We start from the raw sequence: 60,948 nt of genomic DNA, 5'->3' as shown, positions 1-60,948 counted from the left end.
AAGAATGAATGTTCCCCAGTACCTGCCTCAGGACGCATCTCAAAAGAGTCCTCAGGTGCCAGGCTGCAATATAGGACAGAAGCTAAGAGCCCATTACCCTTTTCTCTCCTTTTCTCCCCTATTCAGATTACTCAACAATATTCTCTGGGCTGAAGGAGCTAATGTGAATAAACCTGGGGCTGAGTGGGTAAGAGGCAGACCTGGCAAAGGGAAGGCTCTAATTTGGGTCCACCATCATCCAAACCTTCCATGGTCAATAACTAGGTAGTGCTGGTGCACAGAGGTGCACATTGGAATGGAAGGTTCTAGTGTCTCTCGGCATAGCTCCTTTCTTTCTCACAGTCCCCATGATCTAAAGAGCCTCAGATTGGAGCCTGTGTCCTGACTGCTCTCTTCCACACTGGTATCTTTACTGCATTAGGCTGCCTGAATCTGCCTGGGTGCTGTGGGTGCACTGGACTGGGGATCAGGAACCAGTGGGCCTGCCAGCCCTGGCTCTGCTAACAGCCTTGCAGCGCCTTTGGTCATGGTTCCTTTCTCTTGGGCTCCCCCAGCTGGCCAACGTGGGAATGGCTTTCTTCTCTGAACAGCCTTCTGGTGGGGGCACTTACCAGGCACAGTCTGGAGCAGGGAGTGAACCAAAAGCCCCTGGCCTTGAGGAGTGAAGCAGTTCACAGAGTTGTATCTGGGCGGCTAAGCCTGTGATCACCACTGAGGGACTGGGCCAGCCACCGCAGGAAGCCAGAACAGAGAGACAGTATGAGGCAGTGCTGGACCAGGTGCCCCAAGGCAGGCGGGCTGCGGAGAATGCTGCTGAGGGAATGGCCACACAGGCTTCACTTGTTGGGGTTGGATGGGGGCAAGAGGAAGGGAGGACAAGGGAAGGCTCATCAGACAGTATTTCAGTTCAGGAGGGGAGAGAACTTTCCACCAGCAAGGGCCGTCTCATACAGCAAGCCAAGAATCTTCAAGGAGCAAGGAAGCCTCAAATTTGTCAGTGGCACCGCTCAGTCCCTGGAGGGCTGTGGTCAGAGGCCTTGATCACTTCTGTCCTGTCTGCCAAGCCTGCCTCTGCGTGGGTCCCAGTGCTTCCCTGTTTTGGAGTTATGGACCCCCTGATGGAACTGCTAGCCACAAGCACCTCCTAATCACCAGGGAGGTGACTATCTGTGTTTCCTGAGCCCTACTCTGTGCTGTGGGGACACTAGTTGGCTCTGCCATCAAGGAGCTCCTGGCAGGGTAAGGGTGGAAAAAAGGACACGCGGGGAAGATCAAGGGCCACAGGTTGGGAATCCAGAGCAGGAGAGCTGGCCATTCTGGACCTGGGGACACACAGGGAGAGGACATGGCAGGCAGCTAGGACAACCTGAGCAGGAGACCATGGCTCAGTTGGCTGGAGCACAGCCAGCGTGAAGCCCAGTAAGAGAAGCTGGAAAGGTGGGCTGAGAGAAAATCAGGATCCACTGACATTTCCAGCAGAGAAGAGACAGCATGCCCTGTGTGTGTGTAGAGGCTACAGCAGACGAGGGACAAGAGAGGAGGCATACATATCAGCTTTGCTGTCCCAGTACACCTGATCTAGGTGCAGATGGGGCCAGGAGCTGAACCAGGTCAGGGAAGGGAAGAAAGAGGAACTGAAGTGAGAGATCACCCCAATGGACATACAGAACTTGGCAATGGACTTTTAGTTCTCCTCAAACTGGGAGGGAACTGCCTTTCCTTGGCCCTGATTCTCCAGTCAGGCTATGGCACAGGGGAGAGGTGCAGGCCTGGATCCGTGCTCCAGGATGTCATTTTAGGGCATTGTGCTGCAAGGCCATCACCTGTCATGAAAGGAAATGGGTGGTGGTGGCCCTCAGGTGTTGGGCCTGGGAGCAGAACAAGTTCAGTCTTGCAGGGGCTGAGGTGACATTCTAGTTGGATTCAGTGACCTGGAGGAAGGCTATCTCACTGTTTTGGAACCATCCTCATGGCTTGTGAACACAGTCCTGGCCACTCCCAGGGTCTTGGTTTCCTAGTGGTTGGACTTTCTCCAAAGGGGTGAAGGATAAAGATAGGTCTGGTTTAGGAATTCAGGGAAATACAGAATGGTGGGGAGGGCATCTGCTGACCAGCTGGTGGCTCAGTGTCTGTGGGTGTGGAGAGTGCCCCCAGCTTCTTCCTCTTAGACCTCTCCCAACACCACTTCACCCTTGAGATTGGTTTCTACCTGGGTCCAGTTTGCTGGCAGCCCCATGTTCCTTCCATAATGTTTTGTACTTTTCCTTTTTGGAACTTGGAGTAGTTTTGGGTTATGTTTTGATCTGTGTGGCCCCACCAGAATGTCCGCCCCAGGCAGGCAGGGGCTGTGTCTGTTTCCGTTACTACTGAGGCTCAGGGCAGGGCCTCACACACATGTATTGACTGAGCAAGTGAACAGAAGAGAGAGCAAAGCTTCCCTGCAGAAGCAGAACGGGAATGGACAATTGGGTGTTTGATGATGAACATCCTTGGCCTGGACATTGGCTAGCTGCTTGTGAGCAAGGCCTGCTAGCCTCACTCATCTGGGCGACAACGTGCTCCCATCAGCTCTGGGAGTGTCTCTGCGGCTTCAGCCCAGTCTAAGCCAGTTCTTCCCATTCTGTGCTTGGTCTCCTCCTTCCTTCCCACTCCCCCTTAGAACCCAGAGGCTTAGCTCATACTCCCTTCCAGTTGCTTCCATGTAAGGCTTCATTTCTGTCCTGCAGCTCTATCATTGCTTGGGGCTTTGCAACTTATCTGGCCTCCCAGGCTCCAGGAGGGCAGTCACATGGCTTTGATCCTCACCCTCCACTGCCCAGGAGCTAAAGGTGCATCCCCCTAAGCTTGGCACCTTCAGCCTGACCAGTCTCCCACCCCAAACTAAGCAGTCACTTCTGTCCTTCACCAAATCTAAGACACACCATTACTTTATGGACTCTAAGAAACACAACATGCTGCTAATTTAACTATGACAAGCCACTGCCTATGAGACTCTGTGTTCTTTAGTCTGAAATGCCAGCCAGGGGTCTGCACCTACTATTTACTCCTCCTTCCAGCCCCAGCTCAACACATCACCTCCCCTACAAAAGCCAGGTCTCTTTTCTGTGAACTCACACCGCTTCATCTTAAGCGTGTGCATCATATCCTGCCTGGCATTACAGGGGCTTGTGAACATGCTCTAACTCTGTTATTCTGAGTTTCTTATTTATGTTTACATCCCCCTGCCCCATCAGCCTAAGACTCAGAGTGCCTGGCATAGGCAACACATTCACCTTATCCCAGATGCCTCCTCATCCATTGAAAAAGGTGGAGAGGAAAACAGAAGTCATTCATATTGCAAATAATTCAATTAATCAGGTTCAGCAAGCAAAATATCACCAGAAAAATAAAAAAAAAAGGAATGTATAGTATATGTGCTATGCTCTTTAGAAATCGGCCTGAAGGATTCTGTAAGTGTGAACTACAGGAAAGTCACCCTTTCTGCTCATCTCCTGGAGTTTCTGTCAACCAGCTTGATTTCTGTGCCACTGGGCTGGATCACCACTTTCCCACTAAGAACAATAGAACTCTGTTGATAAAGAGAAATGTTTTATGGAAAAGCAATACAGGTCACCAACAGTTCCTGAAAAAGAACTTGGAAGTCTAAGGCGCCAAATAACCCACAGTCTTTTTTTATCCCCAGGGATTGGAGGGATCACAGTCATTTAAGCTTCAACTTTCTCTGGGGGCAGGGTTATTGGCTGGGGAACGTGGTGACAGTGCCCAGGGCTTCACCTGGCCTTCCGCAGGTGGTGAAAGCTCTTCACAGTCCTCTCCACAGCTTCATCCATGGAGACCAGTGGACGGTAGCCCATGGCCTTTTTGGCTCTCTCGCAGCTGTAGTAGTGGAATGTCCCAGCTAGCGCAACCCGAATTGGAGTGAAGGTGGGCTGGATCTGGATGAGCGGACTCAGCACTGCCACCAGCAGGGACAGCAGGAAGGCCAGGTAGTAGGCCAGCCAGTAGGGGATGTGGTACTTGGGGGCCTCATAGTTGAGGCCTGTCAGGATGCGGGACAGGAATGTCCAGAAACGGATGGGCTCATCATTGGTGATGTGAAAAGCCTGGTGAGAGAACAAGAAGTTAGGGGCACTGCCACAGGCTGCACTTGGGACTTAGACTTCAGCCACAAGCCACGGGCTTAGCCCAGAAATAATACTTGGGGAAACTACGAGCCACTCCGAGTCTGCCTGCCTGTGTCTTTTTTTTTTTGAGACAGTCTCAATGTGTCACCCTGGGTAGAATGCCGTGGTATCACAGCTCACAGCAACCTCCGATTCTTGGGCTTAAGTGATTCTCTTGCCTCAGCCTCCCAAGTAGCTGGGACTACAGGTGCCCACCATAACACCTGGCTATTTTCTTGTTGTAGTCATCATTGTTTGGCAGGTCCAGGCTGGGTTCAAACCCACCAGCTCCGGTGTATGTGGCTGGTGCCCTTAGCCACTGAGCTACAAGTGCTGAGCCTGCCCTAGTTTTTTGCAAGGAAGCTCAAAAGTGAGACATCCAAGAAGCTAGCGCACACTGCCCCCCACGTGCTCACTTCTGTAGCATATTACATGTTCCACCCTCATTTCTGCCAGTGAGCAGAGGGAAGGTGATGAGAGTTTTATCTGTGGGCCAGGATTTTAGGTGAGGCTTAGACTGCACTCAGGAAGGAACTTTTATTAATTTAATCATTGTTAGTCATGGTAAAAGCCATCTTCTTATCTTACGGTGCAATGAATGGGTCATATAACATTTCTCCAATGTGATGTATTTGTCCTAAATCAAGCTGTTCCCACCCCATTCCCAACCACTCTGAAAAGGATGAGTAGGAAATAGCAGAAGTTCAGGAGAATAAGAGAGGACCAAGGAACAAGGGGGGTTCTAAACCCAGGGGTGAGAAATGAAAAGCATGGGGCTTAGGAGGTGGAGGAAAGAGTGAGGGGGACCCACATGTCTACCCCACTGCAGAGACAGCCACCATCCCAGCCCCACTCTGTCTATCAGGTGCCAAATGCCAGGAGATTCAGATCCACTGCAGCTCTGGAGGGAGAGGAAGGATGGGGAAATGGAGAACTGAAGAGCACAGAGGAGAGCAGGGGAGGGGGGAACCCCACTGCAAGTAGTCACAGTGACAGGTGGGATGCCAGGGAGAGCCATGTCCTGAATCTGTTCAATCCCAGCTCACTGGCCTCAGGTTTTATCTACCCCAAGTGATGTGACACTACAGAGACACTATACTCCCTATCAGAGGGGCCCAATCTTGGTACAAGGGGGTCCTAAAGTGGGTCCTCCATGATTCAGGAGCACAGGGGCAACTTGTAGCAAATCCACAGGAGGGAAAAGAAACCTGAAGGGAGGCAAACGTGCAGAGGCAGGATGTGGTGGAGCAGTGGGCACCTTACCTTCCCACCCAGCGCTGTGTTGCCGGACAGGTGCTCTGCAGCCAGGATATGTCCATGGACCACATTCTCCACAAAAGTGAAGTCCACCAAGTTCTCTCCATTTCTGCAGGTGCATAGGGAAGAATTCAATTTGTGCTGGGGGCACTTAGCTGCAAGCCCAGTGGAGAACTCACACGTGGGCCCAGGCCACTCCCGAGTCTCAGCATTTGAGACTGCTAACTGCAGAATGGCTGCCACCCCCCCATACTCGTTGAACATGTGCACTGGGCCAGGACTTCTGGCACACCTGGGGGTAAGGGAATATTTAAGGGCCAGCCACAGCCAGTGAATGTAAAGCTTGGTGCCCTGCGCAGACCATCTTAGTGTGGCCAGCACTGGTGCTGTTCGCTCTGGCACTGATGTGGGCAGCAGCGATTCAATCCTTCCCAGGATACACTGGGTTGATGCCTTTCTCTGGCTTCACATTTTCTCAACCAGTCTCTCTGCAGTCTCTCAAGTGATAAATCAGGGTGACAATGAGGCTGAGTAAGAAACAGGACAGTAAGGTGCAGGGCTAAGAGACAGAAAGAAAGGGAGAAGAAAGAAGTAAGAAATAAAGGAAGAAGGCATATCTGGGAGACAGCCACACTCTATTGTCCTCAGGAGAGGTCCCTCCACCTGTGCTTTCCTCAAGGAGGACTGTGATGCTGCCACCACCCATTTTCCTCAGTTTCCTCAAACAGGGATGTAAATATTCTCCCAGCCTATCTGAGAGACTGTACTGAGCTGAATGGTGTCCTCCCAAAACTCATGTTTCCCTAGAACTTGTGCACTTGACCTCATTCAGAGATAGGGTCTCTGCAGGGGTAGTTAAGCTGAGGTCATACTGGGATAAGGTGGGCTTTAATCCTATGACTGATGTCCTTGTAAGAAGAGGGGATTCTGGGCACAGAAATCAAGGAAGAGAGCCATGTGAAAATGGAGGCAGAGATGAAGTGACGTATCTACATGCCAGGAATGCCAAAGTTGCCAGCAAACTCCAGAAGCTAGAACTGAGGCCCAGAACAGAATCTCCCTTGTTGTCTCCAGAAGGAATTAACCCTGTCAACAGTTTTATTTTGGACTTCTGGACTCCAGAAATGTGAGAAAATCAATTTCTATTGCTTTAAGTTTACACTAGTTGCTGACAATTTGTTATGGCAGCTGTAGGAAATGAATACAGACGATAGTAAAGACAGTCACTGCTGGGGTCTGAGTGTTTGTCCCTGAACATTCATATGTTGAAACATAATCACCAGTTCAACAGCATTAAGATGTGGGGGTCTCTGGGAGGTGATTAGGTCATGGGGACTCTGCCCTCATGAACAGGATTAAAGCCCTAATAAATGAGGCCCAAGGGCTGTCTGCCCTTCCACCACATTAGGACACATAGCAGGTGCCACGTATGAGGAATGGGCCCTCACCAGATACCCAAAGTGCTAACGCCATGGCCTTGGACGTCCTAGCCTCCAGAACTGTGAGCAACATATTTCTGGGGTTTATAAGGTACCCAGTGTCACATCTTTTGTTACAGCAGCACAAATGGAGTGAGACTGTCACATCTGCTTGGCCACTGACTATGTGTGGATGAGGGAGGACTAAAGAAGAGCCACTGTGGGTGACTTACCCAATTATAAACTTCATCTTGCCATTCCTGGCTGCTTCAATGAGGATGGGGACCAACTGGGGGTCCCTTGGGCCAAAAATGCCATGAGGGCGGATGGCTGTGGTTAAGAAATTCTTTTCAGGATCATTGGCATCCAGGACTACCTGGTGGAAAGAAGGAAGTTGTTGGCTTGAGCCAAGACAGTGCTCACTGGGTGAGTAGCACCTGCCATCAGGGACAAAAAGACGACACACCCTGCTGGTGCACACGCCACCCACCAACCAGTGGTCTGCCTTGAGCTGACAACCCACACGAGTAACAGGTATAATTCTGGGCTACCTCTGTATCTCCCCCAATCTGAAAACGCAGGAGGGGCAGCTGGGGAAAACCAGTAAGATCAAGTAGAAAGGCCTTGGTTAGGGTCCAAAGGTTAAAATGCACACATGCAGCCCAGAGGCATGCTTTGGCAGCAGTGTGCAGAAGGGATCACAGGGGGTCTGGTTACTGAGGCAGTTGTGAGCCTGCAGTGAGCTGTTGCCACCAAGGGCCGCCTGCCTTAAGCTATGTGTGCTGGCTGCACACTCCTACCAGGCCTTGGCCACCCCTTGAAAGGACTTGGACCAACTCCAGTGGACTGTGAAGAAGGTCTGAGAATGGAAAGGGTCAGAAGCCCACACCCTGGGAGAGAGAGGGCAGCAGCTGGGCAGCGAAGGAGGCGAGCTGACACATGCACAGGGCTCAGGGCAAGTGCTTCAGAAGCACCAGTCATATTCCTGTTAGGACTGTCAGAAAGAAATCAAAGATGTCTTCTGTGTGGCTTGCCAGACAAGCTAGAACTCAAGAGCCTAAAAACAGGTTTTGCCTCAAAAGTAGGAAAACAAAGCATTTGTTATACCTTTGGTAAAAAGGCAGACCATAAAGGTGCCCACCCTTATGGGGCTGCATGCCAACTCTGTGAGATGAGCTGGGCCAGTGTTTTGGAGAGATAAGGAGAGTTACTGTGGCATCATGTCATTGAGTGGCTCCTTCAACAGATTCCTGGAGCTGCCCCTCCTCTGGTCCCCGTGGCAATGGAGGAAATGAATAAATAAGCCCGCACATGACCTCTCCCAAAACTCATCTCTATTATTTTTTATTTATTTATTTTTTTTTGTAGAGACAGAGTCTCACTTTATGGCCCTTGGTAGAGTGCCGTGGCCTCACACAGCTCACAGCAACCTCCAACTCCTGGGCTTAAGCGATTCCCTTGCCTCAGCCTCCCGAGTAGCTGGGACTACAGGTGCCTGCCACAACGCCCGACTATTTTTTTTTTTTTTTTTTTTTGCAGTTTGGGGCCGGGTTTGAACCCGTCACCCTCGGTATATGGGGCCGGCGCCCTACCAACTGAGCCACAGGCGCCGCCCTCATCTCTATTATTGAAAGGAAGAAAGTTAAAAAAAAAAAAAAGAAAGAAAGGAAGAAAGTTGGACATTACATCTAGTTTCTTATCAGTAAAGTGGTTTTAAAACCAACAGTGGGTGCTGCCCTTGGCTGACTTACAACCAGAGTCATTTGCAAGCTTTGCTTATTTCCACTTGGGTACTCAAAAGTCAATGGAAGCAAGACACTGATGGCTGGGGCCAAGGCTGTCATCGGCAGCTCCTGAGTCTAGGTGGGCTCAGTCCTGGTGCCACTGTTGGCACCTTGGGTTAGACTATACAGGGTGTCTGTGGTGACTGAACTTCTTGTAGGGCCCAGTGGAAGCTTTAGTGCTCCTTGGACCAAGTCTGAGCAGGTGGGGCTCCAAGTAGCAGCACGGCATAGCCTGGAGACAGGACGGCGGCTTGCCAAAGGCCAGGCCTCTGCCCCTATGTCTCATTCTGCTGGGACTTTCTGAGCTGAAGTAACAGCAGACAGTGGAGAGGCAGCTGTAGGCAGCACAGGGGACTCGTGCCAGTCTGGTGCTCAGCTGCAGGTCAGTAAGTACTGCTTTTGGAAGCAAACCTCAGTGAGCACAGTAGACTGGAAACACTGGGAGAGGTAAGGTCATAGCTACCCAGCTACAACAAGTTGTCTGGGGCTGGGGACCTCTGGCCTACAGCCTGGAATGGCTGCAGGGTAACAGCCTCCACCAGGAGCTGGCAGCTGTCACCCCATAGGCCCACAGCCCAAAGGTGCAGAGGCTGTGTTACTCGACTCACGAAAACCAGGCACCGCTTGATGCCACTGCTTTGCCAAATGGGAAAGTACTTTTCCTTAAAATAAAGCAAGATCCTTCCATTATTTATTTATTTTTTTTTTAAAGGAGAGGTTAAGGGAGTCATTAGGAAGGTTAGCCTAAGGTCAGATCAAGGGAGGGTGGTGGGATCACACCTATGGTGCATAATGCAAGGGTACATGTCGGATCAATTAGTATAGAGTATAATGTCTTAACATAATAACTAAGTAAACGAGATGAGGTATATATTAACCAGTGTGATGTAAGCATTCCTAATTCTATATGAAATCAGCACATTGTACCCCATAAATGCATTAATGTATACATGATCCATGTGTTTATGATTTAATAAAAAAAAAAATTCCCATAGCAGGCAAGGAAGCTGGTGTGGCAGAAGGTGCGGGTTCTGGAGAAAGACTGCCCAGGTTCAGGAAGGTTCTGAATCTACGTACAATGTCCTCATCTATAATGTGGTGACAGTGGGACTGTTTTGTTTTTTTTTTTTTTTTGCAATTTTTGGCCAGGGCCAGGTTTGAAACTGCCACCTCTGGCATATGGGGCCAGCGCCCTACTCCTTTGAGCCACAGATGCCGCCCTTTTTTTTTTTCAGTGGGACTGTTGTTAAGTTAAAACATGAAAAATGCTCCTGGAAAATACTCAGAATGGTGTCTGCTCACAATAAGCTATTCTGATATCATTTTTAAAATTTAATTTCCCCCATAAATTTTACTACACAAATTAGTCATTTAGGCCTCAGAATACTAACTTTATAAATTCATACATATTTTTTTGAATAATCTAAGCCCTTCAGATAGCATTCATTCAACTGATTCTAAGTACATACTCTCTCCTGTAAGATCTTAGTCTCCGTGTAGTAGTCAATGGGCTTCGCGGCATAGGGAAGGTCTTCAGTTCCATTCTTGATGTCAACACCCTCAAAGACGACACTGGCACTGCTGGTTAAGATCAGTTTCTGGCAAAGGAAGATTTAAGAAAATATGAGTCAGACATTACTGCCATTGGAACAGGCTGATGATCACATCTGAGGAACTGTACAAATGACTTGCTGCAATGCCTTTGCTTTTCATGCCTTGTTATAATAATCCAAAGATGACCATTTTTTGCAGCTATGTGGATTCTAGACACATTATGCTATTACATTCTAAAACAGTAGCTCTCACAGTTTTTCTATCCTATCACACCTTAGAGATTTCATTATTCATGGTATTTAACCTCAAGAGTGATTCTCCAAGGGGGAAGGACAGCCCACAAACTTCCTGGCAGTGTCTGGCCTGCAGCCCTCATGCTAGATACGGATTATTTGAGGACTGTTCTGCCCATCTGTCATGTTGTCTATTATGAGAAGTATGCAATGCATTTTTTTTTTTTTTTTTTGCTCGTCAGCTTTCATTAGTGTTTGTGTAGTTAGTGTGTGGCCCAAAACAACTCTTCTTCTAATGAGTGGCAGAAAAGAAAAAAGTTTGGACACCCCTAGGGGATGTCAGTTTGAAAAAGATCCCTGGTTATTCTGACACTGACCTTGTACATGTACACAACTGCTTAAGAAATGCTATTCTTAAAGGAAGATACTCTCTCCTGAGGGTTCCAGAGTCTAGACTTCCGGTTAAGGGCAGCTCATCTGACACTGGACACTACTGGCTTGAATCATATCTTTATCACTTTTATTCAATATCATACTGGAAGTCCTAGCCAGGGTAGTAGGATAACACAAACAAAAATTTATAATGATTTGAAAAGAAACCAAAACACCATCACTTGCAGATGACAAAGATATCTACACAGAAAATGAGGGTGAATATATAGAAAATATTAGAGCAGCAAAGTTGAATTAAAAATCAATATACAAAAATTAACTGTATTCTTATACATTAGCAATAATTTAAAATATAAAAGTTATTCAGAAACAAAAATGAAGAACATAGGAATAAATTTAATAAGAGGATGTATACTATCTTTGTGCAGTAAAGTATAAAACTATCGAAAGACATTAAAGAGAGAGATAATAGAAAGACAGCCCATATTTGTGGAAAGGAAAGCTCAGTATTGGAAAGATGTCAGTTTTCTCCTACAAGTTCAATGCAATTACAATAACAGTCTTATCAAGCTTTCTCAAAGAACTTGATAAGCTGATTCTAAAACATACGTGGAGAACTTGTCCTATGGGATATTGAGACTTATCCTAAGCCCATTTTAACCAGGGCAGAGCTTCCTGCCAAGGACACAGACAAAGAGGCTAATAAACCAGAGGAGAGAGCCTGGGGACAGACCTATGGAGGATATAAACACCCATGACAACCAACACATGCTGTGGGTGGCACGGAACAGTGGAGAAAGGATGGATTAGGCAATAAATGGTGCTGAACTGGTTATCTCTATGGAAAACAATTAGATCTCTACTTCACACCATACACAAACATTAAATTCCTGGTGGATCAAAGACTTAAAAGTGGAAAATAACACTGTAAACCTTTGGAAAAAAATACTTTAACTGATCTTTTGATGTCAGTGTTGGAAAACGCTCTTTAAATACAAAATAGGAATCATTTCCTGCCCTGTTACCCACTAAACTATTCTGCCCTGAAGGGAATGAACTAGAGCCACATATACCAAGATGGATAAAGTTCCAAAATACAAGACTGGGGAAAAGCAAGTTACAAGACAGTGTGTTCAATAAGCTACCATTTTTATACCCTACTTCTGGGTATATCCGCTAGAGAACTGAGAGCAGGGACTGGAACAGATATTTGTACGCCATGTTCACAGCAGCATAACTCACTACAGCCCAAAGGTCAAAATACCACAAATGCCCATTGATATATATGTGCAGGGATAAACAAAATGTGGTCCACGCACACATGGAGAGGAAAGGAAGGAAATTCTGACACACATTATGACAGCAGTTCTCAACCTGCGGGTCGTGACCCACAGGAACTGTATTAAAGGGAGGCGGCATTAGGAAGGTTGAGAACCACTGCGTTACAACATTGATGAACCCTGAAACGTTACGCTCAGTGAAGTAAGGCAGACACGGAAGGACAAATGCTATAGGACTCCACTGACTTGAGGGCCTCAAGTAGGCAAATTCCCACATGCCTAACATAAGAGTGGGGGTGCCTGGGGCTGGGGAGCAGAGTTTATGTTTAATGGGGATGGAGTTTCAGTTTGGACAAAACAAAGTTTTGGAGATGGTTGGTGGTGACGGCTGCACCACACCGTGAATGTGCTTAATGCCATTGAACTGTACATTTAAAAATGCTTAGGATGGCAAATTTTATGTGATGTATATTTTATCACAATAAAAAAAATTATCAGCAAATGTCTACATTTTGTAGCTCCTTAATCAAAGATCGAGAAATAGCCTTAGAGGCTGCAGGTGTTTTTTTTTTTTTTATATATATACAGTTGGAGTGTTACAACTCAAACCAGCCTTGGCAAGCAGAACTTCATGACACCCGGTGACTTCTAGAGCTTCATTTCTAAGATCCTCACAACCCTTTAAGAAGCAACCTTGGCTAGACCCAGGAGGATTACAAGAAGCACTTACTCTAGGTTTCCTCTTACCTGAACCCCAGCCTCTCTGCAAGTTTCAATGACATTCTTGGTGCCAAGGTAATTCACTTTATAAAAGAGGTCCTTGTTGTTACTGGATGGCGAGGGTGATGCACAGTGGAAAACTGTGCTTACACCTTTCAGAGCTGGGTACAGATCCTGGAAAAGAAAATAGAGACAAAATAATCTCTCTTGTTCTGGATGGGTCAGCTACCTCCTCACATTTTCACTCTGTAATCTGGCCTTGTATAATTCTATAATCAACATGGAAGCATGTTTTTATAAAGGAAGATTCAACAATACCACATATATTAATAGAAGTCTACCAGATAGAAACTGAACTGGCTCTTTCATCAGTCCCTTCCCCACTAACTAGTCCCCAATAAAAAGGGGTCTGGGGCATAAGAAGCCTGTGGGATCCAGACAGAGGCAATACCCCTCTGGGTGTTCAGGGCACCTAGGGAAGGTGAGCTCATAGACAAATTATAAATCATATGAAAATGTCCCACGCCATTAAAGACAGTGTAAATAGCCAATATACTAGTGGATTCCTTCCTATGAAACTGAACATGATATAGCAACCTGAAAGGGATCTTAAAATAGGTCTGTCTAGTATACTGCTAAAAGGAACTAGAGTTCCTGAAAGAAATGGCTGATTGTAGCTCTGAGGCACAAAATACAAAGGATGAACCAGGAATACCGTGTGGTACTAGAAGTCAGGAAGCTAGCCAAGACTACTGAGGTCACATTAAAAGGACTCAAGGGGAACCTGAAGAAGCTCCCATTGGCCAAAGAAGGACAAGACATATTGATTACCAGTGAGAACACATTGTTTTTTTCAAAACTGGTAAATAAAGGGAAAGAATCAACCATTTAATTTGCATAAGGTACAAAGATTTGAGGCACTAAATGAAGAGGAAATGATATCATGTCACCATTTTGCCAAAGCTTAAGTAAATAGAATATGATGGTGGTCACCAAAAGAAAGACAATGATGACTTATGTGCTTAGATTCACTAATTAATATTCTGCTACAATGTCCTCTGTCTACATACACAAAGACACATCTTTTTTTTTTTTTTTTTTTGAGACAGAGTCTTACTTTGTCGCCTTGGGTAGAGTGCTGTGGTGTCATAGCTCATAGCAACCTCAAACTCTTGGGCTCAAGCGATTCTCTTGCCTCAGCCTCCCAAATGGGTGCCGGCCACAACACTCGGCTATTTTTAGAGGCAGGGTCTTGCTCTAGCTCAGGTTGGTCTCCAACATGTGAGCTCAGGCGATCCACGTACCTCAGCCTCCCAGAGTGCTAGGATTACAGGTGTGAGCCACCGCGTCTGGCCCAAAGACATTTTTTTCTGGAAGTATCTGAGAGTAAGTTGCAGATATCATGCCTCTAAACTCTTAACCACACATCCCTAAATAACCACAAAACAATGATCACACTGAAAAAATTTAACAGGTATAACACTCTTATCTACTAATTAGCCTATATTCAAATGCCCCCAATTGTCCCAACATCTTTTTTAGCCATTTTTGTTGTTGGGTTCCAAGACATAATCATGGATCACACATAGTATTTAGTGCTCAAGTCTTCTAGCTCTTCTAATCTGGAACAATTCCCCATTTCTTCTTTTTCGTCTTTTGTAACACTGCCACGTTTTTCAAGGTTTCAGATCAGTTGTTTATCCTTCACTTGGATTAGTCTGTTTCCTCACTATTAGATTCAGACTTAATGGTTTTGGCAAGGATATGCTCTGGGGATTAGAAGGTGTCCTTCTCAAGACATTACCCCAGGAGCTGCATGTTTTTGCCACTGTTGGTGTTGTTAAGTTGGATCACTTGGCTACCAGGTAATGGCTGCCAGATTCTAGCTATCAAATAAGAGGTACCTTTTTCCCAGTGGAATTAATAAGTAATCTGGAGGGTGATAATTCTACAGATTAATTTCAGCATTTATTGATGGTCCCTACCAGGAACACTAAATATATTGGTTTCAAAATGGTGACATTCTAATTATAGCATGCCTTTACATTTATTAGCTGGCATTCCTCTGTGAAATAGAGCTGCTTCTTCCTCTGACTCCATTTTTTTTTTTTTAGTATTTTTTATGGACCCATGTTGTCTTTTATTTGATGCATTACATCAAATTTTATCCTTTTTGAGGCTCAAAATGTCCTAAATTTGACCAGTGGAGTCTCTTCAAGTTGGCTCCTGTCTCCTTTTGACATGTCCTCATTAATTTTGTCCTAAGAAAATGTTTCAGGCTTATTTTGTACTACCCTTTCTCCAGAGTCCTAGAATAGGCTATTTTCCTAAGGAGCCCTAGTTCCTTTTTATGGGAGGTGGTCTACAGAAGGCAAAATCTGGGTATCAGGTATGCTTATTATTCTTGGGGTACCAGCCCATGATGCCCCAGGGAGAAAACTGAACCAAATGCAGATTAAGTCTTTAGTCCAACAGAAACATTATACAAGCCACAAATATGACTACTTTAAATTTTATAGTAACTACATTATAAAGTAAAAATAAATAGGTAAAATTAATATATTTTATTTACTACTGTATATCTAAGATATTGTGCCATTTCAACATGTAAATATAAAGACTTTTTTTTGAGACACAGTCTCACTCTGTCACCCTTGGTAGAGTGCTGTGGCATCATAGCTCACAGCAACCTCAAAATCTTGGTTTCAAGCGATCTTCCGGCCTCAGCCTCTGGAGTAGCTGGGACAACAGGTGCCCACCACAATGCCCAGCTACTTTTTCTATTTTAATAGAGAAGGGGTCTTGCTCTTTCACAGGCTGGTCTCGAACTCCTGAGCTCAAGCAATCTATCTGCCTTGGCCTCTCAGTGTGCTGGGATTATAGGTGTGAGCCACCTTGCCTGGCCAATATAAAATTATTATTATTATTTTTTATTGTTAAATCATAGCTGTGTACATTAGTGCAATCAAGGGGTACAATGTGCTCGTTTCATATACAATCTGATATATTCTCATCAAAATGTTCAACGTAGCCTTCATGGCATTTTCTTAGTTAGGTCAATATAAAATTATTAATGAGATATTTACATGCCTTTTGTTCTGCACTCAGTCTTTAAAATCTGGTGTGGATTTTACACTTTCAGTGCCTGTCACTTCAGAATTGTCATACTTTAAGTGCTCAGTAGCAACATGGGGCTAACGGCCATCTTATTGGACAGTAGTCTCAGATCTAGTAGGAAATACTGGATAACAGAATGGCAAAATCCAGACCATGGAAAATACTATAGGGTTATAAACATTGTTTCTACTAAACATTGGTTATTTAACAATTAGACACAAGTTTAAAAAGATAAAGGGAATCATACATTAAAAGATCCTTAAACATTTCAACAACATGCATAGTCCTGATCTTGCCTAGTTCCTTATTTAGAAAAACAAAAATATTTCTGAAACCTTCAAGGGTATTTCAACACTGCCTGGATTTTTCAGGAACCACTGTCAGTATTTTTTAGATGTAATCCTGGAATTGTGTGTGTGTGTGTTTTAAAGGATCCTTATCTTTTAGAGAAAAATACTGAGAAATTTACAGATGAAATGATAGGATGTACAGGACTGGCTTCACAGGATACAGATAAAGCACAATGGACCATGAATGAATCTAAAACAGAGGAAAGCTCATAGCACCAAGAGAGAAAGAGAAGGAACCCATAGAAGAGAGGCTAAAAGACACGACGAATATAATGAAAGATGACCATATGTCTAGTGAGGCTTCCAGAAAGAAAGTAAAGTGCGAATGGGGTAGAGTCAATATTTGAAGAATTTTCCAGATTACAAAGGTCTACTAGGTGTTGAGTAGGATTTAAAACCAAAACTACAACTTGGGTATAGCTGTGTTGGATACAAAACATAAAGGCTAGAAAAAGAAAATCCTAAATGCCATGAAAGGAAAAGCCAGATGGCCTACAAAGGATAACAATCTGACTGAGAGTAGACTTCCTCTTGGCAACAAAAGATGCCACAAGACAGTGGAGCAATTTAAAAAGTGTTATCACTACATATTGTATATAGGAATATATAACTACTGACGATGGAAATGCCACATCATATCTATCTTTCCCTCCATAAAGTTCTGAGACTTTATGTTCCTTCACTGTCACTGTTGCTTTCTCTCTCTCACCCTCTATCAAATTTGTCTGATGAACCCCAACCCTGGTTAAATGCAACTCACCCCCTCCGTGCCTGCACCCGAGCTGCTGAGTGTGGCTGGAGGACAGCACATCACCCTGCAGGGCTCCTTCTAAATTTCTGCTCAAGGAGAGCAGCGACTCATACACGAGCAATGACAGCATGGCAGCTGGGGGAGCATTCTTGAGAGAACTTAGCTTGCTAAGCATTCTTGTCTCCTTTGAGGGGACACAGCAGTGACCAAAAGAGACAAAAATTCCTGCTTTCATGAGCTTATGTGCTGTGGTGGAGAGGAGGACAAATATGCAAATAAACAAGTAAATCCAGAGCACATCAGTACTGCCAAGGGTCATGCAGGGACATAAAGCACAGTAAGAGAGAGTGGGAGGGGTTTGTTGCTTAGCATAGTATGGCCATAGATTTATAGGTTAGGGAGCAAGGTCTGCGGTTCTTGAACAAAGTTCTTGGCAGAAAGGGCAAGTACAAAGGTCCTGAGGCAGAAACTTGGTGGCCAGTGGAGCAAAGCAATGAAGGGACTGTGGGATGGAATGAGGCCAGAGAGGTCATGGAGACAGACCATGCAGGGCTTCATGGGTGATTATACAGGCCTTCTGTGGTCTGCTGTACACAGGATGGGACACGGAGGGGGCTTTTGTACAATGAGCCGTGTGATCTGACCTATGCACCAGAAGGGTCCCTCTGACATCCAAGTGAGAGGTGTTTCTGGCTCAGACCTGAGCAGGAGTAATGGCAGGAGTGAGAAGTTGCTGGATTGTGGAGTCAACAAGATTTGCTGAAGAATGGGACAGAGTAGGCTATTTATGGAGATGGAGAAGACTTTAGCAGGAGGAGGAGGAGGGAGAAGGGCTTACAGTAGGAAGCCAGGAATTCCATTTGGGATGTGGCAAGCTTGAAATGTCTGCAAATATCTGCACAGGAATGTCCAGCAGGAGCTGGACATATATAAGGCCAAGGAGCTATGGATTGGAGATATGGAGCTGGGAGACAGTAACTCATCCATGAGATGCTTGAGGCCCATGGCCATGAAAAAGGTAAGCAGCAGCAGGCTGTGTGCTCTGCCCTGCTCGGCAGCCCAGAGACGCACGGGGAGAGAGAGAGACCAATTTACCAGGGTCAGGCTTACAATGAGATGGGGACTTCTGTGTGTTAAATGGGCCAGGCTGTAATCCACTGATCCCAGTGAACACTTGTGGAGGTGCCGCTGTGGAGCTGCCTTTTAGGAAGGAGATTATCCTCGACAATGTGGGTGGGCTGCAGCCCATTAGTCCAAAGGCCTTAACAGCAAGACTGAGGTTTCTGCCAGAAGCTGTAGCCCCTGCTCGAGTTTTTGGGCCACCCTCAGATTTCAGACTTGCCCAGCAGCCTCCATGATCGTCTTATCTAATTCCTTGAATTAAGTCACAGTCTCTCTGGTGCTCTCCCTTTCTGCTTCCTCCCCTGCACACATCCTGTCCTGGCTGTTTCTCTAGAGAACCTTGACAGATACCTGCCACCAGGAGAGCAAGGGGTGAGGACTATGCCAGAATGCCAAGGCAGCGTGGCACGAACTGGGAACAAGGGTGGGCATGGCTGGGCATCCGAGAGGGGCACAGCTGAGGCACTAGTGGGGGGTGAGTGGAAAACTGAGGTGACACTCAGAGTGGAACACTTGCAAGTAAGGTGAGGGTGTGGGTTGGGTCACCCACATGAATGTTGTTGCGTGGCTTACATCCGCCTGGAGCCGAAATCACTAAGGAATGAAGTGCAGTCACCTCATAAGCGGAGCGCGTGGCTGCTGGGGTTTGTGCAGTCTGACGGGATCATCTTCAACACTGGAAGGGGCTTAGGGCAGAGTGAGAGAGAACAATCTGGAGGTGGCAATACTGAGCAAGGAAGATGTCTGCACCATCTCCAGGCCCAGTGGTGTGAGCAGTAGAGAGCAGACATGGCTGTGTGCCGATTAAACTTTACCAAAAGGCTGCCATGTGCTAACTGCTGCTCCAGGGTGGACACACAAAAGTGCAAGTGGCAGGCCACAGGGTCTGGGAGAGGAAGCAGCTATGACTCTGTCAGGGAAGTAATAGCCTTAAAACTTAAAGAACAAAGCAAAAACAATAAAAACAAAACCAAAAACTGACACCAAAGCTGAGAATAAAGAGCCCAGTGACAAGGCCAAGGAAAGCCATCTACAATTCCTGCAAACACGCCAGACATTGGCATTCCAAATCAATCAATAAGGAAAACAAGGTAACCCCAAAGACAAATGGGCAAAGGACAAAACCTGAACACCCATCAACAAAGGGCACAGTGGCCACTCACCTAGTCAGGGAGGACACATGACTCTGAACATCACTGAGATACCATTTCATACTCTTTGGAATGACAAGACCAAAAAAACTGAATTACACTCAGGGTTGGCAAGGAAGCAGAGTAAGGGAGATTCTACCACACTGCTGATGTGAATGAAAACTGAATGTAGCTCTGTCCAGCAATTTGGCAAAATCTAATAACATTCAAAATATTAATACCCTTGCAATGTGGATGAATCTTGCAGACATTATGTTGAGTGAAAGAAGCCAGTTGCAGAAGTCCACCTATTTTTTTTTTTTTTTTGAGACAGAGTCTCACTTTGTTGCCCTGGGTAGAGTGCTGTGGAGTCACAGCTCACAGCAACCTCCAACTCTTGGGCTTAGGCGATTCTCTTGCCTCAGCCTCCCGAGTAGCTGGGACTATAGGTGCCCACTACAACACCCAGCTAATTTTTGTTGCAGTTGTCATTGCTGTTTTAGCTGGCTGGGGCCAGGTTCAAACCTGCCAACCTTGGTATATGGGGCTGGCACCCTACCCACTGAGCCACAGGTGCCACCCAAGTCCACCTACTATATGATTCCATTTCTATGGAGAGTACAGAAAAGGCCAACCCACAGGGACAGACTGGATGGGAAGTAAGTGACTGGGTATGGATTTCCTTTTGGGGTGATGAAAATCTTCTACAATTAGTGAGAAATGACTGCATAACTTTGTGGACATAGTAAAACCCACTTTAATGATATACTTTAAAATGTGACATTTATGGTATGAATTATATCTTAATAAAAAAATACCCTGTGGCCTGGCACTTGCACTTTTGAGTGTCTACCCTGGAGCAGCAGTTAGCACATGGCAGCCTTTTGGTAAAGTTTTATCGGCACACAGCTTTACGTGCTGACCCTGGCTGCTTCATACCACCACAGCCGCAATGAGGAGTTGCAACAGGGACAACAGTAAGAATGTGGTGTGTGCTAAATTCTTTCCTGTAACTTTCAAAGAATTTTTTCAAACAACATTTTGGCTGGCATCTGAGCATGGAGAGTACCATGGTTTCCCTGTGGGAGTCTGCAAAAACAGCGAGGCTGCATGGACCATTACCTGCTGGCTGCACAGGTCACCCAGAAAGAACTGCACCTGTGGGTTATAGAATCCTTGCCGGATATCAAACACATTGACAGCATAGCCTCTTGCCAGCAACTGCTCCACCATGTGCTGGCCCAGGAATCCAGAGCCCCCGATCACTGTGCATTTCTTGGCCTGTGGAGAGAGGGAGGGCAGGGAGGAAGCACAGTGAGAACTGGGAGCTATAAGGAGCCAACTCACACACCCTGAGCCACTGCGGTAACTCTTCTTGAGCCAAGTTGGAAGCTTTATGTAATTTTTGTGTTCTACTGCTAACGCAGCCTCCTCTCCTGGGATTGGTAAAGAGGGGACAGAGATAACAGATGATACTCAGATAGACTTGGCTTGGACTTGATGACAAGAACCATGTTTTATAGTGAAAGAAAATTAAACCACCTATGATCAAAACTGGACAATCTGAAACAAACAAAGAAAGAAACCCCCAAAGTGATACCCCCTTGCTCCCAATATCTGATCCCTGGGTACTTCTCCAAGGCCAAAAAAGAAAAAAAAAAAAAAGAAAAAGCCAGCCATCTGATAGTAAGACTATAACTCTTCTTTCTGATATTGTAAGTGGAAACTATCAAACGCTTGCAGGACAAAGTCAGTCCCTTTTCCTCCACAAGGGGGCTGTGGTCACCTAACCTCTTCTAGCCTTGGCCTAGGGATCTAAGACTGTCTTAAGAGCCTCTCCAAGTAGTGTTATACTGAGCATGGGCGAGCTGTTCACTCAGGCCCTGGGCTCTACTTTCCATTCTCTGCACTTCTCGTAAGTTGAAGAACCACAGGAGAATGAAGGCATTTACATTCAGCCTCCCAAAGTGCACAACTTCTTGAGTAATTCCATCTGGGATAACGGAAAGAGAGAACACCATATGCAGACGCTTGTATGTTTTGACTCTAAGGTTCTGATCATTCCTACATACACGTAATCATGCCATGGTAGGTAATTAGCACCTTGACTGACAATGAAATATTTGACTCAGGCTGGAGTCAAGTTAAATACAAAAATTCCCACAATTGACAATTGAGAATAAAATTCCAGACTGGAAACAGGACTCAAAAATGGGTTACTGAGAGGAGCGATAAAATCAACGTCTTAGAGATAGTGCCGAGGACAGAGCCATCTACACAAACTAATTTACCTGCAGTATGTGTATAACCTTAGCACAAGAGAATGGTCTAGGCCATTGTGTTTTCCCCAACCTTTCTTGTTTTGCTTTGTCTTTAAGTGGGACCTTTTTTCCCACAGAGACCTTATGCAGAATATATAAGTCAAGATAAAAGTACTCTTTTAATTTTAGTAAATTTAAGTATTTCCTCCCTATAAAGACAATTGATGAGGAAAAAAGAAGTTATTTTGAAGAGCACAAAAATTTAAAAACTGTATGACAATGGCAGTTTGCCATAACCATTGGAACCTAGTCTCTGCCCCCCACCGGCTGCCAAGTAGCAAGAAAATCCCAATTTATATACATTCTTAGCTTTATACAAAACCAGGGGGATCTGGTGGGCCACAGGGACCTCTTGGTCTTGGGGATCTTTAATTTTTTAACATTTGATACAAATACATTGCACCCTGGTGCAATGAAGTGTAATATTCATTGAGAAGGAATTAAACCAATCCTTTGCAGACCTGTGTAATGAATCTCCAGGAGGCCTGACAATGATTGGACTCAGTAATTCCTTCAAGTCTCTTCTGAGATTTATGACACTAGGTCTTAGGAGGCCTTGCAACTGTTGCTGTCCTCTGGCAAAGATTCTGCTGTTCTACTGCTAAGCTCCGTCTAGCCTCCTAGGTCCACATGAAGGCAAACCAAGGTGCCCAGCTGATAGCTAATAGTTACTGCCAGATGTGCAACTGCGGCCACATACGTGCACCCAGTGGAGAGCAGCCCAGGAACCCCAGCCCTGCCCAAACCACAGAGTCGTGAGCTCTTTTTTTTTTTTTTTTTTTGTAGAGACAGAGTCTCACTTTATGGCCCTCGGTAGAGTGCCGTGGCCTCACACAGCTCACAGCAACCTCCAACTCCTGGGCTTAAGCAATTCTCTTGCCTCAGCCTCCCGAGCAGCTGGGACTACAGGCGCCCGCCACAACGCCCGGCTATTTTTTTTGGTTACAGTTTGGCCGGGGCCGGGTTTGAACCCGCCACCCTCGGTATATGGGGCCAGTGCCCCACCGACTGAGCCACAGGCGCCGCCCGAGTCGTGAGCTCTTAAACCATTGTATTCTAATGTTGTTTCTGATTGTCAGCAATAAGTAACTGATACATGTTAAATAAGCTACATATTTTATATGAAAATAGACAACATTGATTGATTTAATATTAATAAATGTACAGATACAACTTTTAACTCATAGGTAAATATTAACAGCTTGCTGCTGTATGTATGTCAGCTTTCCCTTTACCCGATTTTGACTAACCTTTTCCATGTCAGTACTCACTTTGGGAAGGTCCTTGGTCAAACCCGTCTGTGCATCCAGGTTCCTCATTGGCTCACCAATTGCTTGCTCCATTTCAGTGCAAAATGTGCTTCTGTTTGCAATCAACCCCTCTTTTCTTAAAGATATATTTAGAGATAGACATTAATGTATAAGCCAAGACATCTGTAGTTGCCAGTGTTTGGAATGGATGCCATCCTCCCTGGAGTTTTCAGCAATAGCTGAACCATGGCTTTCCCTGGTCAAGGACAGCTAACATTGCTATGAGGTCTGCTGTTCTTTTAGGCAGGCATCAGTGGGCCCATCACTCACGTACACTTGGATTAGAGGCAGAGGGGTGCGTCTATTAAATCACCTCATTTTTGTGTTACATAATTTTCCATGGCACGCATGTGCTCCAATTACCCTCAAGTTCTCTCAGGGTGCCCATTGAACTTGGCGGTGCACAGGCCTGGGGAGGCCTAGCCCAAGTCCAGGGCCTGATGTAAACTGTGTGAATCTGCTCTAGTCACCTCTGTTGGCTGCAGCGCAGTTTCCTCATTGATGAGATGAACTCATGGCACATCCCCAGGAAGTCAGGCATAGAATTCTGGGGTGGGGGGTGTCTGGAGTGTAATGGGACATGGGTTCTCTTGGTCGGATAAGTTAAGGCACCCCGCCTGTGTGTGGAAGAACTGAGTGACTGGGGCTGTCAGTAATGCTCAGGAAGTGGTTAGAGTGTGATAGGGACCCAGCAGTTCACAAGCAGGCGGTAGTAGGGACAAAGTCTGACAAGGTTACCAGAGGAGTCCGACTTTAGCGACAGCCCCTGGGACATGCCCCTCTTTAGCCACCAGCAGTAATCAGAGACACAAAGCAGCAGCTAGTTTTGTGTCTGTGTTTTCTTGGTAGTGGTCAATTTACTTGGTTACAGATGCTCTAACATGTGGAAAAGGCAAAACCCATGACAAGAAAAAGTTTAACTTTGCTTGTGAAAGGCTAGATTCAGAGGACACTTGTGGAGGAGGCAGCAGGCGGCGGGCAACACTGTGACCGCTCCCGCCCAGGCCCACGCTCTCAGTGAGTTCTATACTCCTTGCCACCTTTCACACATGGGCGTGGTCATGTGTCCCTGCTGGGAGCTGATTTTTGTGGGCGTGCTGAAGGGCCATAATGGCCTTGAAATGGATGTTAGGAACCTCGACATCTGATGCAGTCATTTTGGGGGAGCACTTTTATGAACTCATAGTGAAAGTTATCAGGACAAAGTATTTTAAAACTCTTCCATGGCCCTGTTTAGAATGCATGTAATGAACAAGCAAAGTGAACCTCTAGTCCTGCAATTGTCCCCTCCCTTCCTTTTCCCCACACTCTCCTCTACATTGCCGGGGCCCAGTTATCTGCTCGCCCTAAAAAGACATGGCTGAGGTTTGGCTCAGTGTGTGTCAGGACCACAACAGCTGAAGAACAAGGATTTTGGCGCCTTGCACCAAAGCTTTGCTCACTCTGTCTCCTGAGTAGGAAGCACAGGCCCAGCACGAAGTGGCCTTTACACATTTGCTGACCCACGCACACACTTCCTGCTCCCTGCCACACACACACATACTCCCATGTGGCATAGGGGAGCTCCAGTGGGGCACATGACTCTCCTATTTATTTGTCCAGTGGTGCTACAGTCACAAGCACCCACTGTCAGAGTCTTATCCCATTCCCCAGCTACTCAGATGTGTGAGCAGATAGGAAGGCAGATGGAGTTCACAGGGGCAAGGAGCCCCATCACATCTGGTCTCTGAACTGGGCTTCTCCACTCCCTGGAGAAGTCTGCTCCTGAGAGCCTCTGCTCACCCTCATTGCCTGCCAAAAAACACACATCACACCACTGCCCAATGTGGCTGGCAATAAATTAATGAACCCAGAGCCTATTGCCTAGGTTCAAATCCCAGCTCTACACCTCACCAGCAGGGCAGCCTTGGAAGTGTTATTTAAAGGCCCTGAACCTGCAGCTCCTAGTCTAGCAAATGAATGGCCTCATAAGGTCATTACGAGGATTAAATAAAATTAAATGAGAAAATCTGGGCAAAGCCCACAGCACAGTGCCAAGTACCTTTTAACACCCCATTAAAGGCAGATAATTTTATTGTTGTCATAAACATTACTTCGTCTGCAAGAGCCACCCTTCCCAAGCCTCCTCTGTGGCCCTCTTTGGATCGCTCTCCTGCCTTACCTACTACCATGCCAAATCAGCTTGTGTGGGCAGGGCTGTCCTGTCTGTCCTGGACATGGCTCCTAGGTCCTGCCTAAGGCTAATTCCTAGAGTTGCCTCAATGACCACACGCTGGCTAGTGAAGTGTACATGCAGCGGGAGCTTGGGACAGGGATGTGAAGAGGCCATAAGACAGACTGAGATTCACTGGTGAACTACTCCCCTTACTGACTCATTCAAGGAACAGCATCATGACTGATCATACACGTTACTAAGCTCTTCCAAATGAAAATTAGAGCTGCATAGCCTCCAGCTTTGCGTGAGAAGTAGGGAAAGAATGGACCAGTGTCGGAAGATGATGAAAATATTTCTGAACCCCTCTAGTGATGGGGAGGAAAGTAAGTAGCCTTTTCACTTGTGATCCCTGCAACAGTCACAGGGTGGGCATACTTTTGGCACTGAGGTGGCCAGCATGCTCCACAGGTTAACACTCAGGGCACCAGAGCACTTGTTTCAAATGAATCAGGTGACAAGAATGATGTCCAGTGAGTGGAACCCTCTGCACAGGGACGGCCCTCAGGAGAGGGGCCAGTGGTGCTCTCTGCCAATGAAAGTACACAGGGCTCCAAAGAAACACGAGGGTGGCTTGTACCTTGACATGTAAGGACAGTCTAGACTGCTGTATTGGGTGCAAAGAAATCTGTCCATGTCCTAATCCCTGCAACCCATGAATGTGCCCTGATAGGAAAAATATCTTTGCAGATGTAATGAAGTTGAGAATTTCAAGATGGGAAGATGATCTTGCTGGGCTCTGAATCCCATGACAAGCATCTTATGAGAGACATACAGAAGAGAGACACAGGGAGAAGAGGACGAAGTCACATGCAGCAGAGGCAGCCACAAACCCAGGGACACCTGGAGCTCCCGGAGCTGGCAGAGGAAGGAAGGATCCTCCCTAGGCCTCTAGAACCGTGAGGGAATGAATTATTATTGTTTTAAAACCCAGTGTGTGTGGGTGGCGCCTGTGGCTCAAAGGAGTAGGGTGCTGGCCCCATATACTGGAGGTGGCGGGTTCAAACCCAGCCCCGGCCAAAAAAATAAAAAATAAAACCCAGTGTGTGATCATTTGTCACAGTAGACCCAGGACATACATGTAACTATTATTTATAGCTCTGAAATTCAGATGGCACAGCTGCCAAACCCATAGGTCCCCTGTACTAGTAGGAAAAGGAAAAAGCCTGGCCGTAGGGGTGTCCAAACTGAGGCCCACTGACTACGTGGGCAGATTACGTGAGGAGTTTCTTGCATATCTGTGGTGGCAGATATCACAAAAATTATGCAGGGACCTCTTTTAAATGTTTTATTATCAGGTTTCATTAGTGTTTGTGTATTTACTGTGTGGCCCAAGACAACTCTTCCAATGTACAACTGAGAAGAAAAAAAGGTTGGACACCCTGAATTAGGGTCTGTGTCCCTCCTCATTTGCTACAGCAGGATGTAGGATATAGAACAAAACATGTCCTGTTCTGATGGAGCTGTAGTGCTCAATCATCACACTATTATCAGCAAACCAGCTTCTTGTCAAAACAAAATCTAATTTGTCTCAAATTATACACCAATTCTTCTAAAGTTTGTAAATATTATGAGTCATATAAGAACTTTGGTGACAGCTTAGCTGTCTCTAGGGAGTGGGGTATCTAGCATTAGCCTGGAGAATGAGCCAAACCCCACTGGCAACCCTTGCCTGCTCACCTAAACCCACTTTGTCATACATACTCAGGTTAAAGTGATCAGGAATATCTCTGATTGAACAGACATTTCTCCAACGAAGATCTACTTTACAGAAGGCCAACAAGCTTGTGAACAGATGCTTGACATCACTAATCATTAGGGAAATGCAAATCAAATCCACCATATCACCTCATACGTGGGATGAGCATGACTATCATCAGAAGCCAGAAAACAGAAGGTAATAAGTGCTGGTGGGAGGTGGAGAAAGCAGAACCCTCGTGGACTGTTGGTAGGACTGTAAAATGGTGCAGCTGCCATAGAAAACACCATGGCAGTTCCTCAAAAACTTAAAGAGATCAGTATACGATCTAGTGATTTCCCTTCTGAGTGTGTACCCCCAAACACTGAAGGAAGGAACTCGAACAGACAGTCGTGCATCCACGTCCACAGCAGTACTATTCCCTATAGCCAATAGGCAAAAGCAACCCCAGTGCCCACCGATAGAGGAACGGATAAACAAAATGTGGTCCGGCCACATAATGGACTAATATTCAACCAGAAAGAGCAGTGAAGTTCTGAGCCATACTACAACATGGATGAACCTGGAGGACATTACACTCGGCCAAATAAGCCAGCCACAAAGGACAAATACTGTAGGATTTCACTTATGTGAGGGACCTAGCGTTATCAAACTCGTAGTGACAGAAAGTAGAATGCTGCTTGACAGGGCTTGGAGGAGGTGGAGTGCGGAGTGACTGGGGGACAGGTTCAGTTTGGTAGGATGGAAAGTTTTGGAGCTGGATGGTGGTGATGGTCATACAACAATGGGAATGTATTTAGTGCCACTGAACTGTGTACCTAAAATGGTTACTATGGTACATTTGCTGTTATGCTTACTTTACAACACATACACAGAAAAATACCTTGAACTATTGAAAATAAGACCCCAAAGAGCAATGTTCTGGGGGCTGGTGGACAGTGAGGGCTCACATATCAGAAGCATCAAGTCATTTTCCTTTAACATGTTAGGTATTTGAACTCATTAAAAATTAGTATGTGCACCTTGTATATACACTAAGACAAAGTCTTAGGCTAAGAAAAAGCCAGGAAAAGAACTGGTGAAGCTGCCAATAAGACTCGATGAAAAGACGTGATTTAGCCCAGTCCCCTCCTTCCTGCTGGGAAAAGTTCCCAACCACTGACTCTTAGAGACAAAGGAAGGGACAGTTTGTTTTACACTAGACAGAGAGATAACAATGTCTCCTCCTTTTAAAAAGTGTTAGTGAGGTCTCTTTGTAAAGGGGAAGGTCATCAGAGCCCTGGCTGTCACAGAGGCCAGTGTGGGAAGCTGGACTGTGGCCACTGAGAGCTTATCACTTCAGTTCATGGGCAGAGAGCACACTGCTCTCAAACTCCTCCATCAGTAGAGCATGGTTATCCAAGGAAAGCCAAGTAATGTTTTTCAGACCTTTCTTTGTCTTCCTTATACGGGGAACTGAGCCTGGGACTGTAAAAGAGGATTCCTGCCTCCGATCACCTGGTGCCTCGTGCTCAGCGCTCTGCAAGCCTGGCTCTGATGATCTGGTGGAAAGAGGGGGTGCACCTGAGGCTGACACATACCTTCATTCTGGATACATTTCTTTGAGAAAATATTGCAAGGCAGGAGTTCTGTGAGAACAAAAGTAATGCTTACCTTTGAGAGTTCAAAGATGTGATAGGAGGAAGAAAATACATGGACTAAGACCAGTGAGGCCGCTGGATAGGAGGCCAAGTCTCTTCAGAGGCCTCAGTTGGGCCCTTATTACATAGGGGCGATCCAGCTTGACCTTGCCCTCCCACCAACCTGCGGCATGAGTGTTTCCATCAGTCATGTCTTTGTTCATCTATTTACTTTTAGGACACAGTAAGTCCCCAGCTTGGATTTTGTGGCAAACTACTCAGAAACCCAACAGCATGCCTAGGAGCTCAGCTTGTGCTGTTCCCTCTGTCTGGAATACCTTCCCTCTCTCCTCCACAGTGAGCTCCTCCTCATTCTCTAAGCCCTGCCTCAACTGCTCCCTGTGACAATTTCTTCCCCTCCCTGGGAGAGGTGAGCTGCTCCCTCAGCATCTGTTTATGTTCTGCCCTAACACTTAACACACTGTGCCATACTTGTTTTCCACGCCTATCTTGCCCCACAAGGCTGGGAGGCCCTGGAAGCCCAGCAGAGAGCCATGAACAGAGCATGGGTCCAAGTGACTACCTGCTGAATTATGCCCCTGCTGCTGGCCAAGAGGCCTCATTTGTAGAACGCCTCAGAGCTGCTGTGAGACTCAAACTCCCAAGGTTAAAAGGGGACTCAAAACTTATAAAAAGAGTCCCCTAAGTGTCACCTCATTCATTCCCTCATTCACAAGTCATCACATGCTTTCCGCTACTAGGCAGAAACTGACTAAAACATGATGCCAATTTTCAAGAAGTCCACCGTCTAGTGTGGGAGACAGGGAGTGGCAAAGCACCAAAGAAGCGCATTTGTGCTCTACTGAGGGCAGGCCCTGAGCCCCAATGCAGGCTGCTGCCTCAGGGGACCCTGCCCCAAGGTGGCAGCCCCTAAGTTGAGTTCTAAAGGCCCAAGAAGAGTGAGTCTAACAGCGGCCAAGGGTGTCCTGAAGAACTCTATGGCTGAAGTAGGAAGGATGAAGTTATGGCACACAGCTAGCACATTCTGGTAACTGTGACAAGTTGTGTCAGAGTAAGTGTGAAGCCAGATTGGGACTGAAGTTGAGAACACACGGGAGCTATGTGCCGTGCTAAGAATTACCTTGGGGGAGAGATAGGGGAGTCCCTGGAAGTTGTAGACGGGTGTGTTGTGACCAGAAAGGTCACTCTGCCTGCAGTGTTGGGGAGAGATATGGGATAAGCTTCAAGCTCTGGGCATGTCAGGTGGGGGGATGGTAAAAGCAAATCGGGAAATACAGTTGATGCTTGAACAAAGCTGGGGTTACAGGACATTGATCCTCTACATAGCTGAAAATCCATGTGTTTTTACTTTTGACTTCTCCAAAACTTCACTATGAATAGCCTACTATTGACCAGAAGCCTCACTGATAATGTAAACAGTAGATTAAGACATGTTTTGTGGATGTATTACGTACTGTATTCTTATAAGGTAAGCTAGAGAAAAGAAAATGTTAGTAAGAACATTATAAGGGGCTTGGCACCTGTGGCTCAAGCGGCTAAGGCACCAGCCACATACACCTGAGCTGGCGGGTTCGAATCCAGTCTGGGCCCGCTAAACAACAATGACAGCTACAACCAAAAAATAGCCGGGCACTGTGGCAGGCGCCTATAGTCCCAGCTACCTGGGAGGCAGAGGCAGGAGAATTGCTTGAGCCCAGGAGTTGGAAGTTGCTGTGAGCTGTGATATCACAGCACTCTACCCAGAGCGACAGCTTGAGGCTCTGTCTCAAAAAAAAAAAAAAAATCATAAGGAAGAGGAAGTATACTGGCTGCTCATTTTATTTATTTATTTATTTTTGAGACAGAGTCTCAAGCTGTCGCCCTGGGTAGAGTGCCATGGCGTCACAGCTCACAGCAACCTCAAACTCTTGGGCTTAAGTGATTCTTTTGCCTCAGCCTCCCAAGTAGCTGGGACTACAGGCACCCAACACAATGTCCAGCTATTTTTTGGTTGTAGTTGTCACTGTTGTTTGGCAGGCCACGCCTGGATTTGAACCTGCCAGCTCTGGTGTACGTGGCTGGCGCCCTAGCTGCTGAGCTACAGGCGCCCAGCCCACTGGCTACTCATTAAGTGGGAGTGGGTCTCATAAAGGTCTTCATCTTTGTCATCTTCATACTAAGTGGGCTGAGGAGGAGACGGAGAAGAGGGGTTGGTCTTGTTGCCTCAGGTATGGCAGAGGCAGAAGAAAACCCACATGTAAATGGACCTATGCAGTTCAAACCTGTCTTGTTCAAGGGCCATCTGTAATATTGCCTGAAGACTTGCCCGACATCAGGCTCCTTTGCATATGAACACATTATCCTATTAAGATCCAAAAGCATCCAGTCAGATAGACCATACTGGTTCCATTCAACAGAGGAGAAACTGAGGATCAGAGATGCCAAGTGACTTGCCCAAGGTCACACAGACTGGGTGGAACTTCAGTTTGTCTTTTGTCTTCTGCGAGTAGACTGACTGAGAGGCAGGGTTTGGAGGGATGGGAAGCTAGAAGGGTGACCAACGACAAAACTGGGCAGGAGGCTCCTCTGCCAGGCTGAAGTGCCTGGACTTTATGCCATGACCATGGCCTCCGAAGGTTTGAGAGCAGGGAGCTGACCTGACTGAGCTGTTCACTGGGAAGTATGGCCTGGTGGAGCAGGGGTCCTAGTTAGGTGAGAGGTGGGAAACGAGGGCTTCTCAGCAGTCATCTGACCAAGACTTACCAAACACCAAGTATGTGCTCCTCCTCTGTCCCTGGCCCTGGCATGCCAGGAGTAAACAAAACAAACATGCCTATCCTCAGAGAGCCTGACTTCTAGTGGAGAGGCAACAAAGAACAAAACAAATAAAATATACAGTAGGTTAAAAGGTGCTAAGTACTGAGTTAAAAATAGAGCAAGGTGAGGGGCTTGATCGTACTGGAGGTGGCAGCACTTCAGTATGATGCTTAGGGTGGCCTCACTGAGGCCAAGCAATGACCTGGAGAAGGGGAAGATTTAGGCCCAGCAGGCAGAGTGGACAGCGAGAGCATTAAGTTCAAGGCAGAAGTGTGCCTGGCACGTGAGGCCCAACAGCAAAGCAGGTGTCCTAGGGCTGGAGCAAATCAGGGGAGAGGAGGCAGAGGAGAGTAGGGGTTTCATGATGTCCTGCCAGGTTTTGCAGACCATGATAAGAACTCCGGCTTGACGTACTTGGGTGAATGATGATAATGAAAGCCTCAATTGGGAGAGAAGCATCCAAGATAAAAGAGAGAAAGAAACAGTATTTCAAGGGAAGAACTGATAGAACTTGGACGATGGATATGGGGGAGCGGACAGGGAAAGAATGTCAAATATGATTCAAATGTTTGAATCTAGTTTATTGTTCAAACGGGATAAGGCAAAGGGCAGAATTTCCACGTAAGGGGTGCTGACAAGTCTCAGGCCTTTCTCAGCCTGAGAAAATTTAGGCTTTGTCCTTTCCCTCCCTAAGTTACTGCCCCAATGCCTGAAAGGGAAGCAGGTGACGGTGAAAAGCCACAGAGTGGACTAGAACGGCAGACTCTTGACCTCCACTTCTGCAGCTCCAGCACAGTTCGCAGCCTTGCATGCGCAATTCTCCAAGCATATCTCTCGCTTCCAAAAAGCCTGTAACTTTGCTCAGAAGAGTGTCTCGACCTGGAATGCTCCTCCCTACCTGCCTTGACTGTTTGGGTGTCAAAGGGTATACTCTGATGACCTCTCCCAATCCCTCATACTCACTCATATCGCTTCACTCCTTTTAAAGTCCGTACCCAAGGTCCCTAGCTCACAGTCCTGGCATGCTTTTAGCCAGGTGATAATTAAATCGATCCTTTCTTGAAACTTGGTCTGGGGGCTTATTCATCCGACTCAAGCTGGGGGTACTCTCGGAGGGATACCCTCAAAGAAAGAGCCTTAGCTAGATTCTGTTTTTAAGTCCCAGCTGTACAACTTCTGCCATGACATTCAGCATGCCCTTTCTCCTCTCTGGGTCTCAGTTGCACCAAGAGCACAGTCCCCACGATGCACTCCGTTCCTAACCCAGTCTTAGACCACAGCGTAAAGGACTCCACCCAGGCCACCCCGACCAGCCCCTGTACCCTCTGGCCCTGCCCTGTCGCCGATACAAGGCATCCTCCAAAGGCTAGGGCACCACTCTTACCTGTCTGCAGGCTCCCTTCGTCCAGTCTCAGCTTGCACGCAGCTGGCACCCACAGAGCTCCAATTGCGAAACTTCGCTTTTTCTCCCCGCCCGCGTGAGCCGAGAATCGGCCGAGCTTCCTCAACCAAGAGGATTGGTCCGGTTTGGCGACGGCTAAGCCAATCGGCGCTCGCAGTGTGATCTTACCCAATGAGGCTAGGTCTCGGTTGACAGCGCACCGCCCCTCTGCCCCGGGCCCCAGAGTTGGCAGGTTAGCCCCACCTACTCCGACCCTACGCCAATGGCGAGCGGCGGCGGCGGGGCGCGGGCGGCCATGGGGGGCGGGGCCGCGCGCGCGGCGCAGTGGGAACGGCTCCTAGTTAGTGTATAGGTTCGTTGCCGTAACAACCGGCAGTGGAGTTCGTTGGTTATGGTGAGTGCTGGTCTCCTGGTCGCTCCCTGCACCTAAAGGCGAAGCCCTTCTCAGGCCCCTTCCCAGCCACGCCTGAGCGGTTCCCGGCTTTGACGCATCTTTCCTTCCTTTGAGCTCTTTCCGGAAGGGTACAGTAAAGACGCCAGCCACCCGTTGGGCCTGCGCTTCCCGGATGCCTCCCCTTCACCCACAGCAGGTCCTCACCCGCCCTTTGGGTACCCTGGCCTTGCCTGTTCCCCTCCGTGGTCCTCTCTGGGTAAAAGAACCCTCTAGTTCCCCACTGGCCTGGACCCCTCTCAGAACCTGGTTTCCTGGCTGTCTCTCTTTGTCAGAGTTTGCGCAAAGAACTAGGAGGAGGTTTGTTGTGTTCTGACTGTTAATATGTATTTTACAATTTAAATACAGGGGCTTTCAGGAGATGCTTCAGGCTGCTTGGAGAAGTCACAGAGGTGCCCAATGCATTGAGTTTTATTACTCGAAAGTGATAGTATACATGTTAAAAACTTACTAACACTGGAAGTAATCAAAAAGTCCGAGTACGTATTGGCAAGTGGAGTACTGGCGAGTGGAAGTTGCAAGGTCGTTTTCAGAACCAGGATTCTCTCATTTAGGGAGAGCTGATTATCTCTAGTTATTCACAGTCAGTTCCTTGACTAGCTATTCAGGATGATTTTCGATAAGAGGTATCTAAAAAGACCCAAATGAAATCTCCTTGCTTCTAGGAACAATTGTAAAGAAGATGGGGGGATAAAGTTCCTAGAAAGATTCATTGTTCTTTCCAGAAAACCCTGTTATCTCTCTTGTTTAGCAAAGCTTTGGAATTACTTTGGATAAACTATTTTAAAAACAGATATGGGTGTCTGTAACTGTCTTACTTTAACAATGGACTATATTACATAATTTTGTGCTTCTTTGTGTAATGTGTAAAGGCCTCCAACTTTAAGAAGGGTAACATGACATCAAGTGCCCAGCGAAAAAGGATGAGTCCTAAGCCTGAGCTTACTGAAGAGCAGAAACAGGAAATCCGGGAAGCTTTTGATCTCTTTGATGCTGATGGAACTGGGACCATAGATGTTAAGGAACTTAAGGCAAGCTCCGCACATTCCTGCTATACTGCCTGGCCTTTCCTCTGCGTCTTCCTTGTCATCTCCCTGTCACTGCTCTACTCCTTTTGCCCTCTTCTCCCTGCAAAAAGTAACCAGGGAGGTTGTACTGTGCTCTGTTTTCTTGTCTGTACTTAACTGCCAGTGTTATTAAATAAAATTGATCACAGGTGTTGATTAGATCAATGTTACAGTGTTCCCCAATCATTTTAACGTTATTGTGTGAGATGCTAGCTTAATCCTCTCAATGGTGTCATTTCAGCTCCTGCTAGGTTTAGATGTTCATATTGAGACAATCCTGTTTTCATTATAGGTGGCAATGAGGGCCCTGGGCTTTGAACCCAAGAAAGAAGAAATCAAGAAGATGATAAGTGAAATTGATAAGGAAGGGACAGGGAAAATGAATTTTAGTGATTTTTTGACCGTAATGACTCAGAAAATGGTAAGTTAGCTAAAACAATATGCATATTTTCCATATTTGAATTTAGAAATGGAAGTGAATTCACTGAAGACAAATCAATAAAAACTGGAGAGTTTACCTGACAAAGGGTATTACTTATGACTGAGAATTAAGATGAATAAGTTCTTTTTGGCTTTCTTCAAGGTCACAAAGTTACAGAAGACACTTTACCCTCTGTAAGGTAGTAAAAGTGCTGCTGTCACTTTTCAGTTGTCTTTCTCTGACTGATACATTAATATGTTAAGCATAAGTGGTAAAGCCTATAAAACCAGTAATTTTTAAATGTCTCATTTTGACAATATGAAGTTCATATAGTTTATTTATTTATTTTTTTTTTCAGTTTACTATGAGGGTACAGACGATTGGGTTACATTGTTTGGGTTGGTTAGGTAAAGTCCATGCCGTAGTTGTGCCTCTCACCCAGGAGGTGTGCCATATACCCTTACATTGTGCCTGTTAGGTGAGAGCACATCAAAGTCCGTATTCTTTAAATTTCAAACTCACTCTCTCCAATTTTTTGTTCAGAGCAGCCTCAGCCTAAGGTGTATTTACTTCAGCAGTTGTGCTTTGCTTTTGGTGCAATAGGGATATGATTTTTCAGTGCTTCTAAGTTTGGTTTCATCCATCCCTAGTATTTGAGGTGTCACCCTTTTAAATGGTTGAAAGGGCCAAGAGAACATAAGCTTTCACCCCACTAGGAAGTCTGTTCCTACAGGGCCAAAAACTAAGTAAGGCCTTGCTCTTTCGTTGGCTTCCTGGCCTCCTTTTAGCATGGTTCATCTTCCCTGTACTTGCCTGTAGAAAAGTAACTACATCAGTGTCCCAGGCATGTTTTCCATGGCATGACTAAGTTCTGTACTTACCTCCAGTGTTATTAAACAACCACACCTCCACTCCTAATCTAATAGTTGTATTGTTTTGAAATCATCTAATCATACCTTCATTTTTCTTTGTGGACCCAGTTAGAGATCAGGAGGCCCAACATCCTGTAACCACCTAGTAAAGCTATCCTGCGTTTGAGGTCACTTACTAAATTGCTCATTTTAGGGGCTCTCTCTATCTTTAGTTACTGGCAGGTGCCTTCCAGGAATGTCCGGGGTTTGAGCTCCTGGAAATTTTACTCTCTTCTTCTGTTAGAATAGTTGGGGCTCCAGTAATGCTCTGTGATCTAATAACAAGTAAAATAACCCTACCTTTCCTCCCTGCATCTTCCTTACACAAGAGGATCACTCTTCTACCAGTGTAAGCAGTAAATTTACCACAATTTTAACTCTACCCATTGTTCCTATATTTTATTTTTTAAATTTAATTTTTATTAAATCATAACTATACATTTATGGGGTACAATGTGATGATCTGATATATAATGTGGAATGCTTAAATCAAACTGATTAACATAACCATCACCTCACTTATTTTTTTGTGGTAAAACATTTATACTCTTAGTTGTTTTGAAATGTATCCTTGCATTGTGCACATTAGGTGAGATCCCACCAAATACCCTCCCTCCATTCACCCTCCACCCTCCTCTCCCCTGCTCCTATATTTTCAAAATGAATCTATTTTCTTCTTGCTTTGTAAAGACAGAATGTTTTAGGTACAATGTTTTATATTTACTTTTAAATTTCTGGGTTTATAATAATTTATTGAATCTTTTTCTGTGTTGGATAATATTTCATCTTTTGTGACCCAGAACTCATTATATCATGAAGGCCACATGGTGATATGGGACCAGGGTGGAGGTTAGGGAATGAAGCTGAGAAGTTAGTTCTCCATAGTCCCTCCTTGGCTTTAGAACTGGAGAAAGTTCTGCACAAGAGAAAGAAAAACACAGGAGCAACCAGTGCAGATACCTGGTGATACCTGATGCTGCAAATTGAAAAGCCAAGCCCTGGTGCTCTGCAGGGGCCCACAGCCTCTACCTGTTACAACAGTCATGTGAACAGACAGCAGCTAAGGCAGCAGTTGCACCAGACTTATGGTACTTCGGGCCCCCAAAACAAACCCTTGTGCCTATTTCTCAAGACTTCTTGGCTTGTGCACTAAGCAGACACCTCTTTTTGCCAGTTATGAAATAGTAGATATGGGGTAGGGTGATAGTTAGGGAACAGATATCTCTTTGAATTGGAGGGCCTAGGTTGCCTGACGTGGCTCCAAGGCCAAACATGGGCTTCCTAAACCCTAATCTAGACCCAAGTTATGTTGTTGAAAAAGAAAGGGTGACCAGGTATTTGTGGGGATGCAGGACATGAGAAACTACAACATCTCCCTATTCACACATTTTATGTTCTACTCGTTAAGTCTGAGAAAGATACCAAAGAAGAAATTCTGAAGGCTTTCAAGCTCTTTGATGATGATGAAACTGGGACGATATCGTTCAAAAACCTGAAACGCGTGGCCAAGGAGTTGGGTGAGAACCTGACTGATGAGGAGCTGCAGGTTTGTGATGTGTCAGACTGGGATTTACCTTTGGGCCTTTTCAACATTTTTTTATTTTTTTCAAGAGCTAGTCTTATTCTATCGCCCTGGGTAGAGTGCTGTAGTATCATAATTCATAGCAACCTCAAATTCTTGGGCTCAACAATCTTCTTGCCTCAGCCTCCTGAGTAGCTGGGACTACAGGTGCCTGCCACAATAGCTGGTTGGTTTTTATATTTTTAGTAGAGATGGGCTCTTGCTCTTGCTCAGTCTGGTCTCAAACTCCTGAGCTCAAGGAATCATCCTACCTTGATCTTCCAGAGTGATGAGATTACAGGTGTGAGCCACTGCGTCTCCCTGCTTTGCTACTTTCCTGAGTTACATTTTCTTTGATGTGAGCACCTCTTTGAAGGAAAGCTAGCATACTCTTGTCCTTCTGCTGACAACTTAATTCTCCTTTGATAGTTTGACAAACCTATGAACCTTGCTTCCAGAAAAATGTACACATGTACAATTTTACTTGACTAGTTTAAGTTTCAGGGATCCCTCTAGTCACGACGATCTTCAATCTTCCAGATGATATGATAAAGTATGACTGGGCGTTCTAATAACTTTTCAGGAAATAAGTATTATAAAAAGTGGCATGTTGACATTGAGTGGGCTACAATTATCTTTTCATGTAGCGTTATTAAAGTCTATTGCTTAATCACCTTTTAGTTTAGTTTATGAATTAATCCAACTTGGATCCTACTGCTGTGCAGGAAATGATTGATGAAGCTGACCGAGATGGAGACGGTGAAGTCAGTGAGCAGGAGTTCCTGCGCATCATGAAGAAGACCAGCCTGTACTGAGACCGGCGTCTTCTACTGCAAGCACATGCAGCGACAGTAGTGCCTGCCATTATGTGAGATTTGGCTTTTGAGAACCCAAACTATTTTTCCCTCACTGACCTCCCTGTATAAGTTTAGTAGTGACCTTGAATCTATTTTAGACTTTTTTGTCTAAGTGTTCTTTGATATTACAGTTTCTTGTAAAGTGACATGCTGGTTAATTTTCAGACATAAAACAAGAGCACATTAGAGTGGAGAAGGGGTCTTAGGCTTTGAGCACCTGCCATTTTGCCTTGTATTGTTTCATTCTTTCCCTGCATTCCCATCTACATGGAAACACAGAATGACTTCTTAGACAAGCACATATTGTACCTGTGTCACCACAAGCAGTGGTCATTCTTCAGTAGTTCCAGTTTTTAGTTGACACCTGAATGTAGTTTTCTCTCTTACAAAACTGAGTGGACTCTAGCACTGGTATTTGGATGTGTGTTACTGCTGTTTTGTTTTAACAATAAAACCTTTCTTAGTTTCAGCCTTTGTTCTCTAAGGGTGAGTTCTTTAGCCTTGATTATGAGTTTATCTTCTCAACCATTGTATTGAAGGCAGTCTGTTGGATACAAAATCCTTAGCAGCCTGTGGACAGAAAATGAAATATTCCTTTGCTACTTTCTTGGCATGAATTATAGCCTTGGGAACCTGTGGATTTGTAAAACTAGTAGAATTTCCATTTTACCTAAGCCTAAATGATGCCCTAAAAATAGTGTCGACAAAGTATAAGGCCAAAGAAGAGTCTTGTTGGTAATTTGTGTTTGCAGAAAACAGGGACAGTGAGGCCATTCTGATGCTCGGATGGATTCAGTCAGCTTCTGTGAATTTATGTGGTTATGGTGGCTCCTAGACTCTTGAGGTCAGGTTGGGCTCAGTGACCCTGTCTGGCCGCCCTCCTGGCCCTGCACAGGATTACTGGAAAGAGAGGACCTGGTGGGTGGCATTAAAGTCTGTTCTGGGATAACAGTGGGAAGCTAGGACTTATGAGGGGGAATGGAAAGTGAACAACAATTATGGAATGTTCCTTTGTTCACACATGACTTCTGGGGGGCATAATTCCCTGGGGATAAAGTTGCCCAATTTAGCTAATGAAAGAAGAACATCTGGGCAAATTTGAATTTCTGATGAAAAATGAATTTTTAAAAAATTATAAGTAGAGCCTATTTGGGTTTTTGTTATTTTTTTATTCATTGTTAATCTGAAATTCAGATTGATCTGGGCATTACGTGTAGCAGTTGGCAGCCCTCCTTGGGGTGCTGGCATCCTGAAGGACACGAGGTACCAGGGATTTGAGCTCTGGGATTTAAGCCCCCAAACCAGCCTCATGTGGAGGGACCAGTCATTGAGAAATGATCAGACTAGGCTCAGCTCTGGGTTCTCACGTGCCTCTCCACTTCCACCTGGGCAGTTTGGGGTGAGCTATTTCCCCAGGTGCCTGGAGTTTCTCGTCTGCAGCAGGGAGAAGGGTTGTGTTTAACTCAGAATCACTGAGGTGTGACTAAAACTCACAATGGACCTGGCTGGTAGGGATTCTGGAACAAGGGGGTTCACAAATGTTTAGTCTCACTCTTATTCCTTTGTCGTCCTTATCATTTAAGCTTTGTTGTTAAATATGGATTCATGGAGCTTTTCTGATTACTGTCCTCAATGTCAGTTGACAGCATTTCCTGGAAGAATTTGAGCTTTGCCGTCTTGCTGTTTACTAATAAGAGGCATTGCTTTTTTTAAAAATTAGTTTTTTTTAAATTGACAAAACTGTATGAATGGTGTGATGTTTTGCAATAAGTGTACATTGTGGAGTGGCTAAATTCAGCTAATTAACCACCCTGGAAACATTCTTGTCTTCTCTTGCATAATGTTCCCATAAATGAAAACTCCTCAGGAATCTCTTGACTAAGGACAGAGTAGCCAGCATTATGCTATCCCTAAGGATAGGAACAAGCCTAAGGCGCCTGGCAGCCATGCTAAGCTGGGTCTGCAAGTGGCTTAATGGGGTTTGGGGATAGAGAGGGAGCAGTCAGTGAGTTGGTGTGAGTCAGCCATGTGGGGCTGGACCAGAGCTGTAGGGAGGAGCCAAGAAGATGGAGCAGAGGGAGCTGGGGAGTTCACGTGGAGGCAGATAAGAGTGCTGGAAAGACTGGGCAGAGGTAGATGGCAAAGGAACTGAGGTCAGTTCATGTAGATCAGGACTAGGAGAGCTAGGGAAATGGTGGGGCATGGGGACAGAGAGAAGAGGTTAGTGCATGTGGGGGTGTTCCAGAGGGGTGCAGGGGATTGGAGTGGGGAAGAGAGTGAGAGGGAGCAGGGGTAAGTTCTTGTAAGTCTGGTAGAGTTTCTGTGGGGGGTGGCCATGTGGTGGGGGGGTGGGGGATGGGATGAACCAGGAACAAGGACAGTTCAAGTGGGGAGGGCCCAGGGTACAGGAGGCGCAGGGAGGGTTAATGGGGAGGTAGAGTGAGCAGAGGTTGCTTCATGCGGGTGTACCAAGACGTGTATGAGTCTGGCTGGTGTGAGCAAGAGAGGCAGGCAGGGCCAGTTTCTGTCTGGAGAGGGGAAGGAGAGTGTAGTGAGGTACACGGCAGGGGAGGGAAAGGAAGGGAGCAGAGGGGTCAGCCCTTGTGGGTGGTCCAGAGAGATGTGGAGGTCAGGGCTGGATGGGTAGAGAGCTGTACAGGAGTAGGGTGGCAATCAGACCTAGAGATGGCAGAGGTTGGTTCAAGTGAGGGTGAACCAGGGAATTCAGTTGGGGGGAATGAGGAGGGAGAGGACCAGAGGTCTGCCCATGTGGACTGGGGAATAGAAGGAGCAGAGCTTAGTTCACATGAAGATGGAGCAGAGAGGTGGAGGGGCATGGGGAGCAAGAGAGGGCACTTCACATTGGACTGGGACTGGGAAGGAGAGTGAGCCTGATATCTGTGCGGACCACCGCAGCTAGAAGAGTTCTTGCCCTCTGCCCACAAGAAGGAATTCAAGTATGGGGGCATGAGTGAGAGAAACAATAAACATGAAGCATAACAGAAGTAGAAATATTTATTGAAAACAGAGTACGCTCTTAAGAAAAAATGTAAGAACAGATTGATCCAAGAAGGGATAGTCCCACCCTGGGGTTAGGGCCTGTCCTTTTAGGCTGATCCCTAATAATCTGCTCGGCGTGGGGTGGAGGAATGGGTGGAGGGTTCCAGGAATTAAGGGTCCTCCTCTTTCTTGACCTTGTTTGGTATCTTCAGTTCTGTCCTAGTGTCAGGGGCATGCTAGGAGTGGGCGGCTCCCTTATGGTAATTCCATTTTAATTGGGATAATGAGCAAAATGTCAAGTATGGTCACATTTCTTGCTCAGCCGATTTCAGGCTGGTTTCAGCTGGTCACATCCCAACCCTGCTCTTTCCTTCCCCAGCCTCAAGCCAAAGTTAGTTTATGTGGGACTGGACCAGAGGGATCTAGGGGCAGCGGCAAGGATGGCAAGGGAGCAGAAGTCATTTTGTGTGTCTCCTTGAAAGAAATGTTTGGTGGATTAGCCCTTTTTTGCTCCATGGTGTTAGAACTACGAGCAGCTGGAGTCATCGATGGGCATGCTAGGGCTCAGCGTCAGTAGACTGTCCCTAAGGAGGTTGTGTAAAGAGAAGAGGTAGTTCAAGTTGCCCTCACCATGAGGCACAATGCATTGGCCAAGAGCTGAAGGGCTGAAATGCAGACTGGTGTCACTAGGGCCCTCTTGAGAGTCTTTCACTCTCTATCAGATTTTAAGTTCTTTCTTTTGGGCTGTTTTGATTTTGTAAGTTCTATGATGACAGGAAAGACAGGAAAGAACATGTATGTTACCAGTTTTTGGTTAATGACCTCTTTGGGAAGCCCAGTACTTAGACTGTGAGATTTGACCCAGGTCTTCCAGGGACCATGTAGCCACATGAAAGGGCTAAGGGCATCTCTACCATTCAATGGGAGAAATTTCCCTCCAGTGAAATCTGGCTTTTCTGAGAGAGAAGTCCTTCCAAACATAACCTCAACTGCCAGGGTCTCTCACTCTCTTTGGCTAATCTCAAAACTCAGAACAACTCTTCTCTCAAGGGAGCTCCTGCTTTCAGTGACAACTGTGTGCTAGGGCTGCTCATCTTGATTTTATGTTATTGCCACACTTTCAAATATTAGAATTTTGGCAGTACACTAAAAGGAATCAATACACACTGAAAACAACAGTTCAGCAACAATTACCACTTAGTCACTGCTCCATAGAAAATGGCTAGTAATCAGCCTGCTATCTACTTAGTCGCCCTTCACTTTGACTGCAACTACTTGCCGCCTGGTGATGCTCACGCACCAAGTCCCTCCAACACCACTGTGATGTGTCCTCCACTCCACATCTCAGTTCACCATCCTGCATGCTGGACATTGCTGGGATAGCCTGCATCTTCCATTGTAGCCACAGTAGTCAGTCTGCATTGACAGCAGTTGAGAAGCAGTGATGCCATCCTCGTATGCCATGCTGAAATACATCAGACAGGTTTGATGACCGAAATCTCTGTCAGCAGCCCCCAAAACTCTTAAGGGGATGCTAGGCTCATTTCTGAGAACATCACCTCCAGCTCTAGATGTATCTGGAATAAAGTTACCCTCATCTCTAGCTTTTCCCCACACACTCCTGGTCTTCTTGTATTCCAAGCTTTCCCTTAACCGCTGCATTTGGCTTTTATCTTTCTGATGTCAGTTTCATTTCCTTTCTCCTCTTTGTTCTGGACACCTAGTATGTCACCAAGACTTTCCCTACAGTATTCACTCTGATAATACTCCTTCCTTTTTCATTTCCAAAGCGACCACCTCAACCCAAATTTGCATTGCTGCAATGTCCTCCTAGCTGAGATCTCTGTCCTGTCTTTTCCCAAGACAGTCGGCAGTCCCATTTTTTTTTTTTTTTTTGGTAGAGACAGAGTCTCACTTTATGGCCCTCTGTAGAGTGCTATGGCATCACACAGCTCACAGCAACCTCCAACTCCTGGGCTTAAGTGATTCTCTTGCCTCAGCCTCCCGGGTAGCTGGGACTACAGGCGCCCACCACAACAACGCCCAGCTATTTTTTGGTTGCAGTTCAGCTGGGGCCGGGTTTGAACCCACCACCCTCTGTATATGGGGCCGGCGCCTTACCGACTGAGCCACAGGCGCCGCCCGGCAGTCCCATTTTTTCACGCTCAGGAAAGTGGCATAAGCTTTAGACTCAGTCACACCTGGTTCAAATCCTAACTCTTCTACTCAGCAGCTTTGGCCTTGTGGAAAAGGATTTAACCTTCCTGAGTCTCTGTTTGCTCATCTAGAAAACAGGGGTGCTATGAGGGCAGAGGGGGATCACAGTTGTTGAATGCGTAGTGTGGAGCCTAATGCCTGGTGGGCGGCTGGGTGTGCCAGTCCACTCCTCATGGCCACCAAAAACTTTTGATTATGAGTAGAAGACTGCTTCCCAGCTAGGGGAAGACAGCAGTCTTGCAGATATGTCCCTTGCCACTAGGTGGGGTACCAGGACAGAGGCCCCAAGGCAGCACTGCTGAATCTCCTCTGCCTGAGAGGGCTGTGATCCTGAATAGCCTGGGAGCATGATGGAGAAGCTGCCACAGTGGGAAGAATCCTGGCAGGGCGATACACCCCTTGGAAAAGGCCACCAGGTGTGGGCACTGATGGAATGACATCTCATTTGGATGGATGCCCTATTAAGTATTAATTAAAAGAGAGAACAATGACATGTTTGCATTTCTGATTGTGTGCAATCAACATTGTTTACCTACTGCATGTGCTTACTAAGGTTCCCCGACTACACTGAACACTTCTCAAAGAGAGAACATAGGTGCATCTTTGATTTCTTTGGAGCTGGGCTTTGCACCAGGTGCGGGGCTTCATCCATCAGCAGGCTTACTACTTCACTAAGTTTGCTGATCCCATAGCAACTGTCTATTTGCTCATTACAACTTTCCAGCATTTTGTGTCTCTTTTTCTTCCTGGCCATTATCCCTTGTTGGGGGTTGAATCGTGACCCCCTATGTTGGAGTTCTAACCCCAGGACCTCAGAATGTGATCTTATGTGGAGACAGAGTCATTATAGAGGTGATAAAGTGAGTTTATTAAGGAGGGCCCTAATCCAATATGATTGGTGTCCTTATAAAAAGAGGACATTCAGACACAAAGACAAGTAGAGGAAAGATGACGTGAAGAGACACAGGATGTCATCTACAAGCCCAGGAGAGAGGCCTCAGAAGGAACCAGCCCTGCTGACACCATGACCTTCAACTTCCAGCCTCCAGAACTGAATTAGACGATCCATTTTTGTTGTTTAAGTCCTCCAGTCTGTGGGACTTTGTTATAGCAGCCACAGAAAATTCATACATCCTTCTCTCCTATTGAAAAACTTCTTCTGTTACCTGCAGAGTGTCCTGACTGGAAGTGTACACAGTGATGCTGAGGAAACAAAACCTGAACTTGGAATTTGTACTACAAAACACGTTGTTCCATGGACACTGAATATGGCCACTCCCATGCAATCAGTGAGCACCTGGGGGTGTGCAGCATCACATCTGAGTTTTTTCTCAACTTAGAGTCTCAGTGTGAGCATGCACATGAGGCTGTGTCCTTGTGAGCTGTTGGATGTAGGAAAATACTTGTGCAAATAGATCCAAAAGGCAAATTGATGATTAAAAACTCCATCAGTAAAGCATGAGAGGAGTGAATGAGTTGAGGTAGGGCGACAGAACCTCTGATGTCATTGGTGATAGGTTTGTTGTTCTAATCTATATAAAGTTTGAGAGAAATGCTTTCAGGATGAACCAGCCTGTCTGAAAGAACAAACAGCAATCTCATAAGAGGCATTGTGGGGTAGCAGTGAAATGTTTCTGGAGCTAGACTTCTGGGTCCCATCATTGACTGCACCCTAACTACTGAATGGACTCCAGTTACCGGAAAGCTCAGTACCTCATGTTTTTCATGTGAGGCAGCATGTGGATATTAATATAACCTACCTCAAAGGAGTTGGTGGATTAAATAAGCTAATATGTCTGAAAAGCTTAGAACAGCCTGGCACAATAAAAATTGGTTGAATGTGGGCAGTGCCTGCGGCTCAAAGGGGTAGGGCGCCAGCCCCATATGCCGGAGGTGGTGGGTTCAAACCCAGCCCTGGCCAAAAACTGCAAAAAAAAAAAAAAAAAAAATTGGTTGAATGAATGAGTTTAGAATTTGGCTGCAATCTTCAATTATAGGGCTCAGGAGTTATGTCATTAACCCCAGTGCTCCAATTTAGGGGTATGCCTTTAGAACGAGGTTTCTTAACTGGGCACTCAGACTTCAGGAGTCCATGAATTGGCCTGAAGAGATTCTTAAATCTTCTGAAATGACATGGATAATTTGTGAGCAATTTTTATCAGATTTTTTCAAAGAATCCAAGAGCTAAAAAAGATTCACAGTCAACTGCCTTGGAATTGAACATCACTATTTAGGGTATGGAGAAAAATATTCAAACCCATAGCACTGTGTCATAGTAATGTGTGTGTATGTGTGTATGAGTGTGTGTGTTGCATTTGGAGGAAGCACCTACTTTTGAGATCTTTTGTCCACACCACCATTTCCTGAGATCTGGCTGTTTCCTGGCCCTGCTTGGATTTTTCCAGTGAGGAAGCTTTAGCATCATTTCCATGCTACCCCTGAGGGCATGAGAGTGCTGCTTCCCTTACTACTTGGGGGCCTGGGGATCTCTGTGACTCTGTCTCTGTCCTGCCTAGACGTTCCCTGCAACCATTCACTCCTTGGAGCCTCTGGGGTCTAGCAACTTCACCAGTCGCCTGGACTTCCCCCTCTTTGTCCTCCTTCCCCTCCAACATTTTTTAGCTTGAAGATCAATTTTCTTGAAGGAAAAATGCCAACAAAGTAGGATTTATTTTCTGCCAAGAAATTGCTCTCTCACTTCCTTATGCTGACTGAAAGCCATTTTACTTATCTATCTTTAGCATTTTTTGAAAGCTTCAATTCATTTTGGGCTTCTGTCTTCCTAAAATTATTCTTTTGCATCCACGTCATTGTGTGTGTGCTTTTTATTCATCATTAGATCTGTCCTCTCTTTTTATCTTTTGTATTCATTTATTTATCCACTCACTTAGCAAATATTTAGCATTTACTCTGGCCCAGGCACTGTAGTGAAGAAAATCAAGTCTCTGACTGCACGAGATGTGCATTCTAATGAAGGGGACAGACAGAACACAACCTCAAGAAGATATGGAAGGGTAAGGGGGTAGAAAAGGATGAAGGGGGTGCTGTTTTGGTCAGAGAAGGCCTTGCCATGGACATGATATTTGAGCAAAGACTTGAAGCCTGGTGGAGAATGGGGTAAAGAAGCCCAGGCAGAGGGAGCAGGAATTGCAAAGGCCCTGAGGCCACAACAGTCTTGGCACAAGTGAGGAATCATGAAGGAGCTTGAGTGGTTTCCAGAAGGAGGCAGGGAGCAGGGTGGGCCTCATAAAGCTGCTAAGTAAAGGTTATGTTCTATGGGAGATGGGGAGCCATTATAGGGTTCTGAGCAGGAAGGTGATGTGACTTGTATCCACACTGCCTTGTCTTTCTCTCCCATTTGACCTACATGCTCTCTTTTCTTAATTTATCCGACTTAGAATTTTTTTTCTTGAGATGGGTCACCCTGGGTAGAGTACTGTGGCATCATAGCTCATAGCAACCTCAAACTCTTGGCCTCAAGCTGTCCTCTTGCCTCAGCCTGCCTACCCTGTTTCCCTGAAAATAAGACAGTGTCTTATTTTAAGGTGTGCTCCCAAAGATGCGCTAGGTCTTATTTTCAGGGGACATCTTATCTTTCCTATAAGTAGGTCTTATTTTCGGAGGATGTCTTATTTTCGGGGAAACAGGGTAGTAGCTGGGACTACAGGCACCCACCACAATGCCTGGCTAGTTTTTCTATTTTTAGTAGAGATGGGGTCTCGCTCTTGCTTAAGCTGGTCTCAAACTCCTAAGCTCAAGCAATCCACCTGCCTCGGCCTCACAGAGTGTTAGGATTACAGGTGTGAGCCACTGTGCTGGGCCTCATGACTTTAGAATTTTGATCATCTATATTGCCCATCAAAGCAATTGCTTAAATGCACCACAGCTTCCTGCTATAGATTTGGGCCGAAATGGCCAGTGTAATCATTGATTTTATGTGTCAACTTGACTGAGCCACAAGGTGCCCAGATATTTGGTCAAACGTCATCCCAGGTGTGTCTGTGTATGCGTTTTTTGAATAAGATTAGCATTTGACTTGGTAGACTAAATAAAGCAGATGGCCCTCCCCATTGTGGGTGGGCCTCATCCAATCAGTTGAAGGCATAAATAGAACCAAGAGGCTCACTCTCTACTGAGTGAGAGAGAATTTCTTCTGTCTGAAGGCCAGAAGTACTTCAAACTAGTACATCAACTTTTTCCTGCTTTTGGACTTGAACTGTAACATTGGCTCTTATTTTTTTTGGAGACAGTCTTACTCTGTCACCTAGACTAGAGTGCAGTGGCATCATCATAGCCCACTGCAACCTCAAATTCTTATGTTAAAGCCTCCTGAGTATCTGGAATTATGTGTGTACACCACTTATCAGGACTAATTTTTCTGCTTTTTTGTGGATACAGGGTATCACTCTTACTCAGGCTGGTCTCAAACTTCTGATCTCAAGTGATCCTCCCACTTCAACCTCCCAAAGTCCCATGATTGTGTGACCACCATACCTGGCCCTCTTACTGAGTCTTGAGCCTGCTGGATTTGATACTGAAGGTAGATCATCAGCTTTTTAGGCCTTACAAGTTAGGACTGGAACTACATTATCAGCTTTCCTGGGTCTCCAGCTTGCTAGCTCACCCTGCAGATCTTGGTACTTGCCAGCCTCTATAATAGTGTTAGTAAATTTCTTATAATAAATCTGCCTATCTATACATATCTGTCTGCAAAATATATATTATGTAAATATAAGTGTATATTTATAATATCTTTATATATATTTAAATATATATTATTCTTCACAATATCTAGCCCTCCTAATTGGCTGCTGCTGCAGAGAGCCTTGCCTAACACAGCCAGTAGAGGGCAGTCTCTCTGCTATTTCTTCTATGAGTCCTATTGGATCCGTTTTATTCAAAGAGGAGAAATTCTTGCTAATTCTTTTTTTTCCAGACAAAGGAAGGTGATCTCAGAAAAAAAGAGGAGCAAAGAGTTGTTCATATATTTGAAAGAAGAAAGTCAGTCCAGAATAGGCCTGAGATGACCTAGGCAATGCATGTGGCATGAGGGAGACACCAAACCTCAGCTACGGTGACATTACCCAACACATCCCGCTCTTCCTGGAAATAAACATGTAGGGTGCAATCTTAGAAGTGGAAAGGGTGGAAAGAAGTAGGGACACTGACAGTGCTGACAGAGCATACATACTTAATGCATAACCTTTTCACACATGTGAGAACAGAACTGCAGAGAACAAGGCCTGGAAAGATGCACACCAAACTTTTTTCCTTTTGTTCCCTTCTTTTTTTTTATATACTAAACTTTTAACAGTGGTTTTCTCTGGAGAGGGGAAGGAGCGTGGAGGTAGCTGCAGTGAAATGAATTTTCTCCTTTTATTCTGTTTTGGATTGAAGCTCTTAAAACAAAATTGTATTCATGTATGAAATTTATTTATTTATTTATTTTTTTGAGACAGAGTTTCACTATGCTGCCCTCAGTACAGTGCTGTGGCATCACAGCCCACAGCAACCTCAGACTCTTGGGTTCAAGCGATTCTCTTGCCTCAGCCTCCCAAGTAGCTGGGACTACAGGTGCCAGAGACAATGCCTGGCTAGTTTTTCCATTTTTAGTAGAGACAGGGACTTGTTCTTGCTCAGGCTGGTCTCCACTAGCTTTTTTTGCACCTGGTTGGCAGATAAGTGAAGAAAAAATGTGAGAGATCACGTGTGAGGTTTTAGTGGCCAGACCTGCTAGTGTCAAACATCTCTTCTCCCAACATCTCATTGGTAATATTGGACTCACGTGGCTACAGGTAATCAAAGGGTATTCTGGGAAATGTGGTCCAGCTACATGGAAGAAAAAGAAATGGTGTTTAGTGAACACGTATCACAGGTAATGATGGAAACTGTAGATTTAGAAATGTACTCCCAGGGAAACTATAGTTAACCTGCTAGGGGAAGGCATTCCTGCACTGAAATCCCAGGAGCTCCAGTGTGTAAGATATGGGAAGAGGAGGAGAGGCAAAGAAGGGAGATTAATAAGGAAAATGACTGTAGGAAGCCCAAGAGGATGGAAGGGAACAGAAGCAAGGGGAGAGCGTGTCAAAGAGGAAGTGGTCAACTGTGTCAAGGTGGTAAAGGCTAGAATTTGGCCTTTGGATTTAGCAACAGAGAACTCATTGGTGACTTCAGCAAGAGCAATTTCTGTGGCAAGGCGGGAACAGGAATAAAATTGCAGCATCTTGAGGCTGCAAAGTGAATGAAGAAACAGAGGACCATATGTAGAACCTTTTTGAGAAACTTGACTGTGAGTGAGTGGCAAGAGATAGGATAGTTGCTAGTGACCATGTGGATGTGATGGGGGTGGGTTGTCTTTTTCATGGAAGAGACTTGAGAATGTTAAAGGAAAGGAACCATGGTAAATAAAATCTCAGGTATAGGCCCAGGAATGAGTAGCTGGACTTCTGGAAGAGGAAAAACAGTCTTAAAACAGACTTAAGTGCATATGGCAATTTGGTTTATGGTAGAGGTTGAATTAAACAGTGGTGTGAAGTGATAGGCTATTTACAGAGGAAACAGGCATGCATCTATGTATATGGTCATCTATGCACACATGTGTACTTTTCTTTCTCCAGAAAGCATTTAAAACAGCTTACAAAAACACATTCTAGTAGGGCGGCGCCTGTGGCTCAAAGGAGTGGGGCGCCGGCCCCATATACCAGAGGGGGTAGGTTCAAACCCAGCCCAGGCCAAAAACTGCAAAAAAAAAAAAAATACATTCTATTAGACAACAGAATAAAGCAAGTGTTTAGAGAGTGAGAAAATGGCATGTTGGCTCAGTGAGGGGCAAGCATGCATTTAGATTTTATAACTTTATATATCTCTTTGATACTGACTGCTTTAAATATCAGTGCTAAGCTGATTTTAGATACCTCGATCAATTAGTGCTGTGATCTATGATGGATAATTTTGGTTATGTAACTGGTTCTACAATATTCCATTTCAGGCAGAGATTAACATTTATTCTGGATATTGCTCCAAAAAATCATGCAGTTCCTGCTCTTGGCTCCATGTATTGTGCAATGGCCTTTGACCACAAGCAATAAAACCTGCCATGAACATTAGACAGGCACTGACTGTTCTGGCCTTAGAAATAGCTTCTAAGTCAAACAACAAGCTCAATTTCATTTCTCTGTAATCATATCTTGTTCCTGACCCCATATGGCACCCTACAAGCCATCTTTTGGTGTATTTACTCTGAAATCTTTGGATACCCCTTAGCCCCTGCATATCTCATGCCTACAATGCCCCTTTATTTCCTGTCTCCTCTTAGCAGACTTCTTATTCCACAAGATCTTGTCACATGCTCTAGAGAACCTTCCTCCCTCTCTCTTTTCTTTTATTCATTCTTTCTATTTTTTTCTTCTCAACTAACTTCCTTCCTTCCTTGTCTCCCTCCCTCCTTCTTCCTTTCTTTTTTTTTTCTTCTTCTCCCTTCCCTCCCTCTATCCCTACATTCCTTCCTTCCTTCTGTTTTAGAGATGAGGTCTCACTCCATCACCCAAGTTGGAGTACAGTGGCGTCATTATGAGTCACTGTGCCTCAAACTCCTGGTCTCAAGTGGTCTTCCCCTTTAGCTTCCTAAAATGCTGGGGTATAAGCCACTGTGCTGGTGCAGGAGAATCTTTATAGAGACTCCTCCACGCTGGATTAGTACTACTCTGTGCTTTTCTAGCACATATTCTTCATCATAGCTCTTGTCTTGCTGGGTTAGAAGGGTCATCTACCCCATTGACCTTGTTCTTCAACTCTATTCTTGGGGCCCAATATGTGGTTTGGGTAAAGTTGGCCCAGTATGCACATAACTCTCAGAGCACAGACGTAGGATGTCAATGTAAAAACTAGCATGATGGTTACATGGGAGTGTATATTTGTTAAAATTTTAATTAGGCTTGACATTTAAAATCTATGAAATTTATTGTATATGCACTATTACCTCAATAAATCACCATTAAGTTATTTTTTGTTTAAAAAAGAAAAAATCTCCCTATATATCTGCAGTTGTTTTTGCTGTCTAGGAGAATAGCATGGTTTTCTCTGGGTGGATAACTCTTTGTGTAGGAAGATAGCTGGCTTCTTGGTGTTGAAAGGAGAGAGTCAAAGATAGCTGAATTGCCCCTCTACGGAAAGGCAACAGATTCAGAGGTCTCTTGGTGTAGCCACTTTCATACTAAAGAAAGGGTGTCCCTCTAATGCTGAAGTGTTCGAGAACTCCCTGTGGCTGCCACTTTGGTGTGTGAAAGTAGGCCTTTAACATCTACTTTTGTGTTTGTTCATTGAGGCAGTAAATGTTGATATGGCACTAGAGCCCATCTGTTGAAGTATCCAGCCAGGGAAGTCATCTCAGCTTGGAGCAGGCATGCAAGCCACAGGGAAACGTTGAGAAACCAGAACTTGAGGCAGAAGTGTTCTAGTCATGAGCCTGGGGGAAGCAGAGGGATGGGTATGCCCAGGAAGGGGCTCCTGAAATTCTGATTTAGAGGAGTTGTAAACATGGGCTTAGGGCAGTGGTTCTCAACCTGTGGGTCGCCACCTCTTTTTAACAATGAAAATACATTGCGGCATTAGGAAGTTTGAGAACCACTGGCTTAGGGAGTCACACAAAGCTGAGTTCAAGTCCTAACGTGGCTGCCTAGCAGCTTGTGTGACCCTAAGCAAGACAGTTAACCCCTCAGAGTCTTGTGTCCCTCCTCTCTGAAACAGTCATAGGCTTTACCTCACAGGAACAAAAGGAGTGAAGGCCATTGTGTGAGTGCTCCAGCTGCTACGACAAAGCACCACAGACCAGATGGTCTAACCCATAGACATTTATTGCATCCCCATTCTGGAGGCTAAACATCTGAGTGATCAGTGTGCGGGCAGTGCTGGTTCCTTCTGAGGCCTCTTTCCTTGGCTTATTGATGCTGCCTTCTCCCTGTGTCTTTACACTGTCGTCCCTCTGTGTGTTCCTATGTCCTAATTTAATCTCTTCTTATATGGACAACCAGTCATCTTGGATTAGGGCTGACCCAAATGACCTGATTTAATTTGAATCACCTCTTTAAAGGCCCTATCTCTAAATGAGGTCACATTCTGAGATCCTGGGGGGTTAAGACTCCAATATATGAATTTTGGGGGCATAAGTCAGCCTCTAATAGTTATCCCAGCATCTAACAAGCAGGACCTCACCAAATGTGTACACAGTCTCATGTGGGCTTTTCCTGTTGCCCTAGAATTAATGGCTAGAGACAAAGATTGGAAATTTCCACTTTGTACAGGAAGGAGCCAGGGCAGTAGGAAGCAGACACTTTCTTCAGGGCTTCCCAAGACATGGGAGAAATGTCTACTGCCACTACCTCCAGGCCTCAGCACTGCCAGTCCTCAGCCCTCATTCTAATTGTGTTTGCTTACTACTGTCTGGCTTCCTGATAAGACTGGGAGCTCCCCAAGTCATATTTCTTCCAGTTTTGAGTTCAGCCTCTACAACAGTGGTTCTCAACCTGTGGGTCCCGACCCCCCCTTTTTTTCTTTTAAAACAAATTTTATTTACATATAATAGATAAATTAGCTTAAAGAAAAATATTAAGTATTATAATTGCTGGTTGAGGATTTACAAAGATACTCTCATTGACCAAATTCTAAGCAGGCTCCTTTGAGCCACCTTCTTGAATAGGGCTTAAACTCAACCTACAAAGACCACAGACTCTCAGCACAAATTACTTCATTCACACTCTCCCCTCATCCACTCACCCTCCCATACACACTTGAACAGGTATTAAGATAGTTTCTAACAGCTCCAAGTTGCATCCTTAAAATGAGACTCCAGCTGCCTCAAGTTCCTGTCTGAGAACCCTCAAGGCTGCCGAAATAATTTGTATGTTCCAGTCAACACCTGAATTTAGGGCCCTTGTCTCCTAGTTAGGTAGGTGCCTAACTTTCTATAGCACTAGTTAACAAACCTAGATGGATTTCAAACGGATCAACACCTATCCCCACCTCTGCTTGTTGTAAATTTCTGCTTCCCTACTCAGGTCAAGCCCCATTGTTCCCTCCCCATTCATTCTCTCTTTAAGATGCAAAGGGAGAGTAAGTAGAAAACTCCACATTCTCCCTTTAAGATGCAAAGTCACCTCTGCACAAATTCAAGTGGAATTTGGTTCACTATGGACCCTCTTCCTTATTGCAATAATAATATTACTATTTTAAATCTGCTTTAAACACATTATAACTAGTGTTTAGTTTTATTTTTGACAAGATGCGGTGAAAATTAATGAAGATAATATGCAGATTATTAAACTCTGAGCAACACTTAACTATTGTTAAAATAAGCTCATTCTCTAACAAATGTGGTAGAATTAGTGATGGATCAGTATTGTTTCAATTCATAACAGTTTCAACAAAGAACTGAGCTTGCCACAAAATTATTGATTCTAAGGAATCTCTAAAATAATTAAACTGTCAAAGGTTTTGGAAAGAAGATAAGGATTATGCTGTTAATCACTATGGTGAACTGAACACAGCTACAATATCCCTCCTTTGCACCAAAGTCTGGATATTCCAGAAAAGGCCAAAGGAAATAGTGCGAGACAAACACTGGCTGCTACCCAGGTCTCATTCTCTCTTTTATCTCTCATTCTCACTTCACCAGTGCTCCTCTGATTTAAGCTCAATCACTGAGATGGGGAATATATTTAGACAACCAGATTTTTAAAGTTCCAATGTTACTTTGCCATTAGGTAGGAGGCTAAGTCCCAACGTTGTGCTAATAAAAGGATTGTTATGTTCCATGACTTCCAACTCGCTCCTCATCCAGTTCTCTCTCAAGGGCGTGGGGAAGCGACCGGCGCTGCAGGGTCAGGAATCAGCTGTGGGTCTGCACACCTGGCTCCACCACGCCTCACCTGTGTGGTCTGGATTTCCTGAGGTCGCTTACGGACTCCGACAGTACACACGCATCAGCGCAGCAGTGAGAAGAAAAGAAACCAGGCAAAGGAACCGACAAGGCCCTCGGTACACGATGGAAGCTAACCTCCGCTCTAACTGTATCTGCCATACTCGGGAATTAATTGAGAGCCCCAACCCCTTTTTAACAATGAAAATACATTGCGGCATTTGGAAGGTTGAGAACCACTGACCTACAACAAGTGAGGGGATTCTACCTTTCTGCCATGAGGATCCTGGGAGTGCCTTCCCATGCTAAAGGCCTATTTTGGTTAAACCCTTCTGGCTGCTAGTGCCTGAAATCAGCTAAGGGCAAATGCAGTGGCTCTTGAGGTGTGCTTTCAGATGAGTGAACTGGGACTAATTACATCTGCTCACTGTGGGTCAGTTTTCTCTTTTTTAAATGGAGGTTCTAAGCAGGACTGACTACATAATTTATGGTACAAAATAAAAATTCAGGGCCCCTTGTTTAAAAGTTATTAAGCATTTCAAGCCAGTGATAGCAGAGCACTAATTCAAGTGTACAGAGCCCTTATAAATATGGGAACCACGCGACTACCTCAGCTGCACACCCATGAAACTGACCTTGGTTCTAATCTTGGGCCTGCTCTTGAAAGCAAGCAGGTATGTGATAATGTTGGGGAAAGTGTTCTAGAAACAGCCAAGTGCTGGACTTGAAGATTGGGAGCTTCTCAAAGTCTAATGTTTTCTACTTCCTGATATTTGGGCTCATTCGGACTTTTGTAATTAGTCTGCTTATCCACAGCAGTCCCTCCTTATTCCCCTCTCAAAATCCCTTCACTTAGCATACAGCACCCTTTCACATGGCTGTGGGCCTGGGGGTCCCAAAAGTATTAGGATCAAGGTGGACCATCCATCCCCTAGGCCTCAGACCAACATCTCTGCTTGTGCCTCTGCCCCGAGGCTAGAACAGTCTTGCTCATCCAGCAGCCTGGGAAATCCCAGCGTTCCCTAGCAACAAGACCCATCCGGAGCTGTTGCTAGGGAAACCCTGGGATTTCTATAGCTACTGTGAGCACACTGAGCATCTCTGCTCCCACAGCTGACTATGTCTGGTGTCAGCAGAAGAGGGGGAAGGGAACTGATCATCTACTGCCAAGAGGGGCGAATCTCATTTTTCTGAATCCCATTTACCTGTGCAAAGGGGGTAAGTAGGTCACCAAGGGCAGGGCCACTCCTCTAGGCTGATAGTCCTTCCTTACACAGAAGCCTCCAAAACAATTGCTGCTCAAATTGGACTTGGGTAGTCCACTGGGCTTCCATAGCTCCTGGCATACCTAGCCCAGAGATCACCAGACTGCCTTCTATCTCATATCTGTGTGCCCTCTCACCCTCTGTGTCATGGGTTGCTGTGTCCCTAGTTCCGTGCTCAGGGCAGGGCTTCAGAAAATTCTCCTTGGTTTTCTGGAGAAACCTGTGGGTTCCTTCTCAGAATAACCCACATGTATTCTTTGAATACATGAAATAAAATAGGCAGGAATACAAAGAAAGAAATTTTGTTGAAATAGTTATTAAAATATTTTTAAAACCATTATTGTGATACTATAAAATATATATGCATATTCATCAATGTATTAAATAAAATTGAGTGGCAGGTCTAATAACTACTGTAATTTGGAAGTATGACAAGTGTAAAGGATATTTGAAGAGAGCTGCTGCCACAGTTAATGTGAGATGAAAATGTCAGGAATTCCTCTTGGTGACAAAGTTACAAGTACTGTTAATCTTCTTGTGGTTGGTTGCCTGCATTCATTATCCATAATGATAAATTTCAGTTCAAGGTTGGTGAAAATAAAAATGTATCCTTCCACCATCTAATTCCACAGACTCCGTAATCTTCTGGAAGGTGTGAACTCCAGGTTTGGACATTGCACAATGCATAAAAGAATGAATTCTTGCCCTGGGTCCCCAAGAGAGTAAGTGCTCAGTAAGAGGAAAGGAGGTTTTGTTACACTCAGTCAATCACCTTGCTCCTGGGCACCCCTTCCCTTAAAAGTGGAGGAATCTCAACAAATGATGTTGGGACAACTGGATATACTTATGCAAAAGAATGAAGTTGGACCTTATTGAATTCTATATCCAAAAATTAACTCAAGATTGATCAGAGTCTAAAGAGAAGTGCTAAAACTATAAAATGCCTAGAGGAAAACAGGGCAAAGGACTTACGACATTGGATGTGGTGATGTTTTGTTACATACAACACCAAAAACACAGGCAACAAAAGAACAGAAAATGGGACCACATCAAATTTTAAAACTTCAGACATTAAAGGCACATCAACAGTATGAAAGGTAACCCATGGAATAGAAGAAAATATTTGCAATTCATGTATCTGGTAAGGGGTTTACCTAGTATATATAACAACCTTTCACAGCTGAACAATAACAAAAAACAAACAACAGGATTTAAAAATGGGCAAATGATTTGAATAGATATTTCACCAAATAAGATACACAAATAACCAATAATAAACACATGAAAAGATGCTCAATGTCACCAATTATTAGGGAAATGCAAACGAAAACTACTATGAGATGCCATTTCACACACCCTGGGGTGACTATCCAAAAAACAGAAAATAACAGTGTTGGTGAGGCTGTGGAGACATTGGAACCCTTTTGCACTGTTGATGGCAATGTAAAATGGTTCAGCCACTGTGGAAGACAATATGAAAGTTCCTCCAAGAATTAAAAATAGAACTACCATATGATTCAGGAATCCCATTTCTGGGGTATATGTACAAAAGAACTGAGAGCAGATTGAAGAGCTATTTGTATACATGTATTCACAAGAGCAGGATTCCTGTAGCCACATGGTGACCAGCATGTCCTCCCCATCAGGGGCAGCTAAGTGGTGTCTGGCTGAGTGGCCTTTCTGTGGACCTGCTTAGAGACAGTGGTTTCCTGTGTTGGATTATGGTCCTGGATGTGGAAGTTGGAACTCTGGTTCCAGGCCTCAATTGCAAACTATTAAAGTTAGTGAGAGAAAGGGGCCCCCGGCAGTCTTGGGTAGGTGGGGGCAGCGGGGAGGGCCAGTGAGGCTGCTAAAAGATGAGAGGTGACCTCACCCTTAGAAAGAGGCTTCCTCTTCCTGAGACAGTTGGCTCTTGCTTGTCACCAATCTTCATTGTCAGAAAACTTGCCTCCTACTTCATTGCCAGCCCAAATCATGATGCAAGTTATGCCTTTCTAGGAACATTCATCAGGTTTAATGACTTTGACTTTTGTCCAGCATCAATGCCACATTTTGTGAAGTTATCCATTGAGAAAATGACTGAAAACTGTCCACTGTATTTAGAAATACCCACCTGCCTCGCTTCCCACACACCTGCCTTTTCCCTCCTTCCTCCCTTCCCGCCTCACAAAACACACAGAGACACATCATTTCACAATGGGTTGATTTTATTTTATCACCATTGTGTACCCAGTGGGTGCTATTGCCCAGTGGACAGACCTCCGGAGACCTGGTAGATAGTTCTGAGGTCTCTGGACACACTCTGAAGTTACTGTCTTCTGAGACTGCCCGCTGAGGTGGTGGGGCTCTCCCTGTTCTGGGGGGCCTGGCCTGCCTCATTCTGACTGCCATTCTCATTCAGCCAGTTATAATAGCCCATCAGCATCACCCCTTTCCTTTTCTTAGGTTTGATTGAAGGGGTGGTCATTTTTGGAGAGGTTTTTCTTCTCAAACTCCCTCTATGGGGTCCTTTTGCCTTTGTGGCTCCCTTGGGCACCTGGAAAGACAACAGGGAGATCACAGAAGGGCAGTGGTTTGGGGGAAGAGGTAGAAGAGAGGAGAGAGGATGAGAGAAATATGGGCTGGGGGGGTGTCATGTGGGCCAGGGCAGGGGAGGAGTCTGGGGGAGACAGGAGGGGAAGGCAGGAGGAGCTCAGGTGGTTTCCTCACCTTGAAGCTGCCTCTGGACTTGGGGTGACAAGGTGTTCTCTTCTTCCCCTGTGTGATCTTTCTTCTTTGTGGGTGAATGACTACACCAGAGGCTTGTGGTTTACTGGTCATCTTGGCCATGTCAGAGCTTCCTGGTGTCTACTCAGACCTCCCGATCTCTCTCTGTATACCCTCCCCAGGACAGGGCCTGGTCACACCCCTGAATTTTGTTTGGTCATCCACTTCCCAGCCAATGGTAGCCCTGGGGGACCTTAGACATCACAAAGCACCATCAGGACATCATAGGGGGTGTTAAGATGACATCTCCATAGGAAAGAGGTGGGGGGTGCTGGAGGGCCTAAATTTACACTGGTTGGACAAAGTAGGAATTTCTTTAGTATCTGTCAATGACCTTCCCAATGGATCTGCCCCCTCTTCATCTTCCATGTTAAATTCTAGTGAGTTACAAGGTAGGGAGAGGGTGTCTCCCACAAGCCCTTTTTCATGGCCATCCCATTCAGTGGTTCACTCTATTCTCTCCCACCCTTCATCATTACCTAGTGTTTACATTTCTTACCTACAGTCCTTCCAAGGTAATGTGGTTATATTACATTTCTCTGGAAATGTGAATTATTCCACTTCCTGCCTACCGATTGCTTTTAAGCACCTTAATGACCACCCACTTCTTGGCTATTACCAAGGAACTTTTCCATTCACCTCCTTTTTCCAGTGTTCACATAAGCTCTCCATGGTTTTTTATACTATTTCCAAATCTGAAATCACTGGTTTCAGGCTGTCAAGACTTCATTAAATAAACTTGTTCCACTAGTTTTAACAGTGTGTTGGGGGGTGTGTGTGGGATGAGGTAGATATTTTTGTGCTAGAAGTTGTGCCAGGTGTTCACATTTAGAAAACTACGGGCTTCAATATTGTACTTGAGGCTCAACATTGTACTTGAGGCTCATTCTTGTCTGACAAGTGAAAGGAAGACCTCCTGATTAAAAAGGAAAACTAGCTGGGTGGCGCCTGTGGCTTAAAGGAGTAGGGCGCTGGCCCCATATGCCTAGAGGTGGTGGGTTCAAATGCAGCCCTGGCCAAAAACTGCAAAAAAAAAAAAAAAAAGGAAAACTAGTTTTACTCACAGACCACAGATAACATATACAGAAAATTCTATCAATCTAAAGAAGTGCTTCTAGAACTAATAATTGGGTTTAGCAAGGTAGTAGAATACAAAATCAATACCAAAGTCAATTGTATTTTTATCTTTATAGCATATTGGGAAATTGAAATAAACAGCAATTAAGACATCTTTAGAAAATACAGCATGCTTAATGATAAATCTAACAAAATTTGTAGAAGATCTGTACACTGAAAACTGCAAAACATTGAGAAGATAAATAATTAAAGACCTAAATATATGTAGATAGATATTGTTCAAGGGTTGGCAAATTCGATATTGTTAACATGTCAATTCTTTTGAAATTCACCTGTAGGTTTCACACGATCCCAACCAAAATCCAGAAGACTTTTGACATAGAAATTGGCAGGCAGCATAGCTTAAAGAAGTCCTGTGAAGCAGAGAAGAAAGATGCAGGGGTTACACTTCTTAATTTTAAGGTTTCTTATAAAGTGAGAATAATCGGGATGGTGTGGTATTGGCATAATGATAGCAATACATCAATGGAATAGAATAAAGAGTGCAGAAATAGACCCCCCCCACACATATATACACAACTGGTTATTGATAGAGATGCAAAAAAAGATGAAAAAGGAGAGATAGTATTTTCAACAAACTGGATGTAGAACAATCACATATCTGTATGAAAAAACAAGTTTCAAGCCATATCTCAAGCCACATAAAAAAGTAAGTAAAAATGGATCATAGACCTAAATGTACAATCAAATATGCAAATTTTCTAGAAGAAACAAAGGGGAAAATATGTGTTGCCTTTGGTTAGTCAATGATTTCTTAGATACAGCAAAAAAGTTCAAATGATTAATTTAAAAAATTAATAAATTGCAGTTCTTTAAAAGTAAGATCTGCTCCAAGAAGACATTGTTAGGACAGTGAAAAGATAACCTATACATTGGGATAGAATATTCAGAATAACATTTTTTTATGCAGTTTTTGACTGGGGCTGCGTTTGAACCCGCCATCCCCAGTATATGGGGCTGGCGCCCTACTCTTTGAGCCACAGGCACCACCCCAGAATAACATTTCTTATAAAGGTCTAGTTTTCTAAACATATAAAGAATGCTTAAAAATTCAATAAGAAGGAATCAGTCAAACGAAAAATGGGCAGATTTGAACATTTCTTGAAAAAGACCTGCAGATAGTAAATGTCCTCATACACAGAAGCTCAACATTATTCATCACAAAGAAATGCCAATTGAAATCACAATGAGGTACCGCTATCCACCTATTGAGAATATTGAAAATAGAGCTGGGCATGGTGGCTCATGCCTGTAATCCTAGTACTCTGGAAGGCCCAGGCCAATGGATTACTTGAGCTCGGTGCAAGAGTAAGACCCTTCTCTAAAAGTAGCTGGGGGCGGCGCCTGTGGCTCAGAGGGCAGGGCGCTGGCTGCATACACCGAGGGTGGCCAATTCAAACTGGGCCCTGGCCAAACTGCAACAACAACAAAAAAAAGCGTTGTGGCGGGCGCCTGTAGTCCCAGCTACTTGGGAGGCTGAGGCAAGAGAATCGCTTAAGCCCGAGAGCTGGAGGTTGCTGTGAGCTGCGATGCCACAGCACTCTACTGAGGATGACAAAGTGAGACTTTGTTTCTACATTAAAAAAAAAAAAAGCTGGGCAGACTGGGCACCAATGCTTACACCTGTAATCCTAGCACTTTGGGAGGCTGAAGTGGCTGGGTTGCTTGAGCTCCTGGGTTCAAGACCAGCCCGAGCCAGAGCGAGACCCATGCCTCTAAAAAAAAAAAAAA

General features: G+C 45.2%; 2 protein-coding genes across 3 annotated transcripts; one reads left to right on the top strand and one right to left on the bottom strand.

Annotated features, from left to right (window-relative positions):
• Positions 1 to 3,684: 3,684 nt before the first annotated feature.
• NSDHL (NAD(P) dependent steroid dehydrogenase-like) lies at positions 3,685 to 32,740 on the bottom strand. Of its 2 annotated transcripts, XM_053579830.1 has the most exons (9): positions 32,635 to 32,701; positions 28,395 to 28,442; positions 22,865 to 22,979; positions 20,395 to 20,553; positions 12,830 to 12,976; positions 10,092 to 10,220; positions 7,072 to 7,214; positions 5,427 to 5,529; positions 3,685 to 4,103 (listed from the first exon to the last, which is right to left on the bottom strand). In XM_053579830.1, exons 3-9 carry the CDS (start codon positions 22,934 to 22,936, stop codon positions 3,771 to 3,773), a joined length of 1,086 nt encoding a protein of 361 aa, XP_053435805.1. In that variant the 5' UTR covers positions 22,937 to 22,979; positions 28,395 to 28,442; positions 32,635 to 32,701; the 3' UTR covers positions 3,685 to 3,770. The 2 variants fall into 2 exon arrangements, with proteins under 2 accessions (XP_053435805.1, XP_053435804.1); XM_053579829.1 differs by lacking the exon at positions 28,395 to 28,442 and having other exon boundaries at positions 32,635 to 32,740.
• Positions 32,741 to 32,926: 186 nt separating this feature from the next.
• CETN2 (centrin 2) lies at positions 32,927 to 38,384 on the top strand. Its single transcript, XM_053579828.1, has 5 exons — positions 32,927 to 33,046; positions 33,976 to 34,134; positions 34,463 to 34,591; positions 36,911 to 37,048; positions 37,789 to 38,384. The coding sequence occupies exons 1-5, from the start codon at positions 33,044 to 33,046 to the stop codon at positions 37,876 to 37,878; spliced, it is 519 nt and encodes a 172-aa protein (XP_053435803.1). The 5' UTR covers positions 32,927 to 33,043; the 3' UTR covers positions 37,879 to 38,384.
• The last annotated feature ends 22,564 nt before the right edge of the window (positions 38,385 to 60,948 follow it).

Source organism: Nycticebus coucang, chromosome X (assembly GCF_027406575.1).
Source record: "Nycticebus coucang isolate mNycCou1 chromosome X, mNycCou1.pri, whole genome shotgun sequence".
NCBI lineage: Eukaryota > Metazoa > Chordata > Mammalia > Primates > Lorisidae > Nycticebus > Nycticebus coucang.
Note: the sequence above shows the minus strand (reverse complement) of the source record. Positions and strands in the feature narration are given on the sequence as shown.

Coding starts and splice junctions, on each gene's coding strand:
- NSDHL (XM_053579829.1), bottom strand. CDS start 22,936: ATGGAGCAAGCAATTGGTGAGCCAATGAGGAACCTGGATGCACAGACG. Junction 5,530..7,071: donor AAGATGAAGTTTATAATTGG/GTAAGTCACCCA, acceptor ATGCACCTGCAG/AAATGGAGAGAACTTGGTGG. Junction 4,104..5,426: donor ACACAGCGCTGGGTGGGAAG/GTAAGGTGCCCA, acceptor TTCTCTCACCAG/GCTTTTCACATCACCAATGA.
- CETN2 (XM_053579828.1), top strand. Junction 34,592..36,910: donor CCGTAATGACTCAGAAAATG/GTAAGTTAGCTA, acceptor CTACTCGTTAAG/TCTGAGAAAGATACCAAAGA. Junction 37,049..37,788: donor TGACTGATGAGGAGCTGCAG/GTTTGTGATGTG, acceptor ACTGCTGTGCAG/GAAATGATTGATGAAGCTGA.